This window comes from Aptenodytes patagonicus, chromosome 3, assembly GCF_965638725.1.
Source record: "Aptenodytes patagonicus chromosome 3, bAptPat1.pri.cur, whole genome shotgun sequence".
NCBI classification, from domain to species: Eukaryota; Metazoa; Chordata; class Aves; order Sphenisciformes; family Spheniscidae; genus Aptenodytes; species Aptenodytes patagonicus.
In genome coordinates this window covers 125,434,819-125,495,766 of record NC_134951.1, presented here as the reverse complement: position 1 = coordinate 125,495,766, position 60,948 = coordinate 125,434,819, and the positions used below count along the sequence as shown (strand labels likewise).

At 43.3% G+C, this 60,948-nt stretch overlaps 1 protein-coding gene across 1 annotated transcript; it reads right to left on the bottom strand.

The window, feature by feature from the left end:
- Positions 1 to 1,903: 1,903 nt before the first annotated feature.
- Positions 1,904 to 38,911, bottom strand: JAG1 (jagged canonical Notch ligand 1). The gene is made up of 26 exons (XM_076335084.1): positions 38,837 to 38,911; positions 37,574 to 37,879; positions 26,501 to 26,552; positions 20,190 to 20,444; positions 19,137 to 19,197; positions 15,171 to 15,301; positions 14,733 to 14,852; positions 14,161 to 14,274; positions 13,494 to 13,607; positions 12,518 to 12,631; positions 12,067 to 12,113; positions 11,388 to 11,561; positions 10,725 to 10,875; positions 10,024 to 10,188; positions 9,385 to 9,498; positions 8,616 to 8,729; positions 8,392 to 8,505; positions 8,151 to 8,267; positions 7,600 to 7,627; positions 7,399 to 7,484; positions 6,467 to 6,580; positions 6,123 to 6,232; positions 5,805 to 6,041; positions 5,337 to 5,468; positions 4,696 to 4,846; positions 1,904 to 3,911 (listed from the first exon to the last, which is right to left on the bottom strand). Exons 1-26 carry the CDS (start codon positions 38,909 to 38,911, stop codon positions 3,454 to 3,456), a joined length of 3,654 nt encoding a protein of 1,217 aa, XP_076191199.1. The 3' UTR covers positions 1,904 to 3,453.
- Positions 38,912 to 60,948: the final 22,037 nt, after the last annotated feature.

Genomic DNA, 60,948 nt, shown 5'->3' with positions numbered 1-60,948 from the left:
CCTGTGTTTAAACGGCGGCTCAGGAAGCACGCATTTTTCAGTTCTTCGACATAATGGGGAACCGAAGAACAAACAGACACTAGCAGCGGGAAACTTCTCCTGAGTAAACAGAACGTACCTTCCCCGAGTAGTAAACTGGGCACTGGCATAGTATGATTTCCACAAAAATACATGCGCCTTGCTAGTCTAATGGGAAGGCTTTAAACTTCATGTTTCTATTTATTTTCATGACAACGGAAAACGCTTCATATACCGGCCCCCAGCTTGGTGGCGGTTCTGGAAGACCGTTTTTGTGTTATATTCACCCATGTAAATTTTGAAGCTACTGCTGAGATACAAGGATATAATTTCAAAGTATCCTTATAGCAATTTACACAGAGTTCTCTTCCCTCCCCCTGTACAACTTGCGCGGCTCTAATTTTATAACGCTATGAGGTAGCGATGAAATGAGTTATGTGGGGAAAATAGGTTGCGTACGGAGAAATGCTGCAGTAACAGAACCTCTGCACAGTCAATACAGAGCTTTATAGCGCAGGAAAGGCTGGGAAGGAAGAAAGAAAGAAAGAAAGAAAGGAAGGGGTGCTGCACACGAGGCTTTGACAAGTTTTGAAGCTTGAGGAACCCAGGTGTTGCTCCACACCGAGTCTTCAAAGCGCTGAGCAAACAGCTTGGTCACTATATCAAAGGCTGTAATTAGAATTTGCCCCAGTAGGTTTCGAAGTAGCCTGTTGAATACATGGTCCCAAGACTAGCAAAAGCCCTATTGTATTTTGTTTTTTGCTTAATAGAAGGCAGGCTCAGATTTATTCCTACAAAGTCAGGTATAAATGTTTCGGGCATTTAGAAGAGTAGTTGGTTTCTGCGTCATCGAATTTGAGACCTACGTGAAGGGCAGGCTTCGGGAAGACGGTTAATTCAACATTAAAAGTACGGAAAAGCATTCCGTTAATCGCCTGGCTTTCTGCTTCTGAGGCAGGCGGAGGATTCTATTCTCTTTAGGTGGCTTTTGCTTTATTGCAGATCGTAGAAGTCAGGGAACAAAGGGAAATAAATACTCGTGGGATTTGTTTGATGAGGAATTACTGAAGCGGTCAGATGAAGCTAATCCTGCTGACGTTCCGTGCAGGAGGCAGCAAACCGATGATCCTCCGGTACTTAAAAGTTATGTATGTGGCACGTGATGGTGAAGAGTAAGAGCAGTCCCCCTTTCACGGTAGCGAGCAGCCTGACCCTGTTCTGTATTCTCTTTCAACTGAGTTTGTTGCTTCGCTGTGAATCGTCCCTTCAGCTTTGCGCTAGCCCCTTACCAAAACACGTTTGCGGCTTCCTCAGGGAAGCGTGCGGGAAGACGAGTGTCAGGCAGCTAACCCCTACTTCCCCGCGCAGCCCCTCGGAGCTGGGAGGGGCTGCGGTAGTTAAGCATTGAAAGCCGTTGTGTTGAATAGTTTGAGAGTTTATTTTATGCTTTACAAAGCACTTTTTGCCCATTAGGAATCAGTATGATCTGTGGATCCTTTCCCATCCAGGTCAGCAGATTGCATCCTGCCTAGCTCCTTAGACTCGGTTCCTATCTGGTGGTAGCTCATTGGCCCATGCAAAGTAGACTTGTTGCACAATTCCAGTCACATCCTCCTCCTCCTCCTCCTCCTCTTAGAAGTACACGGAGGTACCTTAGCCAAAAGACACTGAGAACAAGGGCCGTGCTGCTTTCAAACCCCTTCAATTAGATTCGGAGCCAGAGGGGAACCTGTAATCATCTAACAACAACAACAACCACCACCAACAACTACCTGACTCCGCCGAAATCAGTGGCTGGTCTTGGAAACGTAGACCTGGCACCTGCCCCTGTTTTTGCACAACTAACTAGTCGGGAGTGCCTCCAAGCTCAATAATCTCCACGCTCTTTTATGTTTTCATACAAAAAATTTAATAAATATTACTTTTCAAGATTTATTGCCAGGAACAACACATCAAAGATGCATTTTCATATAACACTAATATCACAATACAAGGTATCTTCATCATCTCAATGGTTAACCACCGAGATTGCTATGTTTATAAGCCTTTTGATCTTAAACGTCGTAATAGCACTTTGATTTCCTCACTTGTTAAGGCGGGCAGTGTAATCTATGGCAAACCTACACAGTGATCTTACTGGACATTCTACCGTTCAAGTATTCAACAACTAGCTTATTAGAATACTCCCTAAATGCAGTAGATTACAAAAAAAGTCAAATCTACAAGTGGTTCAGTATTACATATTCATGGTGAGAAAAAAAAAAATAATCAGAATTTACAAAAGAAGATTGCTGTGTTTCCAACTTCACACGCTAATTTGATATTTTAATTACATGCAACCACTCACAGGTCATCTACATAAAGTAATAGCTCAGGTTTGTTCCCTTCAACCGCTTCTTAGCAGATTATCTGCCTGTCACTCGTTGTTTTTTCAAGTCTAAAGCAGCAAAAAAAAAATTTCTAGTCTAATTATCTAAACTGCCTCAGTCAGTACTTACAAATAGTCTTAAAGTGATGCTATGGAAGGTGTTTCAAACGTTTGACATTGTACAGAAGCCAGCATCAAGGCATGAAAGCCCATCCTATTAAAAATAAACTATTTTAGAACACCTTAGTTTTGGCATATAGGCAACATGTAACAAGGAAATAAATTCGAAATAGAGAAGCCACGAGCTTACAATGCTATCAAAAACCTTCAACTCTAAACACATACATATAAATAAAAAGGAATGATATTTTAAGGCTCTTGATTATTAAGTTAATAAATCAAATATACACAGTGATTAATAAAAAAAGAATTATTTACATATCTATACAAACTTCTATTTTTGACACATTTTCCTCTTTAAATTCTTCATTTACCAGCAACCGCTGACAAGTTCCCCCCGCCCGCCCCCAACAAAAAAATACAATAAAAAAATAAATAATAAACTTATTTTTGATAGTTGCTGTGGTTCCGAGCTGCAAAGGCACTTTCAAATACAGAACTAGTTGTACGTCACCATAAAACCAATATACAAAAAACTCAAATTCAATAAATATAAATAAAAACGCGTTAGTCTAAAGAAACTGTCTAAATCGGGACGTCTGGCAGGGAAAAAAAAAAAAAGAAAAATTAACAACTAAGGAAGAGCGGTAAGGCTGCGTAACGCCTTCCGAAAGGTTTCCGTGATGTATCGGCTAGAGCGGACTTTACGCGAGGGCACTTTTGACTAGTTTTGCATAGGTGTGAAATGCAGCACTTGGTATCCCAGCCAACCACAGCAACTATCCTTGCCAGTGTAAGCCAGCTTGTCAAAACTTAAATTAACACAGGGATCCTAAGTAAATAATAGCCTCAGACTCAAATATTACACAACAGTTTAAGAACTACAAGCTCTTGAGTGCCTTTACAGTGACATTTAAAGGCCCTGCACGGCAGCACCCCGCTGTCTGCTATACGATGTACTCCATTCGATTTAGGCTTTGTGCACTTTCCAAGTCTCTGTTGTCTTGTTTATTTGTCCAGTTCGGGTGTTTGGAAGGTGTGCTGTTGGGGGGCTTTTCATCTCTGTCTACCAAAGTGTACGCTGGCTGCTTGGCGAAGCGGGCCTTCTGCTGGTGTTTGTCCATGTCGTCCTCCTCCACCTCTGAATTGTGTGTCCTTATTTTGGCGATTTTAGAGTTTTTGTTTTCGTAGTCTTTAATGGGGACAGTATTGGCTGCGTGTTTCTCAATGGGGTTTTTTATCTGATTCAGCTGCTCCCTTACGTTGTTGGTAGTGTTGTCATCAGACGCCGTGTGAGTATGGCTGCTCTGCTTTCTGCGCTTTCGAATGCACCAATAAAAAACAGTTACCAGGCAACAGATCCAGGCTACTGTTAGGACCGAGCTCAGCAACGGCACCAGGAAATCTGGAAGAGAGACGAGACCAGTTAACCCTGCTCCAAACCGAGCGTTCCAGTCAGTCAAGGCTTTCTACCAAGAAAACAAGTCTCCATTCTTAAGCCTTAATTTTTTCGGGGGTCCAGACAGTAGCATAAGGCTAATCCTGGCTCTTTTAGAATACAGGGTGTTTAAAGTGAGTTTAGGACTCGAAACGCCTTCCTGCTGTGCACGGAGCCAAGTCATCACAGGCAACGGTAACGCGGGCTTCAGCACCACGGCCCTGCCGCGGCTCCCAGCTCAGAGGGAACATCTCCTGGCCTGAGGGCAACCGGCTCCGTACCCACCACGGCCGTTTCCCTCCCCACTGGGGGCTGCCGGTAGGATGCCAGGGCACGCCTGGCGCTATGTGGACACCGAACGGACGCTTCTGACCTTAGCATTTAATTCATCGCATTTGGGCAGCGGCATCGCCGGGCAAATACATGGGAGCTTTCAGAGCCGGGCAAGCGTGACTTGACTAGCTTTCTTCTTCCTTATTTCTCCGTGAAGAGGGCCGAGGAGTAGCAGCCCTTTTAACAGGTTAGGCCACTGTTTTAGAGCTTTTTCAGAACTTTTAAACTCTTCTTTCTTTTTTAAAGTAGCAAGATCCCGGTAAAAAAAGCCTCCTTGTTGTTCCCAGTTAAGAGGGCCAAGAGGCAGAGAGTCTCAGACTTGCTACCAATCTCGAAAGCGAGAAGAGCTCCACCAGCTCTGAGAGGCCATTCCAGTCACGGCAAGTGTGCCAGTTTTCGGAGACAAGGAAAAGCTTACCTGTTTTGTTTTTAACCGGTCGCCGCTGTACTCTGACTTCCGCGACTGCAGCAATTAGCGTGTTGTTACCATCGCGCTTACTGACAAGGTCAATAATCTTATCTGTGATGTCTTTGATTGGGTTTTCATCTTCCCCTATATCTTCTGCAGACTACAGAAGAAGTCACACAATTAATGCCCAACGCCAGAGCAGACGCGTGGGTAATCTGCTGTTTATAAACTTTCACAATCAGTTAAGGCTCTCGGTACTTTTAATACTTAAACAACAAACCAGAAACGAGCAAAAAGCCCAGCTACGGGCAGAAACTAATGCTGCAGAATTTGTGTCCCCATCTTTAAAAAGACAACAACAAAAAAACCAAACCAAAACAACAAACCCCACAATCTACCCCAAAAGCAGCGCTCAAGAGCGCAACAGAAAGTGTTTTACTGCCCTATTACAGTGCTGCCAGATGGTAGCTTTCAGGTACGCTCACGTAACCAGAATTTCTTCCCTGTTCGTAAAGGGAATCGGGATGGAAACTAAACAACGAGAAGTGCTGACAAAGCCAGGAATTACGATTTTTATGAAATCCACATGTTGCACACACATCCAAGCAATTAACCACTATGACATTTAAAAATATTCCAGGAATACTTACAATAGCAACGTGTATTTCATTATTTGCCAAGTGTGAAGGCTCACAGGTAATGTAGATGGAATATTCAACAGAAACATTCTTCAGAATATTCAGATTCCTCAATTCACTGCAAATGTGCTCTGTGGTAAGTCCCTGGAGGGTACAAAAAAGGTGCTGTTTGGTTGGGTTTTTAAGTATACATGCACACGAACACACCGATACAAGACTTTTTTTTTTTTTTTTCCCCTGAAACGAGAGTTCTCAAGGGACGAGGAGGTGGAATTCCCTCCAAATCAGCTTTTGTTCTTCTCTGGACACAAAAGCATGTGGGGTAGGAGTCTGTATTAATCCTTCTATACCTTCCGTTTCTTTGGTAACAAGGGAGCGTCAGCTTTTCCTGTACTTTTTACCCGGCAAAAAAGTTGTTTTGTGCTCTGGGAAGCAAGCGCGTGCGCGCCGCAGCACAGCGAGCGATGTTCTGCTACTTACTGGTGCCATCATTTCTTTATTAAAGGTAAAGGTGATGTTGGCACAGTTGTCTTGGTAGTAAGAATCAGAATTGCATTTGGTCTTCACGGGCTGTTGATTCGAAGGCCAGCATTCACCCACTGCAGCACAGGGGTGAGTGAAACAGCGGTCTTCTTTCACAGGAACACAGGCGTGTCCAGCCGGGCATTCGTTATGACCTTTGGCATGTATGACACAAGGTCGAGGACCACACCAAACCTAGGAGAGAATAAATACCGATGAGTAACCGCGGGTTACAGGACAGAAGACAGTATAAGCCAAAACGCAGCACAGCTGTACCTTAGAACAGGTGACTTTTCCGTTCAAACACTGACAGGTATTACAGTCATCATCCCACTTAGCCCCATCTGGCATTACTCGAACACTGGTAATGCAAGGCCTTCCCGTAACTGAAGAGAGATTGAACAGAATTGTAAACTTAAAATAGGAAAAAAAAAGCGAAAAAGCCCCTTTCCTAAGTTCATCTAAACTTAGCGCTAAGTTGGCTTCTTCAATAAAGATACTCGCTTTAAAACAACAACAACCAACACCCCCCAAAACACCCATACAGCCACAAACCTCTCAACATGCAATTATACAGGTCTTGCTACAAGTCTTATGACCAGCTATGACACCTGGAATACCTTCTTGGCATCCTGGACCACTACGACCCGGTGGGCAAATGCAACGGTACCCGTTAATTTCATCGACACACGTAGCTCCAAAGGCACAGGGTGAAGACTGGCATTCGTTGATATCTAGGGTGGGAAAGAGAGGAAATAAAAAAGTTACTCTGTAGCATCCTTCTATTTTGTCAGAAAAACCATACGGGAGATTTGCCTACTGGAGCTTTACGTTCACTTTCTAGCGTCTACTCGGAGATAGACTCTTACTAGCAGCACCGGTGTAGTCTCAGAGCAAGTTCTTTGAAGTTTCTGCTGTGTGGCGCTAACAAAGATCAAAACCTGACCCCTATGGCTACTTAAGCTTTTCAAGGGCAAGGACACATTCCTTCTCACACAAACACACTTCCTCTCCTTTGACATACTCCAGTTTTGTCCCCCTACTAGATTCTTCAACTGATGACAACGTTAAGCCCCTTTCCAGTCGCATTGCTGCTATGAAACTTCTACTTCCATGGCTGTTATTAAAAAAAAGTGTTAGTGTCCTCCTACCTGTAGTTATTATTAAATTACAGGGAAGTGCATACATCACCTCCGGGCTTGTAGGTGGATTATTAATTGACAAGGTTTTTGGCTGGCACGCTTTTGTCTCGGGCAGAAACCTACGCCACACAAACACACGCTAACTGGGAAGACTCTCCTGAAGGGCATTTTGCCCACTCAGCTGAACCAAGAGGTTTCAGCTCTAGCTGAACGGACTTTCAGATTTCTTTTCTTTTTCAGTGCAATTCCTGCCCTCCCCACACCTGCTTCAGATCTGGCTACGGACACAGAAGACACAGGACATCTATCATTAATCTGATCTACCACTTAACTCAATTAAGATGGTTGTCTTGCAACAAGATTGAAGCGAGACAAAAAAAATCAAGGTAGAGTGCCATTGAAACACTTACTGATCCTGCAGTCAGGACCTGCGAAGCCCGGAGCACATTCGCAGCGGTACCAGTTGTCTCCATCCACGCAAGTGCCGCTATTATAACTATAAAGAGAAGTTATTGTACACGTTAAAAAAACGCTACAGATAAAAAAGGTTCTAGAATTCTAAAGCAACAAAAAAAAAAGCAAAGGGTGGAAGACAAACATATTAAACTTACCAAGGATGAGGACTGCAGTCGTTTGTGTCTGCAAAGCAAAGACAGACAACATTAAATACGCAGACTTTGGCTAATACAACTCCACTGTCAGTAAAGAACGATCAAACTTCCCCTAATGCCCCAGTTACACTTAGCTCAACTTCAACAAAAATATGCTGAAATTCTCTACTAAATTGATTCCAGGCTTCTGCCACAAAATTTGTTAAGTACATTGTGGAACACATGTACACAGGAAGAGATCGTTGTAAAGAATCTAAGGGGGGGGGGGGGGGGAGAAAAAAAAAAGTGGAAGCAGACAGAGCTGCTCGTAGAAAAAGAATGCGGGAGAAAACAAGACAACATCTGTCTCCACTTAGCTCATTTGCAACTTTCTCATGCCCAGGTCAAGGCTCTATCACATAAAGTCATTAAAAACAAAGATTCAGGTGATGCTAAAGCCTACATCAAACAAGCTTTCCCTTCTGGTTTCAATCTTGCCTCCAAGGGCGACAGGATGAGCTAATGTTCTCATCATGCAGCGCTCTGGAAAAGTTCAAGCAGAGAGAACTTACTCTGAGTGCACGTGGGTCCTTCCCAGCCCTCCTTGCAGACGCAAGTGAAAGAATCCCCGCTGACTACGCAGGTACCACCGTTATGACAGGGGTTTGGCAGGCAGCTGCTGTTCCTTGCTGTAACAGAAACGAGATTTGCCGCCGAGTTGTTCGAAAGCCGTCCAAACTGAGCCAAGGGGAAAAACTGAGGTCACAGATTCAGTGCTGCATCTGCTTCCCGGTGATTATGCAGGGTATTTACCTATATTACAAGTGGCTCCTTCCCATCCTGCGGGACACATGCACTTGAAAGTGTCCCCCTCGTCGTAACACGTTCCTCCATTGTTGCACGTTGCCTCATCGCACTGGCTGTCACCTGCGAAGAACCCAAACTATCCTTAATACCAGTGCTTTCTTAAAGCAATGCAACAAGTTTAAGCAGCCTAAGAGAGCGCGCCTGCTATGTTTTGGAAATGCTGAACTTACGGGAGTGGCACGTTTTTCCTTTCCACCCATTTTTACATTCACAGAAGAAGTCGTTGACCAAGTCTCGGCAAGTTCCTCCATTGTGGCAAGGGTTTTTACTGCAGTCGTTAATATCTAGATACGTTAAGGAGAGAAAACAAGCTAAGCGATGTTTACAGAATTGACAAACACTTAATGCTTGAAAGGTGCATGTCCCATCCCTAATTTCGGCCTGTGTTTCAATCGTGGATTAAACATTTAAGACAGTATTTTAAAGCTTTAAGCGCTGTCACAGAGACAAAGAATGTTCCACCACACTCCTCCAGTTTGCTTTCATTTTGTTTGTCATCTTGTTTCAGTAAACAAGAAGCGAAAAGGCCTATTGCGTAAACTATCCTATCGGTCAGAGGACAGGAGCCGAGTGCTCACTCCTCTTCTGTTTCCGAGGCTGACAAAATACAAGGGCGATAGGCAGATATGCCATTCCTAAAATGCTGTGTACCAACGCTAAGGGTTTCTTACAGAAAGTCACCCAAAGGGCAGAGCAGAAAATTGAACGGTAGGAGAGCCAGGTTCTACTCCCAGTCCAGCTTCGTAACTCGGGTTTAGTTCTGATACAAAAGCCTGGGACTCGGTGGAAAGAAGAGGGCGCCTTGTCCTCTGCAGCCTTTGAAGCAGAGTTTATGTTGCATTGGCATTGGTCACTCTCGCCTTATAGACAGTACCAGCCATTCCTTCCTGATGTTTTTCCCAAGAGATCTTTCTGCGTGCTGAAGAACGGTTAACTTACTTGTTTCACAATATGTTCCTTCCCATCCATCGCTACAAATACATTTGTAGGAGTTGATGCCGTCGATACAAGTGCCACCATTTTTACAGGGGTTGCTCTCGCAGTCATTAATATCTGCAACAGTTTGGAGGAGAGGGGAGGGGGAAAAAAAAAAGGGGGGAAAAAAAAATCAAACTAGAAGTACAGCTACTAGAAGTCATCATCTTATTGCAGACTGTTTGATGCTACTTCCATTTCTAAGCCCCTTTTGAGAGGAAGGGTTATAAGCAAGATGAGAAATAGCTGAAGAACAGTGCACAAAGCGATGAGCCTGTCACTCAACAATTACTATTAAAACCAAAAAAAGTCAGGAGTCCTTAAGAGCCGTGTTAAACCCCACTATTAGCTACCTCAGACCTTGTATACATAAGGTTTTTAAAAACATACAATTCAAGGCCAGAAGGTTCATTACTGTGAACTTTCCCCAAGGCCTAGCAAATTCCAATCTGCCTCGCCCAAGCGGGATATGAAAACTTAAAGCAGTTCCAAGGTTCACTGTGTTACAAGAAAGAAACCTTAAAGCAGGCTGGGAGGAAAGGATGGAATCTTCTTCCAAGAAGAGCAGGGGACAGTAAAACACATTATCTTTTTAGCTCTTACTCTCGTGACAGTAGGTGCCAGTGAATCCTTTGTTGCATTCACAGGTGAATTTTCCACCCGCTTGGCTCTTGCATTTTCCGTGAGGACCACAGACATTTGAAGAAATGTAACGAACGCCTTCCGGCGTGCTGTTAGAAGCTACTGCCACGGTACAGCTGTCAATCACTGTAGAAAAAGCAGAGACCTGCATGAGGATTACCCATTCTATCCGATTTCTTAAGCTAAGAGCAACATTTTAATTTCCAGCGATGGACGTTTAAAAGACATACGTATCATAGAATCATTTAGGTTGGAAAAGACCTTTAAGATCGAGTCCAACTGTAAACCTAACAGTGCCAAAAATGCTTGCTGCTTTAAAATAAAAGGACTACACCAAGTGTTTGTGCATAAAATAATCACAGCATCTTATCTGAAGATTGCTGGACCACGTCCACGGCCTGGAATAAATTCAGCAAAGCAGGCTATTTGCTACATGTGTTTTCTGTCCACATTGACATAAGTCTGCTTTTCTAACAGCCGATATTTACAAATAGTACTCATCTTCTCACACAAATAGAGGCAATAAGGCACAGGGCAAAAAACTCAGCCTCTTTGTACAAAGGCTCCTCTACTGACTACACCATTGGAGCTGCATTATGGCTTCAGCCAGAGGAGGGGCAGAAACTATTGTCATTCCCGTTCACCTGCAAGGTAACACAAACCTTCACAAGGAGTTGTGCGGCAGTGATCTTTCAGGTGGGAGCAGTTCTTCCCTTCGTAATCTTCAGGGCAGTTACAGAAATAGTCCATAGCAAGATTGAAGCACTGGGCACCATTCTGGCAAGGATTTGGCTCGCAATAATCTATGTCCAGCTGTAAATAGTGCAGAGAGAGGAAGAGAAATAAAAAGGAGGAAAAAAAAAAAGGGGGGGGTGTGGGGAGGCTGAGTGAAACAGAAGTTTTATCATAGCTTTCCCTCACTACGACAGGCAGACATTGTGGAATCTGACCTTTTTATCTGCTGCCTCAATGAATTGTTCATAACGCACAGAGTTTAGTTCGACTTGCAACTATTTCAGCAGACAGCACTCTTGATATTAAACAGCCACCGAAAGTTAATAGTTAGCGCGCAACAAAAACCTGACACGCAAACACTTGTGGTCTGTTTAGCAAAAAGAATCCTCAGCAGCCCGTCAGGGGTTTTGTTGGTTTCTTTTTTGCCCCCCCAATATATATTAATCAAGCACTTTCTTGGCAGACTGACAGCGATATCAAGTACAACTTTATACTATGGTTCACTGGATGCAAGGCATTCCGTGTACAGATCCAGAGTGCCGGTAGAAACGCCACTGGCTGAGGGCCTGCCTTTCACCCGTGCTTCTTACCTGACAGAGGTTTCCTGAGAAACCAGCGGGACACAGACATTGGAATCCATTGATTTCATCCTGGCAATGACCCCCATTCATGCAAGGGTTACTTGCACATTCATTGATGTCTTTCTCACAGTGATCTCCTGCATAGCCAGGTGAACAGATACACCGATAACCATTAACCAAGTCCTGGGAAGGAACAAGAAAGTTTAGAGTTAAGGTTTTTTCCTCCTTTCTTATTAAAGAGAAGAAATAAAAAAAGCGACAGTCCAAAAAAATACATCCTCTTACTATGTCCAAGCAAGGCAAGAATATTTAGGGGGAAAAAATAAACACACACACAAACGCCCCAGTACTGGCTTACGTCCTTAATTTCCAGGCAGGATACATTAATCCACATTTTGAAGCGGAGTATCTACATTTACAGCAGGTAGTTTGCACAACAACCGGCCCCGTTCACTGGTGACACTGGCAGTGAAAGTGAGTCATTTATTGCAGTTATATTTTTCGCCCTTGCTGTTCTACGGACATACCTCAACATGCTGCAGCGTGACAGAGGCCCTCCCCCCAACCCAAAGAAATGACGATTTATACCAGCTAATCGCTATTTTCCACACTATTTGTGTTTAGACTCAAATGTTTTAGTTACTGTTGCAAGTCTCGGGGAAACCAAAATAAAACAAGGATGGCTCACCCGACAGGATCCTCCATTCTGACATTGTCCACGACAGTCATTAATATCTGTAATAAAATTAGCGTGGTTAGAAGGCAAAAATATATTTACACTAGATACAGAGTTCAAGTCTCTCCAAAACTGCAGCTAGATAAACCTTTTGTCAAGTTTCCTGCATGCCTTCCTTGAGATAAGGTTATTATAATGGGTGGGAACCTTTCGCGATTCTTCTACTAGAGGCAGTGAAACTTCACATCATTGTTTTAGTCCCTTTATCAGAATATAGCTATGTTATGGACTAATAAGTTTGATAAAATTGTGTATTTTCATTCCGCACCAACTACTCCCTTTCTAAAAACATCAGCCGCTGGGACTCTGCCTGATGTTTAAATCTGAGCTTGGAACTCAGTGGCATACACACACACACACACACACCTGGTGTTTAATAAACCCAAGGATATAAGACACTTACTTATATCACAGTTGTGGCCAGACCAGCCAGTAATGCAGTCACAATAGTAGCTGCCAATCAGGTTCCTGCAGGAGTTGGCATTGACACAAGGTTTGCCCTCACATTCATTCGCATCTGAAAAAAAACCCCAACAATGTGAATGGCCAAACGCAGGGCTTGCAGGGCAGGGGGGAGAAGAGAAAAAAAAAAAAAAGCCTACAGCCAGTTTTCACAGCAACAATCAGCAGTTCATTCAGATCTAAGAGGAACTTGTAATATACAGCATGGATTAGCGTGACTCGAACGAACAAAAGTCAATCATACATCAGTCTCTGTAGTCTCTTCCAATTTCTCTGCAATTAGAACATACAGGCTACGCTAATTATTTTGTAATTACCCAGCCACTCATTAAGAGCAACTTCCCCCCCCCACACACACACACACACATCTCAACTGAGCGTTTTGAAGGAGGAGTGCTGCAGCCTGGTCATTGGGATTAGCGTGTTGTGTAAAGAATGCAGACAGCTCATTCTTCGTGAGATCATCCACATTTTGGAACCCAGCTGTGAACAACTTGGTCTGGAGGAGTTGACATGGCTGAAGAGATACAGCAACTTTCTCACAAGCTAAAGGAAGAAATACATGTGGGGGCAGGACTGGAAGGCATACACATGCACCCTCCCCACTTCAGTTCATTTACGGTTTAAAGTATGTCTCTCTGGCTTAGTTAATTATTTCCTTCAACTGCTAGCATGCATCAGCAAAACGACGAGAGAAGGCAGCCGCTCTATGCTTTCAGACCGTCCTAGACCCCAGTCCTGCAAACACCGACACTTAACATTCTCAATGCGCCAGAATACGTCCGTAGGCTTCGGAACCATAAACGTGCCTAACGCAAAGGGCACCATTGCCCCTGCCTGCTGGACTACGATCCCTTCTGCATTTCTTCCTCCGCCACCCCAGAGCAACACTGGATGAAGAGAAAAGCAGTTCTCACCTAGCTGACACGTTTTGCCAGTCCACTGAGGTGGGCAAATACACTTAAATCCATCAACTAGATCTTGGCAAGTTCCTCCATGACCGCAGGGATTTGGAGAACAATCGTCAATATCTGCAACGCGGAGTAAGGAGAGGCTTAGCTCTGTTACCGGACAGGCAATGTCAGTAACTGACAAGTTTGATAAATGGTTGCTGCTACTAGGATTTGCCCCGAGAAACAGAAAGGCAACAGGACTTCTACTTGGGATTTCTAGGTCTACTCTGATTTCAGCAAAAGCCTCCTTTAAAAATAACAGTAGTGTGAAAGGGGGGGTCATAGCACAGGGCAAGAAGTTTACACCTGTGGCCTTTTTGCAAGTGGAAGTCAGATTTTGATCTGGCAAGTCTCTCGAAACAGTATTTTAAACAACTTGTCAGAATGCTACAAAAATTCAGTGTTCTGCTTCTTGAAAGAAGCCATTGGCCATTCTTTGCCCTGGCGTTTAACAAAAACCTTGGTACAAGCAAAGGAGAAGAGCGTGCACGGTGGTATAAATGGCTGCCAAGAACCGTTGCTAAAGCTGGGAAAGGTTAAGGAGGCTGCCCTGTAAGTTTATCAGGGATTAGAAAGGCTGATCTAAAACAGCAAACTAGCACATTTTTGATTCAATTTTGAAAGGACTTACTATCAGTGCAAGTTGGTCCAGCCCAGCCAGGCGCACACACACATTCAAATCCCGTAGACGTCTCTAAGCAGCTTCCCCCATTGTGGCAAGGATCAGAGAGGCAGGCGTGCTCCGCTGCACCAGCACAGAAGTACGTTACGGTAGAGACTAGCAACATCATCAGAAGCCACCCCCTGCTCCCTCCACACATTTCTACTCTGGACACACCATCATTACTCTTGATGTACTGCACTCCCGTGAGAGCTGTGAATCAAAAAGCTACTAGCCAGCAGGAAGTCATCTTCTGTGCTAAACTCATCAACACACTGACTTGCGCCTGTCTGACTCAGAGGCAGACAAGGTAACTTGTGGTGATCTCTCCGGTGAGCAGAAGGCTGATGTTCAGAGATACCAACTGTTCATGATGAAGCACGAACAAGCAAGTCTGGATCTTTGTAGCTAGCCCTGACATCATAATTAATATTAGAAATTGACTTTTCCCCAACCTCATAAAATATATCCAAAACCAGCCACTAAAAGCTGGCAAGAATTAACTGCCAAGTGGCAGCTCAGCAGCTGCATCAAACGCTTACCAATTTCACAGTTCTGTCCTGAGTAGCCCTCAGGGCAGGAACATTGGTATTTATCAGGGCCAGTGTTGCTGCAGGTACCACCGTTCAAACAGGGTGGGTGGGTTCCACAGTAGTTCAGATCTGCAAGAGGTGAGGAGCATTAAAGCCATGGTTGAAAAAGAACAGAAACATCACCACGTGCATGCTTTGTTCCATTATTCTAGAGCCTTCACAGAATACGGCTGCGCACAAGAGTAGGACAGGACAGGGAAAAGTTAAGCACATAGGCTAACAACGCCAGAACAGCAGAGGACACAACGCTAAGTAGCTGAAGGACAAAAAACTCCCACCATGTTTCAGGAGGCTCGCTCACTCAGTCTCGCGTGCGCTCTCTCCTTGCTAAGTCTGCCAGTGTTAAAATTCAAGTGTTACACTCGGCTATCTATAAGATTAGCATACCTTTGTCACAGAGCTGACCACCCCAGTTGGTTTCACAGAGGCACTGCCATGGTTCAATGCAAGTGCCATGGACACATCCTGGGTGTGGAATGCACTTATCACAGTACTGGCCTTGCCATCCATACTGACACCTTCGGTTAAAAAAAAAAAAAAAAAGAAAAAAATCAGAACAGGGAAACAAACCAAAAACCCGTTAGAATCACACTGTGTAGATGTGAGTGTACAACTCCAAAGCTTGGAGAAAGACTGGGGAGGTGGGGGAGAAGGGCCGGACGAGGGGAGGGGAGAAGCTATTCATGGTTTGTTTGATGGTTTCTTGTAAACAAACATTTTAGTAGTTTTGCCAAGGTCTCTGTAGCCAGCCTCCTGACAAAAGAATAACTGTTCTGAGAGAACCAGCATGAGGCCATTCAGCACAATAATACTCTTTTGGAGCCTCATACAAATGTGGCAGAGAGGGTGGGTGTGCACTACAAATCAATCTCTGGACTTTGACAGGGTGCTTTATAAATTGAGGGCGGGGAGAAAAAGTCAGTGGAAACAATAGTTATCCAGAGATCCTCATGAATACAAGGTTCCAGGCATTTCAGCCGTGCTGTGCTGGGTTTGCAGGAAGACAAACAAAACCATAAACACCAACTCTGAGCCCTCGGCAAGGCAGTAGCAAAGCATTAGTTCTCCGCTCTATCGGAAGTTAACCTTATTCTGAACTAGAGGACATACACAGAAAGCACGGACTGGGCCACAGTAAGAGACTAAAGAAAACAGCATCCATCAGGATTTTACATGTATTCAGAGAAGATCAGTTGTCAGTGTATTTCAGAGTTTGATTTATGCTAACCTCTTTTCAGGGAATAATTAAAACATATCCAAGTCTGAGAAACTTTAATTTCATGTCTGGAGAAGAATTTATTATTATTTAAACTATTTATTGCCACTATCAATGAGCTACCCGAATCCTGTATTTAAAAGGAAGATGTTCTTTTAGAGTAAAGCCCCCTTAAGGGAAAGCTCATTTTGGCTTTCATTTAGTTCTCACTAGCGCGACAGACCAAGGATTCTTCAAATTAAAGTTGATTATAGATAGAAACAAGGAAAACAAGTTGAAAATGAAAAGCAAGGGTTTGTTGAGGTACTGTATTTCATTAACAGGTCCTAAGAGTAATTGATCAGCAGCAATTATCCACTAAGCGGTCACTAAATTATGAAAACAAACCTCATCTGTACAGAAGTCAGCTAAGCTTTCTATTTATAAAACCCCCCACCATTCTTCTACTGGCAATTTCTTCTCATGGGAAAAAGCTAGAGGGATCTATCCATTGGGTAATCACACACAGCTAGTGGTAAGTCTGACTTCCCTTCTAAAAATCTCAGGTGACAAACTGCATCCTAATTAACCTCTTTTTTTAATAGCTATTTCAATAGCAGCCCATTCAAAGTCAATGGGAAATTCTTATTAGTTTGTGTGCTAAAAAAAAAAAAAGCTAAGTCCAACTTATGTGTCTTTGTGTGCAAAGAACATGAAAGAAAACCAGATCAGGCAAAACAACCTCTCTCAAGTAGCTCTTGGAAAATCCTTCTGTATAGGGAATATAATAAGAATGCACAAAGATCAAAATTTAGGAACATACCCTTTTAATTTGTATTGCATTCAACGCAACTTGCCTGTGAGCTTGCACACAAGCAAAACTAAGGGACCTCACCTGCAAAAACAGGTATCCAAATCGAGAATTTTACTCCTTTCTGCCAAATCAAAGGGGCAGGGGTTTTGTTTTCTTTAAAGCATGTGTAAAGAGAAACAAGTAATTAAAGAAAAAACCCACACAGGAAAAAAAAGCCACGAGCTTTAGAGCCAAAGATACAACTTTCTTCAAACATCAGCTTCAAGGCGTAACAAACAAAATTGGATAAGGCTACGGGCACCGAAAAAAAAAAAAAGATACCAATTCCAGAAGAAGATTCATGGTAATAATTCTTGTTTAATAATATGTGTGCAGCAGTTTCTCATGAGAAATTTAAAGTTAACTTTCCTTGTATAGTGATGCATGAGTAAATATGGTTTTGTTGGCTGGCCTGCATTAAAGAAAGCAACTCGCACCAATAGGGAAAAGAATATTTTAAGAATGTTTGCAAGTTGTCTATTGTACCAGAACCCAGAGCAGTTTCTGCTGGGATGTTATTTTTAAACTCTGTTGCATTTGTAACATACAGGCTATATGACTCATCAAAACTTAAAAGAAAATAGAATCTTGTTTCTGTGTTCACTTTAAAGATATTGGTCTAACTTGGCAAGCAGAAGTTATCTGAAGGCACCAGAAGGACAGCATTGTTTCAAGACTATGCAAATCAAGTGTGGGAAAGTTGCACCTTAAGTAAATAAGAGCACTAGTGCGTGTCTGGGCAGTGAGTGGGAGGTAAGAGACTTAGAAAGAGAAAGGAAAGAAAAAAAAATCTGGAAACAAAGCCTGTTGTTCTGACTAGGAGACAGCAACCCCTACAAGGCATGTTTATTCTGATGACAGAAGCACAAATCACTGGTAGCCTTGACTGATACACTCCTCTCGCCATCTGGCCCCCCCGATACTTCCTACTACTTGCTAGGCTTTTTTCTTTCTTTAATTAAAAAAAGATTTAGATCTGGTGTTCTGGGGGTTAACCAGCTTATATCAGTGCTGCTAAACGTTAAAATCACTGAACAACCTAGAACAGTCCATCCTGCGGCCTGACTTTCACTTTGCCATGTCTCTTGCGGAGGACGAGAAGTTACTTCCTACCTTACTTTCAGAATGTTCCTTGATGATTTGTTTTGTTTTTGAAGCATATATTACAGGGACAGAGAGAAAGAATGAACCACTGGGACTATTTAGGCTGACTTCTTATATAATATAGTCTGTCAGACATCCCAGATTTAGTTCTTGTTTGAACTACATCTTATCTAGAAAGAAAAGCAGTCCACATCATGCAAAAGTTTCCAGCAACAGAGAATCCACCAAAGTGTTTGTTAGGCAGAAAAATCACTTTCTGTTCCTTCAGACTTCTGAGTTTTATTCGTGAATACCCAAGCTTCACTTTTAACCCTTCCTACACAGGATCAATATCAATATTTTGTAACCTCAGAAGCCCTCAGTTCCCTATGGCATGTAAACAGATACGATAAAGGGGTTACATGAAGCAACTTACGACGAGTTGGTTGATAGAGAACGTCCACATTTAATACCCATTAACCCTCTATTAGTAAGGGAGAAAACTTCCCTGTGCTGTAAATATATGCTGTATATTTTCAGACATTCCAAATATTTAATTGTTGGGTTATGGATAAACTCTGCTTTTCATTGTCTCCTTGCCAGGACAGAACAGACTTCAAAGCACGGGAGGAAAAGTCTGCATTCATCGGACCCTACTGACAAGATTTCATCCCAGCTATTAACCTCTCAGCACTTGGAGCCTGGCTCACAATGGTAAAGGAACCGAGAGATTTAACTAATCCCATTCTAAAGAATGCTTGACTTTTGCCTACTGATGGAAGAAACCAGGGGGTGGGAGGGAGGAAGGGGGAAACAGTGAAAGGGAGAAGAGGAGAGAAAAGCCACGCTGTACTTCAAGCTTGTAGTTGAAAAAGCCTGTTAATCAGGCTGTTAAAAAAAACAAACCAACACAAAAACATACCTACAAAACATTTGTACTATTTATGCAGAAACAATTAGTTAGTGTTCATTAGGCAGTATTCACACGATTTATCCTGTGGCCTCCCCCCCCCCAGTGCCACCATTTCGCAAACCAAAAGCTTCTTAAAATTATCAGTGCATTAAAAGCCTGCTCCCCCCTTATTCTGGGCAAGTCAGCATGAATAATGTGCCTTGGTCAAAACCACGACTCCAAAAACACCCCCCCTCCCCAATCCTATTGTGTTTAGCATCACTTGTTTAATTATTTGGGGGGAAACAAGGAGGGAGAGGGAGCATTTACCTGCACTCTCCTGGAATTGTGCAAGAACCATGCTTGGGGCTACATCCCTGACGACAAATAGCTGTTAAAACAAAAAAAGAAGAGTATCAGCATGCTGCCTGCTTCCTGCATCTTCACCCTCGTGGGAATGTTTTAATCTCTAACCAGCACTGTAATCCTACTAAATCCAAGGTTTTAAGAAGTCTCTCGTATCAAGTCTACTGGAAGGAAAACCAAGGTAGGTGGCTCCCTGCGATAGGAAATCTATCAGCTAGCTTCGCAGAGGAATCATACCTAATGCTGTTCAAAGAGTTCTTTCTATGCAAGAGAAACCGTCTCGCCTTAGAGAGCTCAAGTCACTTTGAGTCTACAGGTTTCCTTTCTCTGTCTTTTGCAGGTGAACTGGTCCACTCTCCCTGGCTTTACATCTAATTCAAAGCAACTTTTAACTACTCTGGATTTACTTTTGAGCCATATCTCTGAACAGACAGGATATTAAGATGAGCGTCGATTCAAATTGCAGGTAAACTCAGTCAGCAAGACATGCTGATAGTTTGTTCCTATTCAGAGTCCTGCTTTCTCCTTCTGAAATTACCTAGGAAGTTGCCATTCCCTAATAAACATGTTAAACATCATCTCAGGTAGAACAAACAGCCTGGGACTTTTCAAACACCAAAGCTTCACACTTGCCAGATCAGCTCTAAAACAAGTCTCTCCTTCCTGCTTGTCTTGAAGTTCTGCACCAAAGGGGAAATCCTTTTTGAAGTCAGCAGCAGAACTCCCATTGAAGTCAATGGGTTGGGTTTTCTTCCCAAGGGCAAAGATGTGGATAATCAGAGAAAGAACACATCTGCTAAGTGCCCAGTACTTGTCAGACCTCTCCAAGATTTTAAAACAAGGCAGAAACTAGTCTTCTCCTGCCCCTAGTTCTCTGTGTAAAGAGTTAGTTGCTGTCCCATCAGTCCTTAGCCCTGTTGTCCGCACAAACTGACCACTGAATTGCAACCTGGATACGATGCACTCAATCCTATCCAAGCCCGCTGATCATTTGGGGGTCGAGCATTCATCACAAACCTTTGTTGCATTCTGGTCCCATCCAGCCTTCTAAGCAGGTTTTGTTGCCATTCTGGTCACAGGTATGGTGAGTGAAGAAGTCATCTCTTGGTCGACAAAACTTGTTGCAGCCAAAGCCATAGTAGTGTTCTGCACAAGTCACACGGATTTGATACTCAAAGTGGGCAACTCCTGCATTATGTTTCAAAGTCTGCCACTGACGGCTTGGATTGATCATGCCAGAGTGGGATGCCTTCTCAATAATGCGATCGGGATCTAGAAGTCAGAAGAGATGTCAGAGTTAAAACTTCGTTTAGGTATCGTCACCTCCCACATCACAGCTCTCTAGCTTCGCAGGCAAGACTCTCTGAGGCAGCCAGTTGGTTTTATTAATTTTCTGCTTTAGAGAGTAAGATAAGGCTGCCCTGGAGCTACAAACCATTAACTGAAACACACACGCATTATCATCAAACTGAATAAAGCTTGAAATCAAAAGGGACTGTTAGGTTGCTGCCAATCACTTCTCTCTTTTGCACTGTAAGGGCATCCAGTAAGAATCATACAGTTCGTGATTAAAGAAAATTCAGCTGCTTTTACTTCTAGCTCCAAGAGATTGGTACATAATGTGGTTTTCCCTGCTTCTCCATTAATGGTACTAGTTTTGTTTTTAACTGGAATATTTACGAAAACAACATACTACAATAGCCTAATAAAGCAATGTCTACAAACTGAACATAAGCACCACAAAAGGTTTGCAGCCTTCTGGGACTCCGGTGTAAACATGAAATTGAAAACTAGCAACTCTGGCATTCAGACAACATCAGTGATCTCACCAGGTTTTGGCTGAGAAATACTGTGGAAGTTCTCTCTTCAGATACTAGCCGACACTAAAAATTCAAGACTACCAGAGCTCGAAGCAGAGAACTCAAATTACTGCATGTATGTGCTATAGATTCCCCTTCTCTCTATAGAGCATTTCAAAGTTTAGACTTTGTACTTGACATTTAGTTCCAGCAAAAGTCTTCTGGCTTTTAGAGCCCTACAACTGTCTAAATTATGGCTTGCAATAATAATATTTCACATTAGCTCGGAACATTGTATATATCTGTGGTATTTCACTTTGTAGTCCAGGTCTTGTGACTTAAATGATCTGACACTGCCCTACGACCTGCTGCTAGCAAGCACTTGACTGCCGAGCGAAAGTTTCTCATGAAACAGCCAAAATATCCTTGCAGACATAGTACAAAACCAAAAATAAGTACCAGGCTACACTGTTCTGTATATGGGAGCTTATCCAGCGACAGAAGAATTTTAGGTAGAAGGGCAGTTTGCCAACGATGTGTTAGAAAGCGGCGTGTGAAGTACTGGCACATTCGAGTGTTAAGAATTAAAATGTACTTATGTTCAGCTTGTTCTTCCAACAATTACAAAAGAAAGTTTGGGGATTTTACATACGGCAGAGTTGAAGACTGATGAAGTTGCTACATAAAGCTTAAGACGACACGTGGGCAGTTTTTAATCTAAAATACTTTTAAATGTATTGCTAAGGACCTTTGATTTGTAGCTTTCAAAAAGAACTTCCAAAGAGGCTTCTCAAACCTCAGGTACCCATTATCAATTCACCGCTAGATCCTGCCTGCTTGTCTGCAGTTTTGAATAAAGTCAAAAAGCACTTGCTGCACAACCACAAAAGAGCGTCAATACGCAGACATTGTAAGCATTTACCTGTTTTGGGGGGTATTCTTGGCTTGAGACTACAGCATTCATTAAGTGTTTACAGTGTGAAATTAAGGGCAACAACTTCTTATTCACCTTCTGGTATTTCTGGTTCTATAACATTTTCCATTTAAATCAGTTTTTATTATTCATTGGCACTAAGCCCCCAACCCCACATCTATGTGTAAGACTTTCAAATGCATGCAGGCCTTTATTAATTTAAATCCCATTCACAAGTAACGTAGATGCCTAAGGACTTTTCCATACTGGTATATCCAGAGCAATATCGCGTCCTGTACTGTGCAGGTGTAAGGCTCTTAGATCTCATCAACAAGATTACTGACTAATTCTAAGAGGTACTTAAGCAGATGCATATCTATTCGCCTTGAATGGGGCTAGTCAAGCGATTATAGTTCCACTCATGCGTACTGAAGATGGCTTTGCTGCACTTGCCAAGATTACACCCCGATCTACAGCACAGTTGGAAAGCAAATGCATTTCCCCAAATGCCGAGTCTCTGCATAAAGACATCCTGTTTCTTGCAAGTAAAACAACTCTATCCTTTTCTCCTGTAAGTGGCAGAAGAAAAGGGGAATGCCACTCAATTTAGTTTTGCAAACCACCCCCCCTACACACACACACACACACACACACTCTCTTGCTTTTCCAGCCTCTTCCTGTTCCCCGTTGGGAACGTACCAATCACAGCTATTTCAGTCCTTGGCACCGGAAAAACAATCGCCTTGGAAAAGAGATCTTTCCTCTTGCCTCTGCTCTATCATTCTTCCCCTATCTGCCAGCTCATTAGGAAGCATGTCCTTGCTGTATGACATCTCACTCCAGCCACCGGCTCTTTTGAGCCCTTAACCACAGGCTGAACTCAAATGGAAACATCCTTATTAGTCCACTGGACTTCATTTTTTTTAAGGGCCCAGATGAAAACCAGCTGCAATTTCACTTTGGATCACGGCTAAAATGCCTTTCATTTGATACACGTTGTAAAGCTACCACCATACATTTAAATTCAAGTAAGGTCTCACAGACTTGAGATCCCTTTCCATTAGCCATCACCCACAGTTTTCACAATGAAGTATTGGCATGTTCCTTCTTGTACAAAAATTTCTCCACCCTTCCCTATTCCCACCTGTCAGTACGTACTTACACAAGCGTGCTGACCCAGACTTCAGGGAAGGCATTGCAACAACTCTTCCATTCTTAGCCCGCACCAACAATGCTTTAAGTTTTATAGTAAGCAATCGCAAAGCGGCAGACTGGTTAAGTAAATAAAAAGAAGCAGTCAGCCAGGCTTGAGAGAAAGCGATCTTCCTAACTCCCCTGATATCATCTGACTCAGAATCCCATGCTTTGATAGAAAGGTTAGAGGAAACATTAACCAATTAGAAATTGATGAAGTGGAAGAGAGAGGCTTTCTGTACATATTTAGCTTCCACCCTGCACTTTGCTGTCGGAGAGTTTGTTGGTTTCATTCACTTTTTGTGGCTACACTTCAAAGCTATTAGTCTTTTTGTTCAGTGGGCAACTGTATCAAAGGTTTTAGGCACAGAGAAATCAGCTATTTTGACTGCCCACCTTTGCTTTTCAGCGCTCCAATTTCTGGAAATTATAACTATGCAGCCTCAGGAAGCAAACAACAACAAAAAGCCCAGACTCCTCTAAGCAGTTTGGGTGGCCAAAGACACCACATTTATTTTTGAAAGTCTTTGTTTCAGACAACTACCAGCTATGGTTTGGTTTACATTGTGCTGAAGTCTTATGCCCGACTGGAATTCACATGCAACTGATACCAGTAATTTACAATAGCTCTTTGACATAGTTTGAGATGCAGTGTCAGCCCCATTAGCTTTATGTATGAAGCAACAGTAGCAAGATGGCATCTAGACAAGAACCAGAGTAAGAAAACCATCTAAGTTGAATCTTGGCTCCAACAAAGCATGATTCTCATTGTCCTGGTTTCAGCTGGGATAGAGTTAATTTTCTTCCTAGTAGCTGGTACAGTGCTGTGTTTTGGATTTAGGATGAGAATAATGTTGATAACACACCAATGTTTTAGTTGTTGTTTAAGTCGTGCTTACATGAAGTCAAGGACTTTTCAGCTTCCCGTGCTCTGCCAGGTGCACAAGAAGCTGGGAGGGGGCACAGCCAGGACAGCTGACCCCAACTGGCCAGAGGGCTATTCCATACCATACGATGTCATGCTCAGTACATAAACTGGGGGGAGTTGGCTGGGGGGCGGCAACCGCTGCTCAGGAACTGGCTGGGCATCGGTTGGCGGGTGGTGAGCAATTGCATTGTGCATCACTTGTTTTGTATATTCTTTTATCATTCTTATTATTATTTTCCCTTCCTTTTCTGTCCTATTAAACTGTCTTTATCTCAACCCACGGGTTTTACCTTCCCCCCCCACCCCGATTCTCTCCCCCATCCCATGGGGGAGGGGGAGCAAGCGGCTGTGTGGTACTCAGTTGCCGACTGGGGTTAAACCACGACACTCATCAACTTCAACAGGGCCAGAATTTAACTGCAAGCCACTCTTGGAAATGAGACGAGAGAGTATACGGTAAAGGGAACGTAGGAGGAGCGGAATGTAGAGGGGGGAAGGAAACATCTACTCTAGGATCTCCTAACAACTGCATTGATCAGAGGATGCTAGAGCTATTGAAAAGTTACACAAAGCCTACTAAACCCACTTTTTTTTTTTTTGAGAGCTCTCACAGAGTCCTTACAATTCAGCGGTAATTAAGGTAAAAGAAAATCCTGGACATCAAAAAATGCTCATCACTTTATATGACGACAATTGTTTAGTTCTAATGATTTCCTTAACTAGTTCTTCAAGACTTAATCTTCAGCTATGGGAAAGCTGACTGTAAGTAAAGCGATGCAGTACAAAGGAAAAGCTTTGTGCGGTACAGTGACTGAAGCGACCCACAGACGGATATGTGACAGCAAAGCTAGAGCAGGAATGCAAATCAGGAACATATGTAAGAACATGTCTGCACTTGGTCAAATGCACTGCTGAGAAATGAGGCAATTTTGTCTGAAGACAATTGTACTTCCAGAACATGAAAGCAAAGAAAGGGTTCATTGTGTAGCTTTGGAAATGCAGTTGTTTCATGAAAAAAGATGAGCTCTAATAATAGTAAAAGTGGCAGAGACCCAGTCTGAAAAAATTCTCAGATCCTACTGTAAACAAGACCTTCATTTTGAATTCAGGCATCTTCCATTTTTAAATACAACTACTGCTGCTGCAGCAATCTATTTTCTGCTCCTCCATAAAACACTCCATAGCCAAGAAGTCTCCCAGCCACCGCTCCATGACTGTGCTGGGGTAGGGCCTGAAATCACAGGTGCTGCAGCAGCATTGAACGTGGCTGGTTGTAAAGCAAACCGTGGCTATCACCGACAGGTCACATGAATCATTTGCAACAGACAACTTCTTTTCTAGAACTAAGAACTAATAGGACATCCCATGTATATTAAAAAAAATATATATTAAAAAGCAGATCTGTGCAGAAAGGTTCCCAGACTCAAAGGCCATTCCCAAGCAGCATACTCTTCGCCAATTAAAATATAAAATCACAGCACTGTGCACATTTCTACAAGGCCTTTCTTTAGTGAAGTCCATTTCATTACTGCGTGGCTGTCACCTAGCATTCCAAAGCGGACTACACGAAGCTGTTTGCGCAAGATGGGTCACAGCGCTGCTGCTCCCTTGTTAAAGGAAAAGGCTTGTTGTGTCAACAAAAGGTTTGAGTTCAGATTCTTACTTTCTCCCATGGCTTTTACCATGCACAACTAAAGCCTTAGACTGAAAATAGAGCCAATTTTGCCCACCTACTTCAGTAACAGTAGGCAATAAGCAGAACAGCTCACGTGCCCAGAGACTCTATACAGCTTCCTCTAGCCAACAGGAAAAACTTAGCAGAAAGTTTCTGAAACCAACCAAAGACATTCCAGGCAAAAGATTCCCACCCTTGATTTCCAGCCAGCTCTACCAGGTGGTTTCTGGTAAATATTTTTCAGCCCCTGAATATCAATCCCTAGACATCCAACTCCCAAGGAAGAGCCGGTAGTCACTCCTGTTTCTCACCTACAGTCATTAGACAGATATCTGTACCAGGTCTTACAGAGGGTTTTTTTGGTTTGGTTTTTTGTTTGTTTGGGGTTTTTTTGTTTTGTTTTTTTTTTTAAAAAGCAGCACGTTCGGTTTTGAGAATTACATAGTTTATAGAGAGGTCCCAGGTCAACATGATTTAGGCTTCTGAATATCACTCCTAAAAAAAAAAAAAATCCAAACAAAAAACCCTGAAGAAACCCCTTGGCTTTTATCCTCCCTAAGGAGAAAGAGGGAATTAACAGCATCTATTTTTAGGCATCAAACTGTTGGTGCCTAGGTGAGCGAGCTACTCGCCTTCTAAAGGCAACACGAGTGAGACAGTGCTGCAGAGCCTAGAGCAGTTGCTCCAAATTGTCTCGGGGAGAGCTATTCCCTCTCCTCATGCCCTACTCACAGTGGGCTGGTTAGACTACCAAAGGCCTTTCAATGGACAGGAAATCAAGGTGTCTCAACTAAGTAAACCAGAAGAATGAATACTTACTAGTAGAGTTATCATTGTAATCCCATGCCTCAACAAGCAATGTGTAGGATCTCTGCAAAAGAGAAATAAGTGTTAGTTTCAAAGGCACACATATGACTGTAAGAGAAAAAAAAATACAATTTTAATTAAAGAGAAAAATCCTGGTCTCTGCCCTGAAATGGAACACTTGAAAACATAAATAGGTAGAAGATTATACTCGAGACAAACATGATCGTCTTGAAACCCTATAAGCTACCTTATCCAGCCTGACTTAGAAGACCTTTCACCTTGGATAGCTCATCTTTGTCATCATTAATGCATCTCATGTACTTAACCAGGAAGTACAGCCTTTGACACTACACTGTAGCCACAATAAAGCATGTGTGAAAGAATTGCACATGGAAGACAGAAAACACCGGGCTGGCACAGCAGCATCAAAAAAACCAAAAACCCAAAAACAACCCCCCACCCTCAAAAACCGCTTCAAAAGAATTTTAGTTACAGGAAAGTAGTCTTGATGTCCCTTCCCCCAACCATCCTGAAAGCAAGAAGTGTTGCTAAGATTACTGTGCTCTGCCTTGACAGCCAATCTCTAGGGACTTTGCTTTTCAGCACCCCCTTTGAAAGCTTTGTCTGCATGAGGGCCATCACAGCTCCCACAAGTATCAGGTAACTGAGGGAAGAACTGATGGATATGGGAAGGGGGTGGGGTGAGAGAGAAGCATTGTAAAACAAAGGCTAAGATCAGACTATTTGGAAGAGCAGGGAAAGGGAAGACGCACTATCCACCCCGTGTCACATTTACAGACGCACTAATCTGCCAATGAGCTCTCTAGCACTCCAGTAATAATAATCATAAGCATAAACTAACTGAAGTGACTCCATGGGTTGGAAAGATGCCAGCTATTACATCTAAGCCACCTTTATCTTCAATCCTAACTTGAGAACAAGAGCCATTAAAACGTCTTCTCCTCCCCCAGCTCTACTCTGAGGTATTATTATCCAGGCTGTATCTTTCAAAATTGCCATTTAGCCAGCCATATCCAAACTTACAGAACGATTCAAAATTGCCATTTAGCCAGCCATATCCAAACTTACAGAACGATTCAAAACAAAAACAAAACACCCCCCCCCAAAAAAAAAAAGCTGAGGAAAAATAAGAAAAAAAAATGTGACTTGAAAAGTAAAAAGTATAATAACTATAAATGAGGTAATATATGTAACATCTTTCTGGTGAGCAGAACAATAATAGAGCAAATAAAAACTCTCCATAAAGGGTTTTGATGCTTTGCCATAGCAGCTGTGTATCGTAAGGTTTATTTCTTCTCAATTGTATCTACGCTGAGTCACAGTCTGCTCATTTGTGGTCTGCAGCGCTTAACACCTTTTCTGTAACAGAAACCAAAATACAGTTCTGAGAGTAAGCTGCTACAAGGTGCAAGCGTAAGACAGACCCCAAATTCCTTAAGAGAGAAAAACAAAAAAGAAAAACAAAAAAGGGGGAAAAAAAAAAAAAAAAAAAGAGTTGAAGCAGACTGCTTTCTCACGACTGGACACAGCATGCAGCCTCTGAATGAAAACCTAGTTTGTGATGGACACCGGCTTGGAATATAGCCTAAATATGTTTCATATTCAAAGCAGACTAGGATTCCATTTCGTTCACTGATAACTGTGGGAAAATGCTTCCAAAAGTAAGCAAAGCTGGGCAAGCTGAGACATGCGCCCAAACTTCTGTGCAGAGGCTCCATTGGCCCAAACCATTTTTGGTTAATATTTCATGAAAGTTACATGTTATTTGTTACTATTCTAGACCAAGTCTGTCAACTTGAAAGAAACTCTGAAAACAAAATAAAACACAACATGATCATTTAACACTGTTTAAAGCGGATTTAAGAAGTCCTTACACAAGTCAGAGGTTAAAAAAAAAACAAACCAAACAACAAAACCCAAGCAAAACCAGAATAGAACTCCCGAGTCATATTACAGATACAGATTGCACTATCTTGGGTGCTTCCTCACTGGTTTAATTACCAACATTGAGAAGCACAAGCACAACATGTTACTGCAAGCTTGAAAAAAATATTATGATGTAGAGAACGAATTATGGCAACTAGCACTACTTCCAATAAAGTTAAGGATGTTTTCCTTTCGGCCTTGCATAATTGTTTTGGAAGATATTTTGTCTAAACTCATAGCAACAGTTCCCGGTTGGTTCTCAGGACTGTTTACCAACACACCTAGCCCTTAAGGAAAGGAAAGGCTGAATCCTAGCTTTAAGTGCTACTGTTGCTAGATACTTGTGTGACCACTTTCCAACACCACACAGGAGTTTGTTTAAAGAGAGGAGACGCTTCTGCTTAACTGGATGGAAACAAAATGCAAGGGGAATAGACCTACCCTAGCAATTCCCTTGTTTCTATGTGCCCCCTCTCACCTCATCTGAATATTTTAAGTGAAGAATCCCTGTCCTGAAAAGGGATGATAGAAAGAATGGCAGTTTAATCTCCTGGCTCTGTCCCTCTCAGCACGGGGCAAAGAAAGGACAAGACTTTGTGTTCAAGATGGGACACTTCTAAACAAAAGACACACAGACACTCACAGCCCCACAACAACAGTAGCAAGCCCCCCTCAACAACCCAACTATCGCATATCTCTAGCCAATTCCCGCCCCCCCCCCCCCAAAAAAAAAAAAGCAGTTCTGTGCAAAGACTGCACTGTTGAGATTTTTTAAAAGTGCATATCATCCCCACTCTATAGATCAACAATTCAGATATCTCAGGAATGACTACTTACAGTGTGGAGGTTTAAGTTTTCCCATGCCCATAGGTGACCTCTGCCCATCTTTGCATAAATATATATATCCAGACACAAGAATTCCACATCATGCACCTTATTCCATCAAAGCAATGTCCTAGGCAACAAGGCAGCAATGAACTTTCCAGAGTCACACCCAATTAGCCACTGTAAACCTGAGCTTGACCAGAAGGCAGGGATTCTGGCTTGAGAGGAAAGGCAGCTTAAAAGGAACAGCAAGCCGGCACACTTTGCAGAACACCGACGGTCTGATCAGCCCAGAGGACTGAAAGGCAGCATGGACAAACTTAAGCAAAACTCCTATGAGTTAAGCTATGAGAGGATGGAAACGGTTAAGCTCAGACCCCAAAAAACAAAGAAAGCACCAATCTGCAAGGGCTATTTTCCTCAATGACAAGACACCGCAGTTTAGCCTTGGTCCATTGATAATACAACTCAAGAACAACTTTGAAGACCCTGAAATCCATCAGAAACTGTCCCTTTTAAGGGTCTGAAAGGGCAATGCAACCTCTTTTCTGGTTATTTAAATGAAATACTAGCAGCTCCAGGTAAGCAGGTGTTTAAAGCTCTCGGCTTGATTACCTTCTTCCCTCCTTTCATCCAGACATCCACCCAAAAGAGATGTTTTTGTACTTTGGCTTCTAAAGGCATTCTGTGAGTCAGTGGGACAGAGCAAGATTAAAACATCAGGCTGATTAGTGAAAGGACTGCCTCCTTTTTGAAAGTGGTTGCGACTAGTCAAACTTCTTTCCCTCCTATCCTTGTGGTTAAACCATGCAAGAGCTTTGCTGAGCTTGTGAAACCATGACTAGACAAATGCAGTGGGAAGTTTGCATTCTGAATGCTGCGCCTGCTCCTCCTCTGCCAAACAAGGAGAGCAGGTTAAGCCCAGCAATGTTCTCCTCACGCTCTGCCAGCCATGCACAGCTGTGAAGACCAGTTTGAGAACAGTGCTCTCACCCTGCCTGCGTCCTAGGGAAGAAGGCTAGGAGACTGGCACGCTGTCACAGCAGGCCACAGCAAATCGCCAGGAGCTCCAGCAATCCCTCCTCCCTTCAGCTGGAAAGGGGTGAGATAGGGAAAAGGGAAACTGAGGCATATTTCAAAGTGCCCGAGGGTCAGGGAGGAGGGCATCTCTGAGCAGAGTTAAGGCTAGTCGCAAATCCACTTCCTCTAAACGTCAGCAGGGCTCTCACTTGGGTACCCCTGTTGCCACATGACAGGTCACGATGATGCTATACAGATGCGTCACAACATCATGCCACGGTCAGCCAGTCAACTTTGACAACAGAATATTCCTTCAAAGGAGTTGAAGACAACTGGTTCCTTATCCAGAGGGGATACGGACGTATTTGGGAAAAGGAGGGAAACAACCTAACCCTCTTAACCCTTTGTCGAATGCAACATCATCAGGAATCTCTTCTTTGGGCTAACACAAAGATAAGGCAACACCCTATAAAGCCGTTACTCTCTCAACCCTGTGTATATAAACAAAGTCTAAGCTGTAACGATCTCACGCCTCAGAGTCCATGGCCAAGAGCTAGGCTGAACCTCAAGCAGGCAGCCCAGCCAAGAGCCTCATCAGAATATGCCCACATGAAAACAGAGCACGCTGTTCCTTTAGTCTTCATTTTGAGTAGTTCCTTCATTGCTGTTAGTGCCAGTAAACACTTCATTGCCACATAAATGAGAAGACACGAAAACAAATTTAACTATATTAGCAGCTTCCAGGAGAGACTTTCCCCCCCATTCTGCCTTGGCACAAGCCAAGGCAGTAACCGAAGTCAAGACCTTCTCTGCCACCCTCCTGCCAAATGATGAAGGACACAAAAGTACCGCTATCCAAACTATGCATGCGCTTAAGCATCCAGTAAACCAGGCTGATCTCTGATCTGGCAAGCCTGCTGGAATAATGAGTATCCTGTGAATACATAATGTGCTGAAGTTGCCATTGTGTGAAGTAAGTCCATGGTTTGTCTGGGAGCCGAGCAATGCTGAGTCTACTGCTGCTTCCTGTTGCTTGTCCTGTATTAGCATTATTTTTGGATAGGCCCCATTATGTTCTGTAATCCTCACTGCAGTCAGTATGGCCACACTATTGTTCTTGGTTAATATTAGCAGTCAATGCCTCTGTCTGGGTGGCCGGACTACAATGTATTCCAATCATAAAACTAGCATGCATTAACTGAACAATGTACTGGGACAGAGCGGGGAGACTTGGGGTCCTCCCTACTCCCCTCCTTTAAAAAAAAAAAAAGAAAAGAAAAGAAAAGAGTATACCATCTCTTCTTTTTTTCTCTTTTCTTTCTTTTTAAACTAATGATTTTAAGTGATCTCAGCTACCAGAGTGTATCGTACGACAACAGCATTTTAATCAGCACCTTATCTCGTTACAGAGTTATTTTCTCATGGACCCCCACTTGTCAAAGACTAGCAGGTAGGCCAAGATGTCAATGGTTGCTTTCAACCTTCCCCAACAAGCAGATTACCTGCTCTTATCAGTCCCCCTACCTGTTTAAAGCATCCCACTGATAATTAAATGCACCAGTTACAAAAGGGTGGCAAGGTTAATAGAGAGAATACCTAGTAGCCAGCCAAGCAAAACAGTCAGGTTCACATAGAGCAAGCCTGAACAAGAAGCCTTTCTACTTATTTACCTAAGTGCATAAGAACTGGGTTGAGCTGGTAAAGGACTCTGGATGTTTGTCTATTTACAAACCACTTTAACCACTTCTACCCACATTTTACAGTTTCTTCTGAATACTACAAAAATAATGAGTGTAATTTATGCTGCAGAATAGCAACCACAGAACCATGAGCTCCACAGACTAACAAGAAATGAACGCAACAGCTTCTGGTTTTGACATCTTTCCCCATGTTAAGGCATATGGGTTACCTGCTAAAGTTATTAGAACTGTGTCCATTAACACATAAAACTTCTATTCGTCAGCAGAAATGCAAAGTCAAGTTTAGTCTGAATTTTCAAAACCAATCCTGTCATTAGTATTATCTACACAGAAATACTTTTAAGAACTGTAGCTTAAAGTTTGTGCGTGTACTGCAGGGCATCAGGCTTAAGAACTGAAGCTGGAATAAGTGCCGTCTGTGAGAGTGCAAGCCTCTTGTATGGCACATCACCTCGCTTAATTAGCTAAGGCCCAACTTTACTAGCTTCAGAACTAGTTTACTTCTATTCCAGCCCTCAGTCTGCAATGAAACGGTAAGTTTCCTTGAGTTAACTAGAATTTTAAGCATAAAGCATCAATTTTATGCAATTCATTTTCAGACATGCAGACTTCCAGCTGCATAAACAAGCTGACAGTGCTGGATGTACGTAGTCTGAGAAAGTTTAGGAACAAGCTTCAACGCCAGGCCCAATCCAGCTGCCACTGAAGTTAAACTGGAGCAGGCCTTTATTACAACAAGAACAAAAATTCTGGGAGCAGGCAGGATGAAGATTTATTTTTAGACATATTATGGTAATATAGTCAAATGGATTTACCAGGAAGATGAAGTTCTGAACTGACTGGAACATAAATAACGCTTAAGAACATGTAAGAAGTCCAAAACGCCAGAATGGATGCATCACTTCTCTGCAGTCCTGGGAAAACAGCCTTGTGGATACTAATTATGCTTCTGATGTCACTTAATGCTCTCAGCTCTGTTTTGGATAGTAATCCTAGGCAAAACATTGCACTTTGAGTGCTGAATATTTATTCTTAAATTATTAGTCAACAATAAATGACAGTGTCGATTTGATTAACGTGCATTTTGTTATTATAAAAATTTCTTCTGATCTGCCCACGCTCCAAGATGACTTATCAGGCATTCTTTAAGAAAAGCTTGAACAATATCTAGCATTTGCTTCTACAAGTTTTCAAAAAGTTTTCAAGAAGGAGGGAGGGAAAAACAAAACTCAAGCTTTAATTTTATGACCGTGACCTACTGTTTGCTGGCAGTTTTTTGTTTGGTTTTTTGGTTGGGTTTTTTTTTGTTTTTTGTTTTTTTTTTTTTTAAAAAGGCAGTTGAGCGAAGTGATATTTTTCTCTCAGATTCAAAAGGCTGTTACTTTAATACCACCTGCAGATTAGTATTTTGGAAGCCTCTTGTGTCAAGACAGGGGGAAAAAGTTCACAAAGCTTAGAAAACACTAAAGCTCTTTCATTATCTCTTTCTAGCCAGAAAAAACAATGCCTACCCAGAAAACATATTTTACGTCTTCGGGAACCAGTAGCAGTAAGATTTGTCATTAAAAAGGGGAAAGGCTGACTATTTTAGAGTAAGGTTGAAATAAGATGTTCAAAACTCTTTTTAATTGTATTTTCTGCTAAAGTCATTTAGATGCTGGAGGGTTTTTTTCCACCTCAGTAGTTTCCTGATGTGTTGGTGCAATTGGCCCCAATATTAAATAATTACAAGGATCATAATTTCAGGATAAACAAGCCGTTTGAAACTGGAGCTATGCATACCAAAGGAATTGCCAAGTTTGACCTCCTTCTTACTCACAGTCTCGCCAAACCCCCAAAAGATCTTTCTTTACATAAAAGCAAAGTTTAGTGCTAAGCTTTGCTTAGCTAATTCATGCACAGCTCCCTTAAGGTATAGCACACATCACACTTTGGATTCTTTAAGAAAGGCAAGAGATTTGATTTATGTCAGAGAAAAGCATGTGCCTACCATGAAACAAAACTTGTTGAGACAGACTTTGACAAGTGGAACATGGAAATTCTTTTGTTCCATACTTTTCTATATGGCTTCATAAGCCAAGTTTGCCTGTCAAGAAAGTCACTAGTCTCAAAATGAATGCAAGATGCAAGACTACATGTATTTTTTGTATTTTTTTTTTTAATCATCATTATTATTGTTTCAACTTACTGAAGAATCCCTAGCTACTGCAGGGGCAGCTTTCTGATGCACTCCAGTTCCTTTATGCTGGTCTGCTGCCCCGTTTCCTAGCAACTTACTCAAACCTCCCATCACTTAAATTAATTTCTGGCCCACCATCTCCACACCCATTACTCACAGGGGTGCATATCAAAACTGACAAGAGCAAACCGCATAAGTTATTAATAAGACTCTGACACTTCAAATCTACGTTACAACTACAAGTGAAATCTAACAATACATTTAAAGCACACCATTCTCTTTTCTTCCTCTCTTGCATGATGAATAAAGACTTCTAATGCAATGTAACTATTTTTCACAAACGGCGTAAGGGGGCAGCTTGCCATGGGAAGAGATTTTTTTAAAAAAAATTTTTTTTTTTTTTTTTAAAGTAGTCAAGGCAACAAGACTTCTTAATGTTACTGACTCAAGCTGGAACATCCAAGAAAAGCCTCCCTCAGACAGTAGAACACAAACAATACATATTCAGAGATGAGCATGAATTTTCAAGTGCAATATGATTACCATTTCTGTCTAGCTCCTATTACCTTTACTGTAATTTTCAGTTGGATGCATTCAAAGACAACTCTCATGATTAGCCACATTGGTAAATGCAATGCTAGTTTCAAGATTTTACTAAAGTCAAGAGTATTCACCCATCTAAAGAAATTTGTTTTAAGTTCTGATAATTAGTCAACTCAAATCTGATGCTGAAATAAGTTTACTACTTTATCTGTAGAGCTTTCAAAATGCCTAAAATGATTTGTGTACACAATTTTAGTACAAATAAGAGCTTTGCCACATTAGATATTCTTTTGTTCAAATGCCATTTGAAAGTCACAATGGCTAGCATAAAAGCTGTGTCCTATGGAAGTTAAAGCTGGGAGGCAGGCTCGATAATTGCAAACAGACTATCATCACAATCTCAAAAAGTGCATTTCTGCATGGGAATATGCAAGAGTTTATTCCATAAATTCCAGTCCTAGGAACCAGAGTGTCTGAAGTTGTCGAGTTTTACACATTTCAAAGGCTGCACTGGAGTTTTGCTGCTGCTGCTCTAGGATTCCAGTGCTCAATTAGATTCAGTGGGACAATAGAAGCATTTCTTTTACTAAGAAGCAGGCAAGCTTAAGAAACTTCTCCCAGGGTCCCCACCTCCCCAAACCCACCCTCTGCGCACAGATTTCCCTTCCCAACTCTATGAAGAGAGGGGTTGTTAGAAGGAACATGTTCAGTATTCACATTATTTTTACATACATACACATATCTTCAGATTCGAGGCACTCAAATTACTGGGAGCAGGGTAAGGGGCTAGTTAAAAAAAAAAAAAATCCTTGATGAACCTGACTTTTCTGAAAAAAGTCAAAATCTGCAACACAAGCACTGCAGCCATTGGCAGAGCTTCAAATACCTCAGACTTTTACAAAGCCCTTTATCCCTTTGATGGCATATTTGATAACATTTTTATCTCATTTCATGTTAGAAAGAAAAAGAAAGGAAGGACTTGTACTTCCAACAGAAAATACTTTTGTTAACTCTGCTATTGTACTTTGTAATACTATCTACTTAAAAACGCAGACTGGATTTCATCCTTGTGCCTCTCCAGCCCTCAATACTCCAGAAGTCACAACTGACAGAGGAGGCAGGTAGGAGGCAGCACAGGACATTTCAAGAACACATGGCTGCCTGCAGCACTTGGCCATAGGACTACAAAGTGGGTGTCTACACTACAGCTGGCGAAGGAATGTTTTTGGGGCGGGCTTTCCCCCCCCAAAGTCCAGGCCCTCCCAGCAACCAGTCCTTATCTGATTAGGAAGGGCCAAGCTTTGGAGGGAGCGGAAAGTCTATGCATGCTTCCACCTCGCCAGCAGCGATAGTGACAAGAGTATAGGAAACAAGATTCACCCCTCCCCTGTGTGCACGTAAGAGCCCTCCTCCCCTCGCAAAAATGACCTTAGGCATCTAGGTTAGGATGACTGGATTTTCAAAACTGCTGAGCATCAACATATCCCAAGGCAGTTGGTGGGAAATTGTCTGCTCAGCGCCTTTGGAGAAAGGGAGGGGGGGGGGGGAAACAGTTTTGTTTCCTAGGTGATCTCTAAATATAAGTTTTAGGAGCATAAATTCAGGAGTTTTCCGCTTTCAGACTGTAGCATCCCAGCGAGCCACCTCAAAAGACAGACTGTTGTGTGTGCGTAAGAGCCTCCCAGATCAGCCATCCTCAGTTTTTGCTTGCCTGCACACAGCACTGCTGGGCACAGAACAATGCACCTCCTGCCATCCAAGGCCATGGCAGCCTTCTGTGTCCAGAAACCCTACGGCCGTGGAGCCTGTATCTGTGGGTCTGTCCTGGATGATGGCTGTTTTGGAAAGACGGTCCTCAGTTTCTGTGCAGCAAGTAGAGGACTCCTCTGCAGAGCTGACCATATCAAAGCTTCAACCCTCGCACACCCCAGAATAAACAAGCAGAACTGAAGTCTAAGCAAGTGTTCTTTACACAACCAACAACAAAGCAGGCTTCAGCTAACGAAGGGGTCACCCGTCCTCCATCTCACCACTCTAGGAGACTGACCAGTATTTGCTAGAGTGGACAACGCTGGGAAAGTGCCTGGCAATGAGCCCCAACTCCTTGAGCCATCGAGTTTTGCACACAACTAAAGGAAAGCCAGAATCTATGGACCACAGAGGCAAGTAGCCAGGAAAAGGTGTGCTGTGGGGAAGAGTGGGTGAAATGAACCAAAAGCTAAGGCCAGGCTTTTCTCAGTCTTTAGCTTCTAGAGTCCGCAAGTACCTCAAAACAGAGCAAGCTTCCCAGGGAAGCTGGCAACTAGTTCACCAAGAGCAGCAACAGCAGCTCACATCAACACCAAGCAGCGCAGCGAGATTTCCCCTTGGGAGAAGCAGGAAGCCTTCCCAAACACGCTCCAGGGAAGGAGGCCAGCTATGACACACACTTTTCACACGGGATCCCTCTACAGCCCCTAACTCACTGCTCTTTTGGCTTAAGCCCAAGACTTCACTGGTTAGGGGAAAAAAAAGAAAAAAAAAAGAAAAAAATGAACTTCTGACCTTCTAAGTCTCAAGAGACTTATTCATGCTGTAAAGTGCAGAGATACTGGGTTTGCTTCCCTGACCCATTTAGATCCCCCTCACTGCACATCTGACTTTCAAATTTAACAGGCTGTGCATTGTGAGCCCCAGGGAACAAAAACAAAAACACCACCACATTTTACTCATTTCTGTGCTGCGGATTCCTGACGCTCTTGCCAAGATGCCTGCTCCCTCCCCAATCCTGGTCCCTTTCCCCCCGCGCGAGAAGTTAGAGCTCGGCTCGCTATGGCCATCTCAAACAGGACCATCCAACAGAGGCAGAGCCAGAGCAGGCCACGCACTCACCGGCCAGGCGAAGCTGAAAGGGATAACAATCCGGTTCTTTTCATTATTCCGGTTGTACTTTAAATTGAAGGTATTTCCTCCGATGACAGGAGTGGATTTGGATCCGAAGCTGCAAGGACCGCCAGCAGTGACCCGCGATTGATACTCCTTCAGGCAAACTTTAAAATAGGTATCACACTCGTCTCTGGTGCATTTTCTGTCTCCTGGGTTTCGGGTGCCATCACAGCAATTTCCATTTTGCAGTTCACCATTCACATTTTGCATGGATAAGATCTCCAACTCGAACTGTCCCGACGCTAAAGTCACCTGTTAATCCCAAGAAAGAACCGGAGGAGAAAACAAAAAACAAAACAAAACAAAAAAAAAAAAACAAGAAACAAAAAACAGACAGTTACCTCACTTTTTTTCCCCAAATGCAATCTACAACAACTCTGCAGACAGGAAAAAGTCCTTTTAAGTGTGCTTTCAAGAAGCACATGCATAATATTAAAAAATAAAAAAGAAAAAAGCAACCACTCCAAGCTTTTCCCTATCAGACACCCATGAGAAAGGCTCATAAATCATCCCAAACAAATAATGCCATTAATGCTAAAAAGAACCTTAAGTGCCAACTCCTAAAAACACTGTGTGTGTGAGGAAGGCTTCTAAATCGTTAGGAAATAAAACTAAACCAAACCAAGAGTGCATACGCGAGGGCAAACCCAACAAAACGATGTAGCATTTCCCACCCTGGAAATGCAACCCCTCTGCCTTCTCCGAGGTGCAGCTGAGACGGGGAAAATAGCCTCCCCGCTCAAGGCTCCCCAGCTGAGATTCAAACCTTGCTCATTAGTCACCCCAAGAGTACTGCAATTAGCTCTGGTTTAAAAAAAAAAAAAAAAAAAAAGTAGTAATTTGGGAAAAAAAGCGGTTTGCAGTAATTGCATTTTTTATTCCCAGGGAATTAAGTCTTGCTGCAAGGCGGACCTCTGCGTTTGCCATCTCCGCAGAAAAGTTAGCGGCGGTAACTCCACTCTCGCTGGAAGAGCTTTGCAAAAGCGCCTTGCACACCACTGAAGGTTTGGGTTTTTTACAAGCCATCTACCGCAACCACTGCGGGAGCCGCGTTTCGCAGAAACGCAGCAAAATTACTGCAACCCGCTCCGCGCGGCGGACTCGAGAGCCCAAGTCAGGCTCGCTGAAGTTTCCCCTCGCCCTCCCTCTCTCCCTCCCCTCCTGCGAGGGGCTGCAGCCCGGGAGGACGCGCGGTGCCCAGGTACGTACCTTTGCCCGCAGCCCCAGCAGGGCCAGGAGGACGAGGGAGCACGCCGCCGCGGCTGCCCGCCGGGGCGCACGCATGCCGCCGCCGCCGCCGCCGCCGCGCTGCCCGCCCGCCCGCCTGCCTGCAGGCCGCCGCCGCTCGCTCCGGGACGGGACGGGGAGGGCCAGGAGGGGAGGAGGAGGCGCCGCCGCTGCTGCCCGCCGCCGCCGCCGCCTCGCTCTAATATACCGCGCCGGCCGCGGCGCGCACCCGCGCCGAACAACGCCGCTTTTCAAGCGCTTTCAATAGCGCCCCGGTCTTCAATGCAAAGCAGCCCAGCCTCCTTTTATTCTTATTCTCTCGCCTCCCTCTTTTCTTTCCCTTTTCTTTTCTCTCTTTTTTTTTTTTTTATTATTGCGATTATTATCCCGATCCTTTTATTTCTTTCAGGTCGCCGGCCACCGCCCGGCGGAGGCGCGGCGAGCCCCCCGCCCCCCCGAGACACACACGCACACACACACACACGCACACACACACGCACATGCAGCACACACACCGCCCGGGAGCCGGCCGCCCGTCTGGGAGCCCCGCCGCCGCTCGGCTTCATCTAGCCCACGGCGGCAGGCGGGGAGGCCGCCCGCCCGCGCATGCGTCCATCCATATGCATGAGGGGGGAAGGAGGAGGGAGGGAAATGGCAGGAGTAGGGGAAGGCAGGTACCGGCAGGAGAGGAGGAGGCGGAGAAAAGAAGAGAGTGCAGAGAGGAGGGCTAGCCGGCCGCGGGCGGCGGCTGCTCTTCCTGAGGGAGGTGGCGGGCCCCGGCCCCAGGCCGCCCCGAGGGTCGCAGCCCGTTGCGCCGCCCCGCCTCCCTCGGGAAGCCGCGCTCCGCAGGTGCCTCCCGGGCTACCTGGAGCAGCAGCCTGCCGCGGCCTCGCCGAGGCGGCCCAGGAACGGCGGGCGGGCGCATTCCCTCGGCGGCGCCCGCGGCTGAGGCAGCGCTGCGCGGAGGAGAGGGCTTTTCCCGCCCGCCGCTCGCTGAGGGGACGGGCCGGTCCTCTCCGCCCGGGAGCGGAGCGGGAGCCGTAGCCTCTTCCTCCGCGCCTCCTCGGGGCTGGTTGAAGGAAAAATGAAGCCTTTGGAGTCGCTTTTGCAGTGAAAACTTCTCCTGCCCTCGGCCGGCGGCAGCCGCCCGCCTTCCCGCCCCGCGTAATACCTGAGGCAGCGCAGCCGTTACGGGGCGGGGGGCGCGCGCGCGCTCGTGGCGCGACCGCTGAGGGGGCAGCGGGGCCGCTGAGGTGACGGCGCTCCCCGGGAGCGGGTTTTCGCTCCCCGAGGAGAAAGGAGGGACGGACGGCCCGGTCTCTGAGGTAGTGGCCGCTGCCCTGGCCAGCGGCTCTCCTCAGGGAAGCGGAGGTGGCAGTCGCCCCCGTGGGACTCGTTGTCCTCTCCTTAACACGACGCCGCACCGCCAAGGATCTCCCGTGGTTCAGGAGGGAAAGAGCTGGAAGCGGGGTGCCTCCCTCAGCTACAGCTCCAAGCTGATTAGTCCGGGGAAGACAGCGCTGGTTGAGTGCAGAGACTCCGTCGGCCTCGCCTGCTCCCGGTGCTGGAGACCCATGTCCCGGCTGCCCAGCTTCCAAGTGAGTGCTGGGGTTTGTCAGACACATCCTTTCAGGAACAGGGTCTGGAGGCACATAGCCAGGTGGTTACCTGGGGGACTCCTTGCCACAGGACACTGAGAAGCCCAACAGTTTGCACAGTAGCAAAAAGTGTTCGGACTAGCTCCCAGGGGAAAAGTCATGCATCAAAGGGCATTGGAAAAAAAAAAAAACAACACCAAAAAAACCCCACCACACCCCTGTCTCTGGTTTGGGAAGTCCCTGAGCCGCTGATCTAGAAGTTGGGCGAGTGTGCTGGGAACTGCCACTGCATCACTGTCCCTTTCTTCCTGAGGCGCTGGAGACAGGAACCTGGCCTACATGACATTTGGTCTGACCCAGAAGTGCTATTCTTATGTCCCTATCTCCTATTCCACCCTGATCTAACACAGTAGATGTGTGAACGTCTATTTTATATGCCAGAGCCAGTGGTATAGAGGAAAACAAGATTTCTGACCTAATTTTATCTCCTTTGTTTTCATTTCCTATGGCAAAAGCAAAGTGCATGCTTGTTCTTGGCTGTGGTAAGGTCCATCCTGTTACGGAGTGTCTATGGCTGTGAAGCCGGCGGTACTTGTGCCCCTAATGCTAGAACCACGCTCATACTTTCGTCAGACTCCTGCAGATCACTTCCCATTTGTGAGTTCAAAACTTAGATTACGTACCAGCAATTTTGGCATGCCTGTGAGGTACACGGTTGCCGAATACTCCTTCCAGCCTCATTCAGCCCAGAAGTTCTAACGCTATCAGTTGTTCCTTACTTGGAGTCATTAACTTTTCTTAGGCTGGTAAACCTTCATTGTGTTTTATCCGCAAAGCGGCTGCAGTTTGGCGATATGAGAACCAGTGCCTCTCTTCTTTTTTTCAGTGGGTGTTGGTTAGCTTCCACAGCCTATTTAAATGTTACTCATTCACAAGTGCCACACATGTGCTCCTCTGGGCCTTTAAATACCCTGATGCCTGCTGGCATGCTCTGTACCTTTAGGGCAGGTCTGGAGTTGGCCTTTCTGCAAAAGGTTACTCCACCTGTTTTACTCCAGTGCTTAGGAAATCCAGAATTCTGGTTCCCACAGTGCTTGTGACTCAGCAGCGTAGCTGCCCTTAGACAGAATTACTTGTCCAACAACTTAAAATGCTTTGCAAGCACTAATGAATTAAGCCTCCCAATGTCTTGAGACGCAAAGCATTACTGATGATAGGTAAACCAAGGCAGCGTGTGAGTCATGTGCAGAAGCGCATTGCAAACACTCTCCCTTGCAGCCCTGGAAGAAATTTCGACCTCATGGAAGTCAGTAGCAAAATGCCCTTAACATATTAAGGCCAGAATTTCACCCGTGAAGTCCTATCCATCTCCTGCTTTTCTTCACTGAGCTCTCAAGGCCAGATCTTTAGCCACCGCACAGCAGCACTGAAAACCAATTGAGCATGGTGCATTATGCACCCTGAGGATCTTTTTAAGATGCCCATTTCACTGCATATACAGCAATGTACAAATTGCTGCCTGTGCACAGGGGGCCTGAATTGTAGTTGCTTTGAGTAGCCCGAGATTGGTGCATGTAAAATTCCTTCTGCAGTGCTCTGCTTGCATATGTCCGTGTCTCACGAGGTGCGGAGCCGACGTGTCTTCCTTTGAGGCCGGTGAAGAACTTTTCAATGTCTGGCACTCAGCTTTTTACATTGCGTAAAGTTACTTCCTGCTAATTTTCCTATTCTGACATAATTAGATTACATCCACGTTAGAAGCCATTATAAACACCTAGTATGCCGAGGTCCAGTGTTACAGACAGTACTTCATTTCGGGCATGAATCAGTTCCCTAATATAGAGTTAGATCCTGCTTTGTCGAAGCTACTGGGAGAATGTCCAGGAGTTCGGTGGGACGAGGATCACAGCCTTTAGAGGGAGCGCCTGGCTTACAAGGGTCAGGTGTCGTGAAGTCAATTCTTTGTGTTAGGAGAGTTGTAATTTCCTTTCAAAGCTCAGTGACTCATTGAATCATGGCTGTGAACAATCCCACAGGATTTCCTTAGATTTGTGATACCTGAAGGTAAGCTTGGAATGGCGCCCCTGGAAAAATTCTTCGTTCAGGGACCTGATCCATCTCATTTTCAAGTCAGTGACTAAACTTTTGTTTACTACTGTAATGCAGATCAAGACAGTTGCATAATCGTGGGGGCCTGATCCTGCATCAGCTATCAATAAACCAGTAGAAAGGGCTAGCAGAAAAGGATCGGTTGAAATGTGGAATCTGTAGTCATAAAGAATTCATAAAGCTTGACGGCCTCATTTGACAGCAAATGAAGAGGCTAGAGGAGCCCTTTGTTTCTCCGTAGATTTATATAAAAGTAGTTTTGCTTCTCTAAATTAGCCACCCTCTAAAATTCATTTCCTGCAGTTTTAGATCTAATTCTGGACAAACTGAGTGAAAGAGTGAAAATTTCATCCACTTGGATAATCCTTTATCTAGGAGTTAAGCTTCCCTATTGCACGGAGAAGAACCTATCAGTACAGTCAATCACGGATGAGTGAGCCTTCAGATAAGGCCTTTCCTATAATACACCCGTAACACTTTATTTTCCTCTTGCTGTACTGGAACTGACCTCCCCACTTGGGCAGGTGTCGCGGAGGCAGAGATAGGGACTGTGCCGTGCTGCTTGGCTGACACGCATTTCAGAGCAACACATTCCAGCAGATGAACCCATTTGCACAGTTGAGTGATCTAAACTTAGAAAGCTAATTTCTCTAATTACAAAGTGAGACTGAACTCCTGTAAAGCTTTTCATCACCTGAGTGGAATGGGAATTGCACTTCCATAATCATTTAATGTTTAGAAACTAATTAGAAAGCGTTTTGTGGGGTGGCCACACCCATGTTAGACTATTTCACAAATAGATCAGGAGAGAAAACTACCTCTGATGAGAAAGTTGAGCAAGTGGCAGAGGTTAGGACAAAGACTACAGCTTACCAAACACGGAGCAGTGCATGCCTACTTCCATAAAAGCTTCAGTTCTTTGGAGTCAGGCAATTTTTTAAAGCTGTATCTCTAGGCAAGCTTTCCAAATGTGACAAAAGGTTTTGGAGAAGAAGATGCTCTAGTGACTAGAGACTCAAATCCAGTTTGAAGCTACAAGCACTTACTTTCTTCTTTCCCTGGAGCATGTCGCTTAAGAGAACTAAAATTTCAAAGCCCCGTTGTGTATATCGTGCATGTGCGTTTTGTGACTTTGAAATTCCCACCTTAGTTTTTCTGTACCTTAGCTCCCTGGAATTAAAATGAGGCACTAAATCTAATTCAGAGGATACTCTGAGAACAATAAAAAATAAAGACTGTGGGGTACTCAGAAACGCCTGTAGTGAGAACCAGTAAAGTCCTTGAAAGAGTTAAAAGTTGTAGAGCCAAAAATATGTCTATTGTAGAGCTTTTAAGTTTTATCCAGCTGTAATTAACTGAATCCATAACATTATTGCTTTCTGTCACAGCTTAAAGTTGAGACCTTACTCCATTACAGAGAGTAGTACTGTTTCTCCTTCAGTTTTCTTTATTTATATGCATCTAAAACCTGCTTTCTGGTTGTTTCTCTGTTAACCCTTCAAGGATCAGATGCCTCCACGTTAACCTGTGAACCCAAATGCTTTGTCCTTCAGTTATCCTCCCCAGTGGTGGGATTCCTATACACCAGTGATTTGATCTCAAATCCCTGCTTTCTAAAAACGGGGGAGAGCTGAGACTACAGTTTTAGGTCTGAGTAGGGGTACGGCTTATCAAGCTAAAGTAGCTTCCAGTAGGTGCAAAGACTATGACACTGAGCAGTGCTGGCACGTCTGTCACAGACAAGATGACACTTTCATTTGATAAGCAGTAACCTCAGCTATTCTTGTCAGTCGTAGAAAAGGCTGCACTGAAACCTAAGCTGAGCCCTGTCTCCAATAAACAACTGACGCTTTTAAGTTTCTAGTAGGGTTTTCCTCACCGTTTTCTACAAGGGTGCTTCTTTTAGCCAATTTTATTGAGTAAATGCTCAGATGAAGTTTCATTTTCTTGTTATGAAAGCATCAAAATGTCTGAAGTTTTCTCTTCATGTAAGATTGTTTTCTCTTCGTTGTTAAATGCATATGATAGTATGTGTTCAGTACGTTCTCAACCACAAACGATCCTAAGGATGCAAGATGCAAGTCATTTAGCTAAGGAAATGACTAAAAAGAAGAGGGTTGCAATTAGCAAATTTAAATTTGGGTGTACAATATATGACTTCTTGCCCTTGCCCGCCATTATTCCATGGCTGATCTAATATTCTGGGCCTTGAGTTTACTTAGTCCTGCATGGGGGATATAAGGGGAGTTGCTTCATTTGGCATGAAGAGGAGTTAGGATTACTAAAATCCAGATTCAGGCCAAAATTTAAATGTGCCTAAATCAAGGAACAAAAAACTTTAATTTAGGGATGTGCTTAAGTAACTTGCTGGAACGGCCAGTGAGTTGAGCCTCAAAGTTGGGTGGGTGAGGAGTGACTAATCTTCCCCTGCTAATCTACAGGGGAAACGTTTCTCCAGGGAGTTAGGGGTATATACAGTGGCACAATGGCCTGTGTTTATCTAGTCCCTTGGCACTGCCTGCACCCTGGCAGAAGGAACCTTTTTGTATCAGCTAAATATTTTTAGATAAAGCACAGGCCCCAGAGGGTGGCTAGCATCCTTGGTGGTACAGATAAAGACAAGGTCCTAGGCAAAGGGGCTAAAAATGGCTTTCTCTGTGTCCATCCTTTACACAGGAATGAAAAAAACCCCTTAACCATTCTGCATGTTACATCAGTGCCACTGGCATGCAGATGTTACCTGTATGTGCATTGAGGGCTTTTCTGTCACTGATCATGCAGTGAGAGACGTGACAGGACTGTATGTTAGAGCCAGCAGCATTCAGAAGAGTCTGAGTCTGCTCTGATTTGGGAGTTTTGGTGTTGAAACACTGCGTTTTGAAGAAGGTCCGTACCAACTTCAGCAGTTAATCACTTGAGCCTCTCCCAGTCCCACTCTGGAGTTAGCTGTGACCAAAGTGCCTGCAACTACGGGCAGGACAGTGGAAACAAGAGTGAATGAGAAGGAATGGAGTAAGAATAGGCTAGGGGCATCATGGAGAGATGGCAAATAAAGGGCCTTATTCTTGGGAGTACGAGCAAGATACAGTGCCCTGTCACCCTGCCTCTCTGATGAAAGGTTTTTCTTTGCTCTTTCCACAGTACCTGGAAGGTTTTACATTCCTGCCTCCCTGTCAGCTGTTCTGTCTCACAACGTTTTCAAACACACGGGAGATGATTTTCCCTTCACTTGCTCCTGATCTCGGCCGTGAGTCATGGACCACTCCGAATGTGATGAAGGACATGCCCAATTTGTGGCACTGTGGCAGCAAGACATCCTTGGTGAAGACCTGAAAGAAAAAGAGCCTGGCTGTAGAATTGGACCCTTAAAACCAATTAATTTCTTTGAAGGTAATGGTACTACCCAGTGTGCATCCACTTTATGTCTGAAAAGGGCCACAGACTCTCGCAGATCCACAATCTGTGTGTTGCCCTGAATTGTGAGGTTTTTTCTATATATAATGATGTTTTTTATTTACTGTGGCAGAGGGGAACGAATGAGGATCTGCCACAACTTGAATAGAAGCGATTCCCCACCTGTCCCTTTAAATGCACATTTGTGGTTGGCTGCCTTTTATTGTCCTCCCTCCTCTGGGGCTGCAGGGGAGTGTGTGTGTGTGTGTGTGTAGAAGGATTTCCCAGCGTAGCGGGTGACCCCTCATCTTGCTGCTCCAAGCAGTGGCTTCCCTCCCCTCCTTTCTTTCCAATATTTATTGGAAGCACGTGCTAAGGAATCTGTGAGCCTGCAATGCTAATGAGTGCGTGGCACAGAGCAGAGCGGGGCACCAGATGCAAAGGGATAGGCGCGTTTCCTAATGAGGGAGTCCCGAGACCCATCTGTTGAGTCTCGTGGGCCCTCAATGAAGTTAGCGGCGCAAGGTTGCCAGAGGAGGTTTTTTTCTCTAATGCTTTTAGTTCTCAACAAGTGCAATCCTGTATAGAGCAGCATGTCATGGGGTTAGGCTTTGTTGTTACTAGCAGATAATGTGACTTTGAAAAGAATGCCCCCACCCCAGCTGAAAGGAGGATAACCCTCCTCTACCCCCTTCCTTCCCATCCTCCTTGCTCAGATCAATAACAGGTCCCTAGGCACAAAGCCTGCATTCTTTTATTCTCAAATTTGAGCAGCTGCAGCAGCAACACCACAGCTCATTGGAAACCTATTAGCTTTTGAAAGACTTAATCCAGTTTGAAAATAACTAGTGTTTCTCAATCCTTCACGCACTCACTCCCGTAAGAGGCAATATTCTTAGGCTGCGTTGAGAGTGAACTGGGCTTATTATTATAATAACCTGCATCTCTCTCGGTGTCCCAAAGGGGCAACAAAGAAGGCAAAATGTCAGTTTCCCAGCTTCACACAGCCTAAGAACATCGGATTTACTCTGCCATATCACACCCTATCACTGAACTATGCCGCCTACCATCCTGCTTTCAATAGTGACCGATATCTTGTGATTCACTCTCCAATTTCATAGTTTTTAAGGCCAGAAGGGACTATTATGATAATCTATTTGACCTCCTGCACAACACAGACATTAGAATTTCATCCTAGGTGGCATAAAAGCTGGGAGCAGCTGGATTCTTTGATGCTGCTCTGCTGGGCAACAGTGGAAATGTGGGGTTTTTTGGGGGGAGTACTTTTTGCTATAGGGGGAATTTGTTCTTTTTAAGCACATTAAACACAGAGCTTTGCAAATGGGAGCCTTGTGCATACTCAGCAAATGCCTTGCTTTGGAGTTAGGGCAGCTGATTTTAGGCAGAAAGGGTTGCTCACCCACCTTGGTTTCTTGTTTAGCTTTTGTATCTAATCACCCCTTTACTGTGGATCTCCCTGCAGCCACCCTGTGAGCTCGTTACTCCCATTTTAAAGGTGGGGATCTGAAATTCAGCAATTGCTATGCCCTTCAGAGACATTTAGGCCACAAATGCCTTGTGAAGACCGCCTTGTGAAGACCATAGCAGCGAGGAAACAAAGTTTTCTTGAACAGCGTCCTTAATCTCGTGCCCCAAGTCACACTGGAAGTCTGTAGATGATCAGACTCATTTTTCTTGAGTTCCAGCCTAGTGCATTTGCTGACACATCTTTCTCTGCGCAGTCTTTTCCCGTACTGTGCCAGTCTTAAACCTTTCCTGTAAGTGCTGCCAACTGTTACCGGTAATGACGGTACAAATATTTTGCCCGTAGTAGCTGGGGTAGGACCACCAACTGACTTCCTGAAGGCCACCGAACAGCAACAGCTTTTGATTTCTACTGACCTGGACCAGATTCAGTGTGGTGACCTAGAGCTAAGGGGCTCAGTATCTCATTACTAATCCCTTGAGCTAGCCAATTCCTTCCACCAAGTCAATGTTTTCTAAAGTGTTAAAAGACTTTTCCTGCCCGCCTGCCCATTAAATCCCGCTCTTCTGTCCATGTCCTTGGATCAGCCTAATCACTGAAGTGGATCAGTTTCAAGTCTTAACGATGCAAGCTGTGGTACTGACAATGCAGAAGATGGCAGGCAGCGCAGCTGAGGCACTGTGGTGCAGGCAGCGGGACAGACACTGCCCTTAGGGGTCTGCTTTGGGGTAACCCTGATGTGCTGCTTTTGTAATGCATTGCCAGCAGGGACGTGGTGTTCCCTGCTCTTAGCTTATTTATCTGAGATTTACAATTTCTATATGTTTCTAGAAAATTTAAATCTAGAAAAAAGAAACCAAGTGTTTCCCTGGATCATCCACTGGCATTACCCTTTGGGTGCCTCAAGTACTAAGTCTCTTCCGTCATATCTTAATCTTGTCACTTTCTGAGGTGGGGAACCTGGCTTCACAGAATGAACCACACACTGCATTCTAACATATCCTTATTATTAAAGTCTTATATTTTAAAGATACAGAGAAACGTGTTTCAAAAGAGTGCATACAGAAAACCACTATGTTTTACATTAGAATCTGCAATAGCTTCGTCCACAAACACTTAGCAGGAAACAGCTTCCATTTTCTTAATTTTAGATTGGATACAGAGCAGCTTAGAAGTTCGGATCTTCTATATATGTGTCTCCTCTTCCAGGAAAGCTTCTTCATAATTCATATAGTCTTACAAGGGTGGGCATGTACATTGCTCCATGTATGTGCTTTCTTTTCCCCTCATATATATCTGTATGAAAAAGGGGAGCTATTCTTAGGCTTTTCAGTTACTCATCCTTGTTAACTGTTTTCTTAATATTTACTCTGGTAAAGTGGGCATAGCTGTGTTTTTATGAAGAATGTTTTTCTTCTTGCAAAGTAGGAACACTGTTTCCCCCACTACTTATGCAGCTCTACATGTGGCGGTGTCTGTGTGCGCACATGCACTTGAATACAAATTTCCCTCATCAATTTTTTCTTAAAACAAAAATTATTCATAGAGAGCATGTCTGCCTTTGACTGCATATAGTACACCAGGCTGCAGATGAAAAGAGCATAAATCTCCAAGCTTCTGCACTTGCTCTTGTAGAAGGAGTTGTGCATTTGCTGAGGGATGCTAACAACATTTGCCATTACTTTCAGTCAGTGGATCAGGATGCTCTAATTCTAGGCTATCCATCTCATTAAGAATATTCTCGCTAGTTAATTAGTCTCCAGAATCATAGGGGGTTGCTCCTTTCCAATACTGGTGATGTCAGTTAATGCTCTGTCACCATTTGAAACTAAGTTCTTAATGTGGAGCTTGACATGAAGGCCCGTGTCTAGTAAAGACACAGAAGCAAAATCTAACAGTGTCCTTCCTCTTGCTAGCGCTTTGTTTATCTGAATTGTTTCCCAAGTTAACTCCTGTGGCCTAACCTCATAGAAGAGAAGATCTAATCTCTAATTGTCCTCTGGGACTATTCCTGCAAGGTTCTTGAAGAATATATCCTGTTTCCCAGTCAAAGAGTCATTCCAAGGATGTGTCCTGTCTTCTCTTCTCATTTGAAGATTGTTTACCTGTTATTTATGAACTGTGTTTTGTCTATGGACTATTCCTAGTGTGGTGGCATTGTGATGTGTATTAGAGAAGGAGGAAGGATTAAAATGGCTCAGACTTTACATTCAGCGTCACATATTGTATGCAGAAGGATCCAGAGTCATATAACAAATGCACCAAAGCCCAGCCAACCCTTGGAGGCAGCAGGAGTTCTGCCATCAGTGGAAGACAGATTGAGTCTGTAATAGGGAAATATTGAGAGAATTCATAATTACGTCTTCTGATGATGTTTTAGAGCAGCATGGTATATGTTGTTGGGATGTGGAACAAAATATCAACCATTTCAGGATGGTGCTAAAATAAAAGCATTTCAAGGATCAAATTGTGCATGAGTGTAAATATTCAAACTCAGCTGTAGCAAACAGAATGCTCTCATTCATGCCAGCTGGGATTACAGTTTGGTAATTTTATTAGAGTATGAAGAGGTCACTTATTGTTTCAAAGAGTTTTTTCCTGAAAGGAAGGCAACCAGCACTGAAGAGCTGAAAGCACTGAGCTGTGCTCATTGGATTAAAAATAGGTATTTTGGGCCAGCGGAGCTTCAAAATAAGCAAATTCTCAAACCAAACAGTTTTCCTTTTGGTAGCCGAAAAGGAAACCGCACATCCAGGAGGAATGTAGATCAAAGCAAACTCTGCAAATGATGCAGAAACACATAAAATAACAAACAAGGCTGGTGGGAAGAGGGGAGCTTTTGTAAGTAGATAGGTCTGTTCATATTACACTGAAACCAAATGCAAGATTGCTAAAGAAGATACTTGAGAGGGATGTATAAGGCTATAGATTTTTCTCCTCAGAGGACTTTTTCCAGCCTGTTTTTGCGCGTCCGTTGTATTTACAAAGTAACATATAAGGGACGTACACAGCACCAGATCTCACTGATACCAACTTTTGCCTTTCACCACTCTATCTTATCTCTTACTTCTCTCGCTAGCTTCCCTGAGCCTCCCTCTGCCTAAGTCTGTGCCAAAACATGTTTGTTTCACTGCTTGCCCATAATGCTGTTAAAGCACATCAAGTCATCTTCCATAACTAAACTTTCAATATTTAGGTAGTGTAACTTTCATACTTTCAAAACAGAACAATTCTGAATGTATATATGCATTAGCTGGTTAAATTGGAATGCATTTGTTTAATGTGTTATATATGAGACTACAAATCTACCTCAGAACTGTTTTTAATAGAAAATATAAAGAGGCAGTTATTGCTAAATATTTTTAAATTCATTGTTTTACTTATGTTTAAGTAAATATGTTGCTGCAATAATCAATGCTTGTAAAATTGAATTGATAGGGATTTGGCAATTGTTGCAGTGAAGTTGCTCTTTAGCTTAATGACTTGTCCAGTCCTTTCTTGAATGCATCTTCATGAAGTGATGGGCATATAATTCCTGAACTCCTCAGGGTTTTGATTCACAGAATTCTTGATACAAGAGGAAGGACCTTGCAGAAGGGAGAAGGGTCCTTTGTCCAACAGCCATGAAGAGACTGGGTTTTCTGGGATAGCTGTGTTCCCTCCTGTGGGTTCTGCAGACCTCTCCCTGTCTCTTTTGTCCTGCTAGCTCCTTCCATGTGCCTCTCCAGCTGAAGAAGCTGCATGTGTGGCACCTACCTCACCTTTGGTAGGAAACAACTCTTTTCTTGTGCAGAAGGTAATTTATTTCATCTAGGCCAACAAGTGAGAAGGCAACACTTCTTTATGAGCCACATTTCTTTACATAGAACTGAATGTGTCTCTTACCTCTCACCCACCATCTCATGCTTCTGCAGCCACATACGTTTTGAAAGCACCCTGGTCCATATTGCCTAAGGCTGGAGCAGAGTGGGTTCCCCAGGGCTCTATAGATGTGAGGACAGGACACAAGCTGGATTGACGCTGTCCTGGTAGTTGGAAAGATTCTATTATTTCCTCCTTTTTTTTTTTTTTTTAACATAGAGCAGCCCCTTTTCTCTCTGCTTTCCAGATCAGCCTGCCGTCAGGAAGGGCAGGCCCCACTGCACCCATCCTGTACAGGTCATAGGATATACGTCGCACCTTCCCATCTTCCCCTTGGCTGTGCACAAAAAGATGCCTGCTCATTGTGTGAAGGGCAGTTTGCTGTAGAAATGCTACTTTTCTACAGACTGTCATTGGGATAGCTATGGGGTAGGTGGAAGACAATGCTTTCCCACTGTATTGGTAATAGAGCCTTGTTTGCATCAGATGACAATTTCTTCCAGCAATTTTTAATTTCTTTAGGACTCTGGAATTGTTTGTCAGTTTTTTGAACTTTTATTAACACAGCCACTTTTAGCCTGAATGGAGACTAGTGAAAGTTTGAGCTCTGTATCCACGGAAGCTCATCTCTGTGTGAGCAGTAGACCAGTCAATAGGCTCCATGTATCAGATTGTTAGACAAAGGGGCAGCCTGCAGCAAAAGGGATGTTTGTACTGTGGCCAGAGTAGGCTCCCTTAAAAATAATAGCCAAGAGTAAACACTATCAATTCACAGGTTAGATGCTTGTAAAAAAAAAATGTCAGCCCGTTTGCTAACCCATTAAGAAGGGAAATAAGACTTGACAGTTCACCGTGCTGTGATTCTAAGCATGATGTTTCCCTTAGAAAGAGTGCTTATGGTGCTCTGTAGGCAGGGTGGTGCACTGCAGTCATTGGTGGCAAGTGATTAGGAAGATTTGTTGCTCTACACAAGTTTGTGCATGGCTTGGTTTTAGGTTGTTTCAGCCTATCCACATCAAGTGACAAAATGCAAAGCTGTCAGACCTGAACTGGCAAAATAAAGCTGGTGTTCTAAAAAGAGTACGTCCACACAGTGACTTCTGTTTTTCTACTCAAATGTGGTCTTTATTTTTGTGACTTCAGGTTACAAAAAATGTGGGGTTTTTTGTTGAAAGAGGATCATCCCTAAGCCCAAGCTAGCTTTGCTAAGGGAAACTTGCTACTAAAGGAGGATTTTTGCAAAATTTATTCCCAAGGTGATGCCTTCCAAGTACAGAAGCAATTTACATTTGTGACCTCCTTCATTCTTGGTAGATATATGGGCAGCAGATCTGAAATTCAGTCAGCACTCTGCATCCAGTAGCTAGCTGGGTGATCCTGGTCACCAGAGGAGAAGATGCTGGACTTGCAGAGTTTTGGGAGGAAGTTCATTGGTGGGAGAAAGGTTGAAGAGACCTTGATTAAAGGCATGGAGTAGACCAGCCCTAAAGCAGGCTGGACAACTTCTGAGTAATTTTATACACAGTATTTCAAAGTTGCTAGAAAATCTCTCATTGAGTCCAGGAGTTTTTATACTGTCCCACTGTGTTTAGCTGGCCTCAGATATATGGAAAGTCATATTGGAATTGGAATTTTTTTAAGGACAACAAATCGCTTGGTGAAGGCCTTGTACAGAGATGAAGAGTGAAAGGCTGATTCCTGTGAGACAGTTTCCAGTATGACTGTGATGGTTGTGCTTAGCACTGATAACTGGTATCAGAGACCAATTATATTAATCAGGAGACAATCCCTAGTCCGTAAAACTGAGTTTAAGTAGTTGGGACAGAAAAATATCATGGAGACATAAAGTGAATTAAAGTGCGTAAGAAAGCCTGCTTAGGAATAAGCACTTAGCACAGACCTTACACAAAACCAACCCAGGCAGGAAATGAAATATATACTTTAACGTGAAACTGAAGACATCAATTATCTGAGGTTCTTTTGCTGAAATACCTTGCTGTGTGCCCCATGGATTGACTACAAGGCTAGTCTTTCATTCTGATGACTCAACCAGTGTTGATAAACATAGCTTGAAAACTGATCTAAAAGGACCTGTGGGGTTTTTATTTTACACATTTTTCATCAGGACACAGCTTTCTAAACCATGATTAAATATTTGATAACTTTGACCACAATTAAAACTGATTAGTCTGTAATTCAAGGTTTTTCAAAAATAAACAGTTACCCCCAAACTTCCAGAAGCTCAAAAGCCTGTAAAGAAGATCCTTAAACATTAGAAACAGCTGCTTTTACATAACTGTTAATATAGCTATTGCTTTTATTACAGTGTGGTTCCTTCACAGTATCTGTTACGCTTACGTATGTTAGCACAAGAATTGTATTCTCACTCAAAATAGGCATTGGCTTTTTGTCAACAAAAAGCTATAATCAGAATAATTTTCATATAAGCAGCACTTTCACAATGAAAGTCCTGCATTCAAGAGATTTCTAACAACTCTGAGCTTGAAAGGGACTGTTTTTAAAAAAGGAAAATGCTATTAATATCACTATATTATAGAGAAGTCAGTTACATAAGAAGGAAAGCAATAGAGAAGCACGAACACTGTCGTACCAGATAAGATACCCAGTGTGATAACATTTGTCGGTATTGGTCAGTACAAGGGGCAAAGAAATTAGCAAGCAATTAATTATTTGCTTAAAGGAAAAAAATATCTCGAGCCTTTTGTTAGTAGTTTGGATCAGAATCACAGGGCTTTATAACCATTTGGTTGTATCTTGTCATAAATAACACTAATTCATTTTGAAATGCAGCATTTTTGGTTTCCCAGTTGTTCTTCTGGCAGAGTGTTCCACAGATTAATTACTCGCATTGAGACTTTTCTTAAATCACTTTTAAATATTATCGTTCTACTTCATTGGCAGAACCTTTGTCTTTTGTTATGAGAGAGGCTGAAGAGGACATGGCTCCCTTTCTGTATGTTTGATCTGTTAGGTAACTCTCATCTCATTTTCATTTAACAATGATAATCCTACTGTTTTCAGCCCGTTTTTTCCAGATATTTCTTTAAGCTTCTAGGCCCTTCACTTGCCAATCTCTGGACTCCTCTTGTTTCTGCTCTCTTCTCTGCTTCCTGTGGATTCAGTGTTTCAGACAAGGAACATAGATAGCAACACTATTGTAATAGGAAAGTAATAAAATTTATACTAAATGCCCATATATTATAAACAACTGTCTAGACAAGATTTTACAACATTTATCTCATCCAAGGCTCTTATTTTTTAGGTTTTAGACTATCGAAGTAGAAGTATAATGAATTCTGTTGCTGAGAAAACGATGGCTTGGCTGAGCCAGGTAGGCATGCTGTGCTGCTACTACTTAGTAATTACAGCTGAGTGAAAATAAAGGTATTTAAATTACAGGAGAGCTGCAGCACTGAGCATGACTTTTCAGCCTGAGCATGATCTTTCATATTGCTGCTGGAGGTAAATTGATAGTGACTCATAGCATGGTGGTACTGAAAATCTGTTGGTTCAGGGCCTGTGGTCTTCTAGAGGGTGATCACATTACAATTTTAATGTTTCCTGTGCATTTGGGTATCTTTAATTCTGGAGCATGTGTTTTAGGGAGGCTTGCACTCTCCATATTTCAGAGTGTTTTGCTGCTGACACTGAGCATTAGGCAGTGTGAATGGCTCATTTCAAGTGATCTTGGTCTGTGGTGAAAAGAACAGGAACAAGTCCAGTACACACAGAACAACTGGCTTTTGTTTACTGAGTCAAAGCTGTAAAACCATAAAGGGAGCAAAAGCTGAAATCAAGGGAAATGGAAATAATGCAGTGGGAAGGGAAAAGGAGAATCAACATTTGAGGGTTCTTCTGTATGAAACAGAGACCTGGGTTCCAGCAATGGGGGAAGGGCATGAGTCATTCTTCCAAAACTTTGCTTGATGCAAGAACCCCTTCATTTAAGTTGGGATTTGAGGTTCTTGGAGGTGAAGAGATTATTTATCAGCAAGAATTCACCAACACCTTCCTTCCCTCTCAACTTTCAGCCTGATTCATCAAAGCCAAAAAGTAGCCTTACATGATGATAAATATACTCTTAGACTGCTAGCTGAAGCTCGGGTCCTCCCTCGTAAGACGCAGGAAAAGCTTTCTTAAATTTTATTCTTAAAAAAAATATGCTTTCAGTGTTCCTGGTGGAGACTTCCCGCTCATTGAAAGCTACTGCTTCCTTGAAAAATCTTTGGTCTTTTAGAACATTTTAAAACAGATACTCTTAGGAAATGCTGTTGTTTGGGGCATCTGGCTTGTAATCAGTCAATCCTTTCAGATCCTAACTCTTCTGTCACGACACCAACCCAGAGCATGCCTAGTGTGGTCCTGGGGAGCCATGTGCCTTATATGTCCATTGCAACTTGCAGGAGGTCAAGTAGGGGGAAGCCAAAGGATTTGTGCAAATGGTGGAGCCAAGCAGAAGGTCAGGGATGGCATTTTGTGGCCATGGGAAAAAGGCAGCTCTTTCTGCTGGGTCGGGATGAGTCTCCGTTAGTGCCGAGTCTCAAAGGATCATGGGGCTTCCATGGCGGGCACCCAGTGTTCTTAATTTTGTGGTGAATAAGAGCCCTGAAAGCACATAATTTAATCCGCCTGAAGATAATTGTTGAAATAAATCATTCCCTTGTTTAAAGGATAAATCTTCAGCAAGTTTCAAGAGAGCCTACAGCACTGCTGATTTTAATCATTACTCTACATAGGGAAGTGTCTATACTGTTCAGTGTTTCCAAACCAGCAGTGCTGCTATTAAAAAGTCAGGCCTGGATTTAGAAGCTGTCACAATTCAAACAAAACTTTCTGGGGGACTCCTGAATTCACAGCTGAAAGAGGAGAGGCCTGGTGAGCAGAGACCCCACGGTCTCCTCCAGGTTTAGCTTACCAGTAAGCCACACTGCCATTTGGTGCCTCAGTTTCCGTGGCTGAACACTGGGTTCTGTGACCAGCGCTCTGTAGCGCTTTGCCATTCTGGAGGGGAGAAATGCTTCAGGAGAGGTGGGTATTTTTGTTTTTTGGTGTTGATGGGCTGTTGCTGGAATATGGGTTGCGTATGACAGGAAATATGCTGTGGTGTGTCAGACTGTACCACAGAGAGCGATTCCAGTCAACGGTGGGTGATTTTTATCAGACTGCCCTGTGGTCATCCAGTGGGCTCCCCAGGACTCGGCTGGGGAGTTTCTTGTTCAATAGCATGTCCTGCTTTAGTTGGAATTTTTCAGGGTTTGGCTGCTCCACAAGGGATTTTTTTGGGGTGTGAAAAGGATCGGTTTGGGTGAGATGCATTCTAGCAAAGTAGAAATTACACTGGTCAGCTGAGGTCTGGAGAACCATGCTTCACTAAACCTCCCTGCCCTTCAGTTGGGAGCTGCACTGTGACAGAGATGGTTAGCTACAGAGGCAGGATGTGGGCTGTAATGACTAGCTAAGGTGTTCCGTGACCAGCCATGGGTGAGGTAGGGTTTGGATAGACTGCAGCTTCTTTTGAGGCTTGATTGTTCAATTAGCACTTGGCAATTCAGTTGCTTCTATGACAGCACTCTTGATACCGTGGCTGTTTAGTTAAAAGGCGTTGTTCTGCTAATTTATGATCCTTATGTTAAGTTAAATAGCAGAGATATCGGGCCTTTTGTACAGAAACTATGAATCCATGGTGGATTGCAGGCAGGTTCCTGCTACTTACCCATTTTCTTCCTGGCCACTGGTTGAACACCAGAGAAAGCTGGCGACCTTGATATTCTCCCACGTTTTTGTTAATTTCTCCCTTTTCTTGGAGAGCACTTGGGGATCTTGTTTCTGGAGCTTTCTGGGAGGATGAACACTGCTCTGGTCTTTTCCACTGCAAACAATCTCATTTCTTCCTGTCCTCCAAACTGGGAAGTACTTACTGCTTTACTGAAGCTGATTGTAGCGTTAAAAAATAAATTCATACAACTTTTGGCACAGCACCACTTGAGTAATTCTAAGTGGTTGGGAATTAATTCACTGTGCCACTTAAGCTACTTTGAAGAAGAAGAGAATGTAGAAGAAGCTACATTTTATTTTGGTTGTATTTTGTATGAAATGTGTGGAGTTATTGGAACCAGATATATTAACTAGGCTGATGTACACCAGTTAAAAATTTGTCCCCTGGCATATGTAATCAAAAGCTGAGGGTTTTCTCAGACACAGATGCACCCAGCTCCCTCGATTCTAGGTAACCTAGCCTCCTGGTACATTACTATGTCTAATAGATATGAAAACACTGGGTCCCAGTGCTACTTCCATCAAGTCATCCATTTTAAAGGTCTTAGAACTTGCTTTTGTCTGAAGCAAAATATTTGTCACGTTACTAGAAGGGACCTTACTGTGTAGTAAATCAGGATTAACCAGAAAGATTTAAAACATTGTTAAATATCATAGCATCATAGAACGGTTTGGGTTGGAAGGGACCTCTAAAGGTCATCTAGTCCAGCCCCCGTGCCGTGGGCAGGGACATCTTCAACTAGATCAGGTTGCTCAGAGCCCCGTCCAGCCTGACCTTGCATGTTTCCAGGGATGGGGCATCCACCACCTCTCTGGGCAACCTGTGCCAGTGTTCCACCACCCTCAGCGTAAAAAATTTCTTCCTTATATCTAGTCTAAATCTACCCTCTTTTAGTTTTTGTGCAAGTGTGGGATATGTTTGGCTCCAAAAGGGGCGTCGGTGTAAACAGTATGTCATGAACCATTCTATCGTGTCTGAGTTACAATAATATACATAAATCATAGAAGTATCATATGTCATAAGCACAAGCTTTCATAGGCAATCATTCTTAGAAATTATCATTTGCAGAAAATCTTGGGAGCCTTTGTCTTTGTTCAAAGATAAAAAAAAGTAATCGACTTACAGTATTTGTAAATCAGCCTTGAAAGAATAAATTGTAAAAAAAAAAGCACCAAAGCAGAAGTGTGATGTTTCCAGCTATCTTTAGAGGGAGGTCTGTTCTACAATATATTTCAGGTGACAAAACACAAGTATGATGCACAGTGCCAAAGGGAAAGAAAGAATAGACCCTCTGCTGCTGCGAATAAAAGAAGACTATAGTAATGTGATTATGGTAATGGTCAACAAGTCATAGTCTTGTGCTTTTGTTCACTGTAATTAACTTCTTGGAATGGCACAGTCGCTTTCTCTGTGCTCATCAGATGGCCCTGCTTTTGTGTCCGCAGTCTGTTATTTCTCCTGCAGGGACTGCAAGCCTCCAAGTGCATTACTAAACGAATACATTGCTGGAACAAAGATTCAGTAGTAGAATAGAGATTGATATCTTTTGTTGTCAGACATTCAATACCATATAGCAATCCAATTACTTAAGCTGTTTCTATCAGTCTTATTATGGCTCACTATTGAGGCATGCTTTAAAGCTGGATAATTCTGTCTTGCAAGAATGTAGTGGAACAGATTAGAGCTTTAATGAGAAGGGTTTCTGTGGGCTAGGGCACTTCCATTTTATGTGTTGGGATTGAGGAATCATACCTAGGCAAAGGCCCGGAGTCATTGTTGCAAAGACCGATCAAAGGGAAGCCTGAAATCTGTACAATTGCCTGAAGAAATTTTATGGGTTATAAAAAAATAAAATAAAAACTGGCAAGGTTTCTGTCTGCTATTGCCTATCTGATGAGAATCTGTGGTAGACTGGGAAAAGGAAATTGCTTATTGGAATTCAGATTGTGGAATGGATATCTCATTTTGTGTTTGAACTTTTCCTCCACTGTGCTATAGGTCAAATTCTGTGCTTAGCTGTAGCATTTTAGAAACGCTGGCAGCATAAGTTCAACACAAGGCTTATTCTGCATACAACTACCCAGGGTAGATGTTTGGAGAGGAGGGTTTCTAGTGCACAAACGCACACCAGGAAAGAAGACTTTGATAATTGCACGCAGAGGACAAAAGATTAGACTAGCAAGTCAGCCTTCCCAGGTTTGCATCCTTGCTCATGCTCTCTGTAGCACAAAGCAGGTGTAGATTGAGTCCCAAAGACAGCAGAAAGCTGGAATCAGTAAGACCTCAAAACTGAGGCTGAAGTGTAGAAGTGGAAAATAGCTGTTTTTCTGTGAGGGAAAAAAAGCAACAATATAAATATAAACAAATCTATTTACTTTGCAAATATTTTGGGGGGAGATTGTATATGTAAAACACACCTAAGTTAATTGTGGCAAACACAAGCAGTGGAAACTTGGGAGATGCCAGACTAAGTGTGTATGTCCAGCAGGACAATTTGACTGCTTCTTGAATGTATGATTTCTGATGGACTTTTAAAACACGATAAAAGTCTCCAGCGCTCTTCTAGGCCTCAGCAGAAACCTCTGTGCTTTGAGTCAACACAGTGTGAACAGAAGCACCTCGGAATTGCTAAGGTTGAAGTAAATTGGAAGCATATACGAGTGTTTTTGTATGGAATACATGCAGCTTGGTGTCATTCGTGAAAATAAGTATATCTAAACTTGTCTGAAATGCCACCTCTCTAGATCACTATCCTGAAATAACTGAGGGTATGTTTTATTATTTGGTGTGATAAATGCACCAAGGCAAGCACTCACTTGGTGTGAGTGGCAAAGCTATGTAATTTCTGCAGGGCAACACTGATTTCCAACAATTTGAGGATATGGCCTATTTTTCCTACATGCAAAGAAATGTGTATGATTTATAATTTCATTATAATAAGCTTGATTTCCCATTTCTTATGGTAGTTTTACACTATCAACAGCTAAATATTTCCTCATCAGGGACAAAGTTACGCAGTATTACAATGCACACATATTGTCTGACTGTAATATTTTCAAAGTATTATTTAGAAGAACAGCAATTATAAAGACATTTTCCAAAGGAAATTGTATTAGAGTTAGAATAAGGATGTGCAGGTGTGAACTTAAGTCTGAGGAACACCTGAAAGTTTATCTATGCATGTAGATTTGTTTTCAGAAAGTGTTTGCGTTCCTGTATATAGACCACAAACACTGCTTTTCTTCAGCAGTAAAGGTATGACCCAGTTCTGGGCAGAAGCTAAACTGTATTTTGTGGCCTCAATTGCCTGATGTGGATTGAAGTTAATATTTCATGAGGCAAAGGACAGCACCTGTTCATTCCAGGAATGGTTACTGCTAAGATATTTGTTTTGGGTCAGAGTTAAGGTGATTTTGTGCTGAATTATCAGTTTCTTTCTCACTCAGGAGTGTAAGGGGCAATTAAAGATTTAGGGTGGCTTGACCTTTATTCTGTTCATTATTGACTTGTAACGAGTGATGTCTACAGTAACTGCTTTCTTGTAATTTATTTACTCTATTTAGGAATGAGGGGTTTGGACTTGGGATCTTCCAAGGGGAGCTTTTTATGTGTATTCTCATTCATTTTGTCTAAATACATTGAAACCTCCGGGCCAGGTACTCAGCTGGTGTAAATCAGCTTAGTTCCATTGACGTCAGTGGAGTGGTGCCAGCGGCAGATCTGACCCACTTCTTTAATCTGATCACTTGTCCATTCCATTTATTTCAGATTACATCAGAGTGAGCAGAGCCTTACCTCATTCACCATGAACTTGATATAGGTACAACCTTGCCAGTTTTGGCAGAGGACT

Coding starts and splice junctions, on each gene's coding strand:
- JAG1 (XM_076335084.1), bottom strand. CDS start 38,911: ATGCGTGCGCCCCGGCGGGCAGCCGCGGCGGCGTGCTCCCTCGTCCTC. Junction 20,445..26,500: donor TTACAATGATAACTCTACTA/GTAAGTATTCAT, acceptor TCTGACTTCTAG/ATCCCGATCGCATTATTGAG. Junction 3,912..4,695: donor ACCGGTTAAAAACAAAACAG/GTAAGCTTTTCC, acceptor TCTCTCTTCCAG/ATTTCCTGGTGCCGTTGCTG.